Raw genomic sequence first — 72,089 nt, forward strand, 5'->3', positions numbered from 1 at the left:
GAGTCATATGCATATGGAAAATTAACTCTATTGTGCTATGTTCGGTGCCTGTTTGTTTTAGCTGTAGACATAGTGGTGAGCCATCCATCTGGCATTATTTGAGGGTTATCCAGAAAAAAATCCCAAACTCAAATTTCTATGAAGTGCTCTAATGTCCAGAATGTCCACTGCTAATATATTATCTCATTCTTTGTAATGTTTTCCTTTCAAAACCTGGGTCCTAAGGATGAGTCTTGTCAAATGTCCAGAAGTCAACCACTGAGTTCCCCACTACTGTGTCTTCCTCTGTAATCAGATCATATTCCTCAATCTCTATCCTATCCAGTCCTGACTTGTTTCCTCTCTCCATTCAGCTAATTGATGTTGAGGCAACTGTAATGCCTCTGAATGGAACACAATTGAGGGATGATTGACACCAGTCTAACACATTACACCATTGTTCTTCCTTCCTCCTTAAAATATAAATACTCCTGAGAAGATAAACATGCAATTACTTATAGAACAAATAATTCCATGAGGTATGGGGCTATAGACAAAAGGTAACCAATAGACACCTAGCCTGAAAAAGATGGCAGAAGTTTCTCCTGTTTTCATAAATTTTACTGTTTTTGCTATGCTGCCTGATAACTCTAGAACTGTATTTATTTATTTTTTATTTAAAAAAAAATTTCCACCAGCACATATGGTGGAATTCTACTATAGGCTCCAAGACTCCCATTTAACCTCAGAAATGAAGAGAAAGCAATTCAGTAGGTGGTTAAGAATATGTCATAGGCACAAACTCAGCTTAAGGCATTATGAATTTTCTGTGGAGAAAATGCATTTATTCATTCTGTTCTAAGTCAAGATGGCTGAAACCCATTATCTCAAACTTTGAAAAAAAATCCCCTTTGGGATGTGAATAGCTCATGAAATATTTCAGTCAAAAATGAAATTTTTGGAGAGATTGAGGGTCCAGTTGAAACTGATGGAGTAGAGTTCAGGCTTGTAATCATCAAAGCTTTCTCTGAGCTTTCTATATAGAAAGGGGCATAGAGAGTTAATGGGTGATATTATCCTAATTATTATTGTATAGCATAAGAGGGCCAATCTATTTCTGTAGAATAATAGAGGTAGGATGAGATTCGACAGCATCTGTCACAATACATGCAAATATATAGAGAATTGACAATGAGCCATGATCTCATAAGTGATTCTATTTTCCATCTGAATAATGACAATGCTGCATTTCAAGCTCACATGACAGATACATTCGGAGGCTCTCTGGGGTCGGCACTGGAGGCCCTTTCTAAATGCATTTGCAAGGGTGAATGTATTCAGACTTAGAGTTTTCTAAAGATTTTATATCCCTAGAGAATTTTCTAGGCACTTTTTTTAGTTTAGGTTTTAAAACATTCTTTTTCACAGGCATTTATTAATTAGTTTTCATGTGCTCACTTCTGTGTTAGCAGCTTTAGGAAATGCTCTTTCTTTCTGTTTCTTTCTGCAGAAGGCATGGCTTCCACCCTAAAGGATCTTATAGTCTTATTGGAGGAGACATGGATAAGACTGATCATACAACCCCAGTGCAAAACAGGTATTCAGTGCTCAGCTGTAGTCTCTACAGTAAGTGTTGTGTACAGAAGATTATGGACTGAGGGGCTCAGTGAGGAATTCATAGAAGAGGGGAAATTTGAACCCTGCAGTGTGGGATAGGAAGGGCTCGGATACAGAGGTGAGAATAGAGGAGTGAGAGGTCTTGAACAAGCACCACTCAGAAGATGCAGACGGTGCAAAGGCATGTGTGGAGGAGGCATACTAAGAGTCACTGCTGACTGGCAGGACACCTGAGTCTTGCCTGAGTCCTGAGCTGGCAGGACACATGAACCAGCCTATCGTCTACATTCATCAGCTATGCAAGACCCTCCTCTCCTTCCTCTTGCCTCCTCCCTCACTCATATGGGAAGTGATCAGGGTTTTCCTTGTAAGCCAGTGGATTAAGCAGCAACACACTCCTCCCATAAGACTGCAGGCTAACAGAGGGATGAGGCAAGAGACTGGGCAGAAATATCCACATGCCTGGTGTTCCTTCTCTACTCAAATTTCTAGAGGGGAGAGAGGTTTGGGACAAAGGGATGCTTGGTAGTATCTAATAACACCTGATGTTATATATTGAATTAACCACAGGCTTATATCCCTTTCCCAGGCTGGTGAAATGTTAATTAAATATTAATTCAACCCTTCTCTTTCCTGATCCCATTAGGTCACAAATATTTGCTCAGCTAACTTCTCTTCTACTACGTACTATCCTCTGTCTCTCTGCCTGAAGAGATTTCAAGCAGGTTTCTACAGCACCTCCCACTCTCCAAAACATCCATTCCTTGCTCTCCTTAAATAAACAGTTCTTTTTGTTTGGTTTGATTTTTAGTTTTTATAATAATAGCAGTAATAAAAATAGTTCTTGTTTTGCAGATCTGCCACTTGCTGAGCACTAAGATAAGTATATCAGATGCATTAGCTCATTTAATCCTGTACAAAACCTATGGGAGGATGCTGTTATACCTGTTCAGAGAAGGTGAATGCCTCTCCTAAATTTAAATAGATACTGAGTGCTGGATCGCAGACCCATGAACTGCTAAATGGGGGCTCTTTCTAGCACATTGCACTTCCACAGGGGAGACAAATTGGATAAGTTTTAACAGTTCAAGGGGCTCCCCAGATGATCAAAGCAGTTAGCTAGTCCTTATAATCAGTATGTGGGGTGAAATACATTTACTCATTTTTGATAGAATTTGAAGAACTGCACACAGCCCAGAACGTGGGTTATCTCTGTGTGAAGTTATGGCAAAGTGTGACTGAGATTTACTCCCTAGTTATATCTTATTCATTAGAGATTCCTGGTCCTTCAATTTGGTCCAGGAAAATCAGGCTTAGTTCAGATGAATGGATGATACAGCCATTCCTCTATGTCTGTGGTATAAGTGATATGGACTAAAATTTAAACCAACTTCAATTAAAATTGTTGGGGGTTAAGGGAGATGGAGGGGAGGCCCAGCTTGGGGAAGGGGTAGAGAGTTTTGTGGGGCTTTCGGGGGAAAATGATAAGAGAACCACATCTCTCGCTGGAACCCTATGTACATAGGAGAGCAGATCAAGCCTTGTAGATTTTACTGGGAGGCTGAACTGGCATCTGGATTGCCACTAGTTCTGGAAGTCTGCCGTCTGTTTATTTTCTAACAGAACCTGCCTCTCTCTTTTCTCAGGGTGAACCCCGGATTATCTAATCTAGCCTCAGAGAAACCTTCTTGGGTCCTGCCATTGGCTGACCCACTGGGAAAGGGAGGAAGTTTCATATCGGGCCCAGAGAAGCCATGCCTTGAATCTAAACTACCCATTGGCAACCTTACATTGCAGCTTTCATTTCTCCAAAAATTATTATTCATTCTGGCCCCAAACTCACTTCTTTCTTTCCTGACCCATTTCTCTTGGCCTGAAGCATATTCACCAGCTTGTTTTTTATTTTTAAGACATATGGGAATCTTAAATCAGTGTTCCAAAATTATACACTCACTTCAGATCTTCTAGTCTGTTAATAGATGTTACATAAGAAGAAGGCTTTGTGAGTAAACATGTTTGGGAAATGCTGAATTAACCCAAGTTAAAACATGAAGGAGGGGATCAACAACTACATAAACCTCAATGTAGTCTTTACCTCTGAAGAGGGAGGAGGAGAATGGTTTGAGAATTCAATTGTATCTAGAACTTCTTTTTGCAAATGTTAAGCAACAAGACAAAATGTTAATCTGTATTTAATTTGAGTGGTGGGCATATGGATGTTTGTTTTATCATCATATATGTTTGAAACATTTCATAATTAAAAATAGTTAAACCTGTTTGAGTTTATTTCCTTTTCTACAGGACTTTTAATTATTGCATTGGTTTGAATTTTGAATCTTTAGTAGGGAGCTATAGTACTTGGTATTTACCAATGATTTGACCTAGAAAGCTTTTAGGAGGGAGCATATATTGCAACTCTGGTCTCTGGGGAACATTTTGGGAAGTGCCAACTTAAGAGACACCAGTCTTTCTCTTCTATTATCCTGATGCTTTTTCTTAGTGTCACTGTTGGCCCCAAGGCCCCACAGATGGGAACTATCATCACAGAAGACTTTGTACTACCTCTTAGTTAGACTCCTACCAGGATTAGCACATGCTATTCAGTATTTCCTGTTTCAGAGGGTTTATCTCTCTCTCTCTCTGTTCCACTCAGAACATGATTACTTTTTGAGCATCCTTAGTTTGGGCTTTATTTTTGGAGCTCAGATTATTGGCATGTCCAAAATTCAATGAATAATCTATCCCTCCCCAACTTTTCCCTTCTCTCCTGATACTCTTAGAATCCCTGCTTAGACTGAAGACCTTCACACCCATTTCCCTTCCTTCCAGGGGAAGATGTTTTATAATCTCTAAATGTTTTAAGTGTATAGAATCTATAATAAACTCAATCTTCCAAAATGGAAGTAGAGAATTATATTCTTACAGAGAAAGTTTCTTTCTGTTTTCTGCTCGACATTAAAATTATATTAGTCATCAACAAATGAGTTTGAAAGGCATGGTTTCGCTTCCTCAAGAAAAAATAATTTTGCGTATTAGGTAACTGAGAAAAGTTAAATGTTCTGATATGTAGTGTAGAAAATAAATGAAGTGACTACAAATACCACACAAGATTAAGATAACAGTCCAGTTATAGGGAAGAGGTACAATATACTGGGGATACCATGAGATTAAGGAGCAGGGTCTTGGAATGTAGACTAGACTCTGCTATAACTTGCTGTGTAATTTTGATAATTCATTTTATTTCTTTGTGCTTGAGTTTACTGTTTAAAGAAGTTATCATAAAATGTACCCTGCATACTCCATACTGTTGATCAAATGAGAGAAAATGTTAAAATAGTTTGAAAGGTCTGAAATGTTGTTGAATAAAAATAGGACAGATGTTTACCATTAATATTTCTTCAGGCTTTCAAATTGAATAGCTGACCAAAGTCAGTGGACTGAATATCTCCATAATAAAAGGCAGGGTAATAAAACTTTGGTAAAAGGCCTTTGCTTGGTCCACAATTTACTGGGATAAGACATAGTTGAGAGGCCAGTAACAGAGGGAGAGTCAATGTACTCTTTAGTAGAGAACTTGCGAGGTCAGGTCTTGAACCATGTGTGAAATATGGATTCGAAGTTAAGATCCTGTTCAAATCAGTTACTAAGTTAATTTAATCCTGCTTTTCTGCATCTCTAAAAGTACCTAGGAGAGTCTGGCAAAAATGAGCCTTGTCTCTACCATTGGATGCCTAGTCACGGGTGAATGGAGTAAGCTTTTGTGTTAGAATCTATGAAAGCATGTTGAGGATGAGATGCAGTGAGGTGAAGGTGCTTCCCCATACCCTCTCCCTCCATTGCATTTGATACCATACATTAGTGAGCTCTGGCTGCAAATTACCAACATAGTAGCTATATTCCATCTACAAATATAGACAATAAAGGCATTTGTATCTTGACAGTGTGCAAAATAAAATATTAAGAAGAATGAAGACTAAAGGAGAGAAGGAAGGTAAGAAAATTGAGAGATTACAGGAAAAAGAAAAAGGTGGAACAAATCCTATAGAAATTTATGCTAAAGGTGAGCTTTTAGGAATAATCATGACAAATGGATCACGAACAAACAGAGATGAGGGACATGTGCATTGGCAAACTCCACATGGAGTAAGGAGTCAGTTTTGGGATCTTCCATGATTTTGGAATTCTACTTTAGAGGACCTGTTGCTGTAGGCATGGCATGGCACCAAACACAATGGGGAGCCCTAGAACTTGGGACATTGTGGACTATATCATTTATCGTGTCAGGTCTCCAAAAACTATTTAATATTGTTTTGTCTTTCTCAATTTCTATTCTCACTGTATGCCTACAATTATCAAGGAACCCCAGTACTGTCTCCCACGATAAGGAATTAATCTTGGTGGTCTAAACTGATTTGGGGCTTATTTCAGATGAAGCCATATGATTAATTTATTCAATTTATAGGTCTTCAAGCCGAGCATCACATGCAAGGCTTTTTTTTTTTTAAATTTATTTTTATTGTTTTTGCAAGGCTTTTTATATCCCAATCTCACCCCAATTTTACCTTCCATTTTCCCACCCAGAAAGTTTATGTCTCGCCCAGACTGTGGTCCTCTGTGTCCACAGTACAAGTCCTTAGTCCTTCATTAAACCAAGTTCAGTAATATCTCTATCAGCAGCAGTACTTTAACTTTGTAGGGTTGATGCATGTATTTTTAAAGGTAATAGAAATGTTTGTTCTTGACAATCTTATAATTCAAAAGCTTTTCTATACAGACTGCATTCCTTCAAATCATTCTGAATCAGTGAGGTTTCACAGTATTACCTTGAGTGCCTGTTCTGCCAGGATCCTCACCAATATTTAAATCCATTTAGGGAAACAATTCAGAATCTTTTGAGTGTGAAAAATATAATAAATATAAAAACATTCTATTCTTTCTATAGTTTACCTTATGGTCTATATGTTAATCACCCCAAAATGTCCACAAGCATATAGGAAAACAAGTACTTATTTAAAATCAAAGCTTCTTGAATTCCAGATTGTTCAAAGTATATCTTTATCTTGAGCAAGTCCCCTAATTCTGCAGGAACAAATGGTGGAATGTTATTAAAATGTTAATTAGTTAAATTTAGTCCCCAAAGTATAAAGAAAACAAAATTGCACCTACATGATTTTATTTTTACTAATGGGGGAAAGAAATTCTGATATATAAAGAAATGAGGTTATTTTAGAGGAAGAAGAAATGCATGATGTGAGTTTTAGATTAAAATATCCAGGACTGTAAAGCAAGTCTGAGCAAAATTATTGGGGTATGTTTCCAACCTATTATATGATGCTATTTTCAAAATAAGCTGTTTTTATTTATATCATGAGTTCTTTCTTTATTCAAATGGTAATTGGAGAAATAGAGATGCCAGCCAATGACAGAACTATTGGATTTACACAATTCAATTTTTTTTCCTATTGTTTAAGCTACTGGAATTGGAAAGACCTTAAGAGGTTCTTGGAATCTTCAGATCATTCCTGAAGCTCTGCCTGTATGAGGAAAACATCTCTGTCTGATACTTTCCAAAGAAAAGGCAGAACAATCTTCCTAATTTAATCTGGGCATTAATCTTGAGATTGTGTAACTTCAAGGTAGTAAATTAAAAAAAAGACAAATATCAAGATACAACAAAATGTGTTGATGACAGTCTTGAGGGTACATCAGTTTGTTGAGAACTCAAATTTTCTTCTAGTCATTCTAATGCTATTAATTTTCATTTATATTTATAATTGGTTTGACTACTTCATTTTAACCGTATGTTTGTACCTGGATTAGTTAAAAGACAAATATAGTAAACTATTTACCAGGTTAAATCATATAGTTAAAAAAACAAACAAAAAAAACAAACAAAACTTTAGTAAGGGGGAGCCAGAAGTGTTCCTGAGCAGATGTTTGATATTATTGGACTTTAGGAAGACTAATATGGATAATCTACTTAATGCATGGATTGCCTGTATTAACTAGCCCATAGTGGCAGTAGCAATGGGGCTTTCAGAGCTATTGATTTTGATCAGCGTATAACTTCTAGTGCTACTCAAGTTATCCTACAATACACAGTGCTGACTGTACTTCCATATAGAATGATCGTCTTGGACAGTTGAGTACCTTCCCGTGTAACCAACACCGAGTCCAACCCATGAATGACAACCAAAGAGAGACAAATGCAGATAAAGACCCCAAACCAGTGGGTCTCATTGGCAGAGTTCATACTACTTCTACCTTAAAGTGATTGGTCACAACTTAGCTTCAGCTGACTAGGGGGGCAGCAGTTGGTGAGACTTAAGGATGGGTCACCCATTAGAGATGGCTCTCAAAGTATAGGTGTAAAAATTCATTTCATTGTTATGACTTTTATGAACACCAGAATGAAATACATTCAACTCTATATTCTTGGGCATTAGATAAGGGAAGGTGGATGCAATACAATGTTCTTTTTATCCTTTATATTATGTTCAAAATTGTTAAGCTGCACTTAGGACATATTTGAAAAAAAATACTGGGATTTGAACATCACATAGAAAAACTAGTCTCTGATCTACAAGGTGTTGGGCTTTGGGAGAGAGAGAAGAGGAAGAGGGAAGAAAATAGTTTTTACATATTTCTTTTTCCCCCTATATAGTCTATGAATAAAAATAATTAAAATATATTCCCGAAGATTTTAGTAATTGAAATACATCCCTGGATATCTGTGAGCAATGGTTTCTGAAATCTATGTATAGAAGAAAGATCAATTTATTATCTGCTGAACAATAGGTTGACTTGAATCATTTTTATTAGTTATTTAGAGGGCCTAAGAAAAGGCTACCGTCCCTGACAGAACAAGCTGACAGGTCTCTCTCTGCTAAGAGGGATGATAAGTGGTCAAACATAGCCCTGCAAAATGTGAGCTAACCAAGGAAACAGAAATAAGGGCTGGATTTATCAGAGAGACAGTAAGTCTTGTAAAGGTAGATAGAAGAAGCAAATTCTGAGAAGGTATTTAAAGAAGGACAGATTTTTCCCTATTTGTAGACAGGCTAAGTAAAGCAGATGGTTGCTTGTGAAGTGTGACTCTCAGCAGGACTCACGGTCCCAAATTATCTTTAATTCTGACCAATCACTGTATCAGACACCCTTGTCACCAGGAAATTCTAAGTTGAAGCACTGATCACCAGCATTAAATGCAAAGCCTAACTGGTAAGGGAAGTGCCTAAGCCTATTGTGTGAATACTGTTGTCAGCTCATACATGGGCCATTACCCTCTTCATTGCTAACAATACCCCAGTTTAGTTCAGGTACTGGTGAATATTATTGGATTTCTGGGAAGGTCGGCGTATCAGCTCACTTATGGGTAGGCAGTTTACTCCGTTCTGGCCAGAGACATGTAAGGGAGTTTCTACTGGAAGGAAGTCCTTAGAAGGATTTTCCCCTCTCTGTTGAATGAGAGACATAGAAGGTGACAGACTTGCCCAATTCTTGATTTTATGAAGTCTTGAGAGGAAATGATGCCTGCAATGCATCCATCTTGTGACTATGAAAGGGTGAGGGCCTGGCAGAGATCCTGACTCCAAGCTTTGACATCCACATAGCAACTGTTGACCGCTGGACCTCCTGTAGGGTGAGAATATAAATCTCATTTGTTTAAACCATTTGTTTAAACCATTCACTATTCTATTAGACACCTTAATTGACAACCCACTATTAAAACGTGCTTTTAATACCTTAACTCTCTGAATCTCCCTCCAGCTGAGAGCAGGAGTGTTGTGTTTGAATGATTCCACTTTCTTCTGATATCCCTCAGCATTTGTAGTATTTCTCAGGTGGCACTACTTTGATCATTCTTCACATTATTAATTATCTTTTCCTATATGTAAATATACAAGGTGTGTTCAAGGACTTCTCCCAAATGGAAAGGTCTTTGGAATATTTGGTAGAAAGTTAGACATCTAGGTAACCATCAACATATAAAATATTTCCCTTAGAAAGTGTTGCACAAAATAGAATTTTAAGATTTGGTCCTCAGTCAACTTTAGTTTCGCTGTCATGAACGCCTAAAATATAGCCTTACTCTCCAGACCCATAGCCGTGTGGCCTGAGCAAACCATGGAATGCTAGTGTTTCCTCCACCAAAGTCTTCCTCATCTCCTCTCTGATGTTTCATACATTTTCAGAAATATAAAGTCATACCTCAAAAAGGCTACAAGGATGCACATTTTCCTAAGTGGCCCCAAATTGTGTCACTCTTGGTGGCCTTCTTCTGTTGGCCCATTTCTTCACATTGGAATTTTACTTAAATACTCCATACATAGTCTTTCTGCTTGATCTGTCTAGATCCCTAGATGCTGCATAGCATGGGAACCTAATGCTAGGGGATTTGAATGGCTTGTGGAGAGTTACCTTTCTCAGGTCTGGATCCTGGTCACTATACCTCAGATCACTATTATGAAACTTCTTGTTGTGTAAGGGTAGGTCTTGTGACACTGAACACTTCTATTGGATAACTGATTCTATCCCTGTTTGTACAACTCTGGTCCCACCCACATGACTGCACTAGTCCAGTTTGAGCTTACTATGCCCTTTAAATATGGTGCATTAAACCACCCATGGCCCTTGTTGGAGCATCGACAATGTGGAGGTTCCCCTAAGCCTATTGTTTTATCCTCCAGGTTCTATGTTGTCAAAATTCCCATGATATTTCTTGTATCCATCCCCATTTTGAGAGAAATTACAGCCTTCTCACTACCAATTAGCATGTGGTTGTCTGATCCATCTTCCTAAAGCATGTATGGGATCATGTCACTTTCCTGGTCAGATTTTCAAAATGAGTTCCTACTACCTATAGGATAAAATCCAAATGTTTCAGCTTGAAATTTATGCCTTCAACATCCTGCTTCTTAAATAATATCTCATGCAATTTCCATGAATGCATGTTCTAGTTTCTGTCCAACAAATCACTTTTTCCTATATTCATGAAGAAATTTTCCCATGTTGTGGTTATACTACAGAAATGAGATGGTCCACCATCCCATTGATTTGAATGTCAGGGCTGATGATACCATATGCATGCCCATTGAGAAGTTATGAAAAGGTTTAATATTCCCTTAATAAGCCTTTCTGGGGAGAGTAGAACAGGCTCATGAGCTGATATGAAAATGGCTTGAGAAAACAGGAAATGGAGATTGGCTTGGGATTTTATTGTTGTTAGGGGGCTGGAATGAGGGGTCCCATACATGTGAGAACTGAATTTATTATTATTTGAGCTTTCTGCTGAGGAAAAAGAAGGGATCACCTGGTCTTTATTATCAGCCTGCCCAGATGTGGGGCAGAAGGGGAAGGAGCGGAATGACGCTTGAAAGCTCTCAACAATAAAATATGGAGCAAGAATCTTCTTTATACCCTGCTTTACTTTGCATTTACAGGTTGACTTTTCTAAGGAAGATTGTATTCTTTTTGGCTACATATCCAAGACTAAATTACTTTTAAAGAAAAATAAATACAAGGGTAATGAGGGAGCCCAGAGTGTAAATGTTGGGACCACTGGTACCACTTCCTCTGTTTCCTATTATTTTGACCTCTAAACATGGAGGAAGAGAAGAAAGCCTCAAACATCACAGAAAAATAATCGTGAAACAATGATGAACATGGTCCCCTTAATAAGAATTTATTATAGCAAACCAAACACTGTGTGTATGATGTTTTGCTACAGATAGCTTTATGGTAAAGCTACTGAAGCTGAAGCTTTAGGGGCCCTAGCTGGCATGGGTCTTCCAAGCCACTCTACCTAACTTGTGGATTTTTGTATTCTTTACAGTTTAAATCAATTGCATAGATTTTAGGCCCCAAAACTTAACTCATCCCTGTGTTTGTCTTAGCAGAGGAATAAAAATATAAGACCTGTAGTACTTTCCAAAAATCTAAAATGCTTGTGAAGAGACATGTGTATTCTCAAATATGTACACATAAAGGGGAATTTATTCATTGCTATGGGAAGGTCAAAGGAAGTGGTGAGCAAACACAGGAGGCTAGTTTCATTTGTGTGATATATTGACCTCATGGAGGAAATAGTTTTGGAATTTAAAGAATGAAAATATTTCGTTATGTGGCATAAGCAACATTGGACATTCCAGGCAAAGGAAACAGTAAATAATGTTCAAGGATCAATGAACAGTGGGAGATGGAGTTGAAAAAGCAAGTTAGGCCACATTTATGGAAAGGTTTTTGTTTGCTTTCTTGTTTTTTTTTTTTTGTTTGTTTGTTTGTTTTTTACTTTATATAGCATAGAAAATTCAAATACATACAAAAGTAGAAAGAATAGTATTGGGCAGCTTCTCAATTGCCTCTTCTAACATCAGTAGAGTTTTATAAAGAAAAGGCAAATTAAGATGCTGTTTTAACCTCTTTGAATTACTCTGTTCTCCCAATATTTGACCCATAAATGTCCACTTTATTATAACTGTATGATATCCTAAAGCAGAAAGTTTTTTCTGTCCAGATTTTCTAATTGCTCTATTCTAAGAATTGCTTTTAATCACTGAAAGTAGAAATCTGGGAGACTTAATTTTTATGTGAAAAATCAAGCTTCATATACACTTTACCTGGGATCATACCTTGAAAAACAATCGAAGCAGATGGGACAGTATGGTAACTGATTTAGTAATTGGAAATGACATGGTTTTAATCCCATCACAAATTTTTGATAACTGTGAGTCCTTACGGGAATTATTTCTCCAAGTATGAAAATATAATGATCAAAGAGATGTTCACTTTTGCACATTTTGGCAGCCTGTTAACAGGAACCTACATGTTTTGAATATTTACCATGAGCCAGGTATTAAACACTTTTTATGCATTATCTCATTTACTTATTGCAAACTTTCTGAGATAATTAATATTTTTAATGTAACATTTTAGATGAAGTGTCTTGCAGAAAGACACTTAGTAATTAATAAAACTAACAAAAGAAAGTCCAAAGATTAAACTAAATTCACATGGGTTCAGGTAGGACTCTTCACCACTGTGCTAGACTGTCTTGCCATGCAAGTTTTCATACGTCATATTTTTCTCTCTTTTAGTCCAAGTCACACATTTATAACAAGTTTGCCCCTCATGCTTCACAAAATAGTGTACTGTGAGTAAAATTATTACACTCTTCACTCAACCCTGATGATTAGCTTTCTAAACTTACTTTTGGACAATCCTTGTAGAATTGTCACATGATTTAATCAATCCCCTGAGAAATTTTGAAAAATACAGAAATGACCAATATACATTAAAAAAAAAATAAGTTGCTAACAAACAGATTTACCGTACCTATTTTACTGTTTTATAATTTTGAATCCTTTCTCATACCAAGCCAAGTATTCTTTCAATGAAATTCTGGTCTTATGGGTTTTCCTGGCTTTCCTCAATATAAGCAGGTTTTTTTTATTTTTAACCTTAAAACTGACATTACCTGGGACTGACTCAGTTTTGTATTTTTACTGACAAATCCATATTAATAACAACATCAATACTGTATTAAACCTGAACTATAGGAATAATTTGTAATCACGCCAAAATTAATAACATTGTGCATCACCCAGAGAGCCTCTCAGGGAGGAAAGTGAAATGGTTATTAACTTGGGTTATTATTGAAGCATTATTGACAATTAAATAGGCTATAATTCTAGAAATTTAAAGGTCAGTTTGATTTATTCAACTTAGTTTGTCATATGTTTGGAAAACTAATTAAAGTCACAAACAACATGGTTATAACATTTTTGACAGCAAGCCAGAAACCTGTATATTGAGACACAACAAGTAATCTTTTTTTTGCTGGACATGCTAGCATTTCTTTGAGAGTTAAATGGACAATTTCTTCCATTTCCATGATTGGGTCTAGGAAGCAGGTTCTGTGGGAGCCTCTTTTTCAGGAGACACAAGCTTCCTCCTCATGGATTTATTGCATCAAAACACTATTCCTAAAATCCTGCTGCGGCGAGGATGCTGCTTTTTTGATATGACTTAAAGATCTAAAATAAGCTCTCAGACCAAAAGATTTCCCTCTGCTTCTGTTTCAGAGTGTCACATTTCTTTTCACTGGAAATATACTCTTATGTCTTAAATAATTTCAGTTTGGAGGAGACTGATACAGCAAATGCCCCTGGAGGGGTAACACAACATCATGGGTTGTGTTTATTTTATTACAAATTTTATAGGAAAAGGAAACAGTATGGGGCAATGAAGCCTGAAAATATGGAGAATGAAAGATGGGTGTAAGAAGTTGGAAGAGAGAAAATGGCCAAAAAATAATAAATGACTCATGCCAGAGTGAATCAATGATGAAAACAGAGTGTTCTTTTTTCAATTAATATATAAATGGGACATTATATGTGCCTCTTTTTTTCATGTAGTATCTACCTATATTTTCAGAAAGAACAATTCAGACATGGGTATTAGTATCAATGGCAAAAAGAAATATGGGGGATGAAATACCAGTATAATTAAAGGTCAATACATAAAGAAAATGTGAGCCAGGTCTTTGGACAATCCTAATGGATACGATTAGAAGGAAATGAAATAATAGATTCGAGACCAACTTTCAAGGTACCCTCAACATTTAGCTGCCTTACATGACTGCAATTATCAAGCTATATCTTATACGCAAATAGCTTCTAAGGAATCCTTAAATTATTTGGGTGACAACTTTATGATCCCCAAAGCAGAAACTTTAGCTATAGAAATATCTACTTTATAGTGACTGCCTAGTGACAAGAAAAGACTAATGGAGAATGGGAAAGATGAAGGAGATGAAGACAGAAAAGCAGTAGACCAATGGGCTATTAACCACTGGGCCAGATTTAAGTAAACATGGTACCCCCGAAATTGATCCCTGCTGAAAATCAACCCAGAGATGCTTTCTTAAGAACTATTTTGTGTCTCATTTGATGTGATTGAAAGGTTTCTATGTAATTATGAAAAGTGCTTTTAATTCACCTGTATATTAAAGCACATAGTATGTGGGTAGAAGGATAGTATAAAAGATGACTCAGTTCTTAAATTTAGAGCTCATAATCTAAGAAAAAATTTACGTAGAAATATTAGGAAGTAATAGTCATTCTTTAATAAAATTTTGGGTTTCATATATTCAGAAATGAAAATATGAGGTAAACATCATATTTTTATGGGTTTAATTTACCTGAGGTCAACTGGAAAGGGTAAAGTAGGAGAGAGGATGAGTTTACCCCTTTTCAAAATGTCTTCTGAAATATGAAGTAAAGAAGATAGAATTCATAACTGACAAAGAAGTGGTAGATTCTATATAGGCATAAGCCATACATTGTACTGAAGTTGTATAAGAAATAAATGTATATTTACTTTATGAGAATATTTTTTGGGAAAATAACGCTGTATTGAAGAAAATCTGAATTTCAGATGTCACCAGCTACAACTAGAAAGGTAAGAGAGGCAAACAGCTTTATCCATCAATTCTTCACCACACATTTGTGTACTTGCAGTGCACACATTATCATGTTAGCCACTATCTGGCTGCCCTTTAGCAGCTTATGGTGATAGGTACACTAACGTCAAGCTATAGAATGTACAAAAATGGTGGAAAGTTCATAAGGTTAGCATACCAAATGAGTGAAGCCAGGAGAAAATTTGGGCATTGGGAGAAGGACGAGATGATTGCTGTGTACTAGTCAGAGAAGAATTCATGATAAAAAAAAAATGAGTTTTGAGTTGGGTCTTGAAGGATAGTTAGGATTAAGACAACCCAAGGGAGTTTGCTCACTGGAAAGTTATTTTTCATTGGCCACTTGTGAGATTCCACAATGTAGGAGGACTTCAGCTGTGTACTGCTCTTCTATCAGATATTAAGTATCATAAGGTGAGGTTGTCTTTCACAATACAGAATTGTTTGAAGCCATTTAGAAAACGTGATCGATACTGATGGAATATCCTTTGATTTGTCTGTTACTAATACTTACTTTCAGGTCTTTCGGCTGAGTTTCTAGTGCAGCCACGTCAGAATTTAGATGTGTCATAACTCTTGTCATGAATATCGGAAACACTCTATCAACCATATTGAACTACCAGTGTTGCAGATTTGAAGAGGATAAATGTATTTTCAAGTTGTATTAGCAAGCATATTACCCTAAACTTAGGGCAAACAGATTACACTGGTTTGATTTTTGAATATATGAAACATTTTGTTCTCTAAGTGGCTTGACTAAGAAAAGAAAATACCTTTTCACTCTGGCCTATCTTAGGGTAAAGCAATCACCTTCTTCAACCCAATGAGCACAGGACCTTACAAAAGTAGTTACTAAGCAAATATCCGTTATGTGAATAAACCTTAAAAAAAAATGTTTTTATTGAAGTAGAGTTGATGTATAATATTATATAAATTACAGGTGTACAGTATAGTGATTCACAATTTTTAAAGGTTATACTCTATTTATAGTTATTATAAAATATTTGCTATATTTCCTGTGATGTACAATATATCTTTGTAGCTCATTTTATACCTAATAGTTTGTACCTCTTAATCCCCTACCCCTATAGTGCTCCTCCCTCCTTCTCTCTCCCTACTGGTAACAACTAGTTTGTTCTCTATGAGTCTGCTTCTTTTTTATTATATTCACTAGTTTGCTGTCTTTATGGGGCTACACATATAAGTGATATCATATAGTATTTGTCTTTCTCTGTATGACTTATTTCACTTAGCATTATGCCCTCCAAGTCCATCCATGTTGTTGCAAATGGCAAAAATTCATTCTTTTTTATGGCTGAGTAATATTCTATTGTATACATACATATATTTCACATCTTCTTTATCCATTCATCTAAATCTTATTTTAAGCTAATGCTTTTCATCTAGATTGATATACTCCCCTATAAACATGAATTGCTTACATGAACAAGTGAAAAAAATTGAAAAGTTGAACAGTTATGAGTTCTCTGTATTATAGTGTTCCCATTTCCTAATTAAGGACTTTTCATTTCATGGCAAAATTATTTGAATATTAATAGCAATGGGGACATCTGTGTCTAGATGGCAGATTGAGAATGTACTGCAAATATCTCTTAAATATAGACTTCCTAGAAATGATAGAAAAAGTGTAAGTGAATAAACAAAGATTTATCCATGAAGAAAAGTAAAAAGGGAAGACTTTTTGTGGAAGAGAAATTATACAGTAATAATGAAAGAGAGTCAAGGGATCACATTTTGGAGGGAAACCGGAGCCAAGGACATGCCTAAGAATTGCTGCTGTAAAGGTTGGGAGTTGCATATAAAATGTCTGAGGCCCAGAGGTGGTGACAGCTAGGAACAGGAGGACAGATAAAGACACCTGATTGGTTGATCAATTGGGGTATCTCAGTGAAGAAATCCAGCTGATCAAATTCTGAGCATTTGCCTCACCTGAGGCTAGGAAGAAGTATCAAAGATATCTGCCTCAAGGCAGGTATACTAGTAGCTGGAGTGGAAGAGAAAAGCAATTCTCTGAGTGACTGGTGATGCCTGGGTGGAGTGGAAACCTTAACTGTCAGAATGTTTTGCCACTACAGTTGGTATGCCACTGTGTCTAATATTTTCTCACCATCTTATTTTCTTGTATAGCAATGCCAATAGCTACCAAATTCAACCAAACAGATTAGACAAATAAATAGATACAGCACACTTCCACCCAGATCCATTTTATGCCCTTCTCTATCCTCCCTGGTGTCCCCAGAAACTGACTGAAATAGAATATATCACCCAGCCTTCCCTATCCTCTGGGTTTTTGTGGGGTTCAGCTATTGGAAGTAACCAGCAAGAGAACAGAGGGCTGAAAGAGAGAGAAATATGGGTGTTTATTTTTCCTTATTTCCTTCTATTTTAATGAGAATGTCAGGGCCTATATTCCTCTAATTCTACCCCTATGGATGGTGCCTTTTTATTTCACAAGCATCTAGTAACCCCAATTTCTTTCCTTGATCTTTCAGACCTAGATAACATATTTCCACTGTCTCTGGCACCTGGGTGTCTAACCATCACTTGGTGATACCTAAGGTTGCCCGCACTTCTGTATATTGTCCATTTAAAGTATAGCATCTCTTTTTTTGAAGGGACCTTAACTAATAAAGTTATTGGCACCAAGAATGTCATCCCCCCATATCCTAAAAGATGGAATTTTAGAATAAAATTGCTCATATTTATAAAGTACAGTTAAGCTCCCTGAGGGCACTGATAATCTATGGTTACAGTTATTAAAATGATCACTGATGAAGAGAGAATGAATTACAAGTGGAGGGCAAGGTAAAGGGAGATTGAGGTTGAGGTACTTAATTACTATAGTGATAATGGTGATTACATGGGATATGATGGTGAGGCAACTGATTCAAACTGTTCAGAAAAGCTTACAAAAAGAATTCAAAAAAAAAGAAGCTTAAGGATTTAACCTCTTACCTCAAGACATGGAGGGCATGACAAAGAATCAGAAAGCTTTTAAGGTGGTCTTAAGGGAAACCCTTTGTTTTTCAGCCATAGACAAGGCGTGGAAAAAAATTAGACATAAGATCTGGATGTACCTATTTCTGAGTTGCAATAGATATCACATCAAGCTCATATGCTATGTAAGGGTATCGGCTGAGGGAAAAGTATAATTTGTAATCTTGGAAGAAAATATTTGAGCAGATGAAGATGAATCTGAGAATTTTGAATCCGTAGGTCTCTTTGGAAGGAGGTCTTCTCATAATCTGAATGATCCTTTGGGGGGCAGAAAGAAAATTTTTAAAAATTGGTGAAATTACATAGAGCAGTTGACTTACACATGAACGCTCTGTTTTTTTCCTCACAGCCCTCTGCACCAATTTCCATTGCTTATAGTACTGTAAGAAGGTAAATTCTGAACACAGAATTGAAAGAGGTAATATTGAATATATGCACCAAAAAGAGTTTCAGGATCTGCCAAATTAGATTTCAAAGGAATGAATTAGGCAAATATATAGAGATAAGAAGCACATCCTTAAAACTCCATATTTACTATACTAACTCAAGTGCCTGGGAGTGTTGTTAACTGCTGTAGAGTTGGTTACTTAAAGCACACATTGAAAAATGGCCCATAGTTCTCAAGATTGAGGTGCCACAGCTTGCCTGACATGTGTAGAGAAGGCTTAAGGGGATAGAATGTTGGAATGGAATTCACCACCTTTCCTTTGTTTTGTTGTTTTTAATCAAGTGTTTTGATGATTCTAAATTGTGCCACCATGTTTTTATTTGACACTTCTTGTTGAGTATGGATCAGGATGAGTTTTGAAAGGAAATACACGACACACTGAAAAAGGACTTACCCAATTTTTACAGGCATGTGGATGGAGTTAGGGAAATAAACAAATGTTGGTGAGACACCTAGGAGCCAGCAATAGCAGGAAGGAATTACTGACCTTAGTCTGAAAAGTCAGTAAGAGAAAATGGTGTGACTTGTCATGGATGATGAGTGAAGTCAAGGGGAAACCATTCAGGATCAGTAGCGTTAGAGGAATGGAGACACAGTGCAACTGTAACAGAGCAGGGAAGAAGTGGGGAGTAAATACCCTACCTCTCTCTTTGCTCCTTCACTGTAACCTTTTGCCAGTATCTCCCATTTGACAAACCTAATTAGAAGCTGGAGGCCAGAGATCCTGAGTGACTTAGTCCACAGAGGTGAATCTCTCAAGGCACGCAGTAGCACAGAAGTAAAGACGGGATATAGGGAAATAAAGGGAGAATAACCAGGACAGTCCAGCCCTTTTCTCACTCAGATCTAAAGAAATTTTTAGAAGTTAATGTCATTCACACTGAGTTTTCTGACAACAATTTAAAAATAATTATCATCTCAGATTTTTGGTCTAATAAAAATCTATACATCTGGAAATGAAAACACCCAAACATTTGTAAGTAAATGCATACACACACAAATTCACAGACATGCCTTTAAATAACACGTTATGGCATAGATATAAATGGAATTTGAAAGCTATTTATAACTAATGATGTGAGTTCAATATATTAAAACATGGAAGAAACAAGTGAAAGAATACCTGAAGAAAACATAAAGATTCAAATGAATTTACTGGAAGGAAAGTGACGAAATCAGGGGGAAATTAAAATGTCATTATTTTCAGATAATGTGCTTATCATTCTGAAAACGCTATAAAGCTACTGGTATTTTTTAGAAAGTACCAGTAACTTTTATCATGTGTATGCATACTGTTATCGTGTATATGCATATATATGATGAACTTTAAATTTAACAAAGTAAACTAGTTTCTTAACCAAATAAACTAGTAAAAATTTACCACCAGCAATAATCACCTGGAAATTATAAGTAAAAAGTAAAATACAGTTCCCCAGAAACCCAATATTATACATAAGAATTAATCAAAATAATAACACTTCTTATTTAAAAAGTTTAGAATGTGAAGAAAGTACCCAGAAGATAACTTAAGTAAATGAAAAGTCATTGTTCTTGGATGAGATAATTAAACATTATTTGTATGTAAATTATTTCTCGATTTAGTCTATAATTAAAATGTGATTCCACTAAAATATTCAGTTACATTTACTGTTTAACTCAGTAAACAATATAAAATTTAGATCAAAGAATAAAAGTCCAAGAAGAACTAAATAAATTTATAAAAGAATATTAAAGTTTGTGAGAGGGAGTATATAATCACGCAAGTAAGTAAGAAAAAAATAAAGCTATATTAAAATAGTGAAACAAAAGAGTATGGTTTTCTTATAAGGACTGAAAAAAAATGGATCAGTGAAACATCATTAGTAACAGAGACACTGACATACATTTGGAAGCATACTATACAATAAAGGTGGCAATAGAAATCAATGGGAGGAAACACAAATTCTTAAACAGCTTTGGAAAACTGGTCTATACCATGGAGAATAACAACACTGGATCACTACCTAACACCACGTACAAAAATGGATTCTAGATTAAAATTCTATATATAAAAATAAAAATATTAAGGTATTAGAAATGTGTAGTTCAATGTCTGTGATATACAATTGATAGCAAATTCAAAAATAAAAATTTAAAAGCAGAAACAATAGGGGATGGAAAGGTACAGCAATATATAGATAAAGGATATTACATTTGAAGTTTGTTCTATGAATATAATGTTAGTTTAACATTTAAAAGTCAAACAACATAATTCAGTATTATTGGAACAAAAAAGATAAAAACAATCTTCTTAATAGATTCAGAATAACATTTGACAAATTTCAACAGACATTCATTTTAAAAATTCTCAGTAAACCAGGATTAGAAAGGAGCTTCTGCAATCTGATAAACATACAGGTAACAGAGTTAACGGTGAAACTGAATGATTCACTCCCTAGGATAGAGACAAGTAAAGTTGTCTGCTCTCACCACTTGAATTTTACATTGTACAAAGAGTGCTAATCAGTGTAGTAAGGCATGCCAAAGAAGGACATTCAGATTAGAAAGGAAGAAGTAAGCAGTCTTTATTCACAGATGATATGATTGTTTATTCAGAAAATCCTAGGAGATATACCAAAATCCAATAAGAGTTTAAATGGGTCTCAGGATACCAAGTCAATATAACCATCAATTTCTATATTTTTGCAAAAATTATTGGAAAATAAAGTTTAAAAACTATTTTACTATAGCATTAAAAACAACAAATAATTAAGGATCAATTTAACAAAATATGTGCAAATCCAGTACACTGAGAACCATACATCGCAAAAGATATTAAAGTAGACATTTAAAAATAGAGAGATAGTCCATGTTCTTAGATCATGACTTAATATCGTTAACATGTAAATTCTCTCCAGATTTATTTATAGATTCAACACAGTTCTAATCAAAATCTCAGCAAGATTTTTTCATAAATTGACATATTTCTATAATTTATGTGCCATACAAAGAACCTATAGTAGCCAAAAAGCTTTAAAAATTTGAACAAATTCGAAGACTTACACTATCTGATTTCAAGTTTACTATAAAGCTACATCGGTCAAGAGTTTGCTTTTTGCCTAAGGCCTAATATATAGATCAATAGATCAGCAGAGAGTATTGGAAAAATAAATATGGGACTAATATTCCCAATGTTGAGAAGTGAGGCTGTTGACCATATGCTCCTGGGACAACTGGTTATCCTCTGGGAAAATAAATGAATCTTGACCTTGACGTCACACCATTTATAAGAATTTACTTGAAATGTTTCATAAATTTAAATCTAAAAGCTAAAGCTATAAAACTTCAAAAAAAATAAAACATAAGGAGTGCCTTTTTGAAGTTGTGGTAGGGCAATAATTTCCTAGAACTATATAAGAAAATAAAATGATAAATTCAACAATAAAAAATTTAAAAGTCTGTCTTCCAAAAGATAACATTAAAGTATTCAAAGGGAAACCATGGATTGGGAGACAATATTTGCAAAACTTATATATCAGAGAACTTTTGTGCAGACCTAATTACAGCACAAAAGAAGATAATCATAAACACATGAAAATATTCTCAGCATCACCAGTCTTCAGGGTAATTCAAATTAAAAATCACGATGAGATGGCAGTACATACCTACTATATGTAATGAAATTTAAAAGTCTAATCATACCATATCTTGGTAAGAATGTGGGGTAACTAATACCCTTTTAGTTTGTCAGCAGGAGTTAAAGTGGTACAACCACTTTGGAAAACATTTTGATGGTCTCTTATAAAGTTATACATACATTTTTCAGACAATAAAATATGTTTATTAAAAAAGAAATGAAAACTTTTTTAAACAAAAAGACTTGGGCAAAAATATTCAAAGTCCCTTTAATGATAATAACTGAAAACTGGACACAAATTAAATGTCTATCATCAAACAAATGGATAAACAAATTGTGCTGTATCCATAAAAAAGAAACCACTGATTAGCAAAACAATATATTTGAACCTCTTATGCTAAGTGAAAGAAGCCTGGCACAAAGGAGTACATACTGGATGATTTCCTTATATATATGAACTCCTAGGACAGGCAAAACAAACCTACAGTGAGAGAATGCATATCAGTAAGTCTTCTGGAGTTAGGAATGGCTAGGACTGAAAAGGGGTATAAAGGAACCTTTTGGGTTGATGGAAATAGTCTATGTCTTGATTGTGGTAGTAGTTACACATGAATGTATTTTGTTGTATATACTTTATACCTGAATAAAGTAAAATGAGAAAGTAAAAAAAAATAAGTCACAAGCCATAAGGAAGAAGTGATCAATTTGATTAAATTAAAATTGTTTTTCCATTCAATGATGAACACCATAGGCAAAAATAAAGAGCAAGTGACACAATTGGGAAGATATTGAGGATATCTGATACTGGCTGTGGATTAGGATCATATATCTAGGAATTGTAAGTAACTCCTGAAAATCAATTAGAACAAGTCAGAAACTCAAGTAAAAAATGGAAAAATAATAAAAACAGGAAATTTGTGTATGAGGTAAGCCAAAAAACTGAAATTCATAAGCAAATATATTCAAAGTTATTAGAAAACAGTGAAATGTAAAATAAAACACAAAACATGAGATATTATTTTGCATCTACTAGAGCCAGCAGAAATTGGAAAAGCTAGATAATCCTAAATATTGGTGGTGAATGGTATGGACAGGCAGGTCCCTCCTGCACATTTGGTGAGAAAGTAGATTAGCACAAACATTCTGGAGAACAATTACTGGTCTGGAGTATATGCAGCCTTTATAGACTGAGAGAGGTAAATTACAGTCTTCTGATGCGAATATGTTTTTTCCTCAATCTCCTGTATACTACCAGTGGTTTTTGCTCTATGCTGTGTATGTGAAATTAATGGATAATTTAAATTAATTTTTAAAAATTAATAGTTTCTTAAAAATTTCTGTGCATTTGACTTTTTATCATTCAATAATTAAAAAGTGCCTTTTTTGTCCCTTTTACCTTGAATTCAAACCTATCTATCACTAAGAAGGTGATACTTGCTATCTTTTTCTTTGTATAAGTCTGGTTTGCCTTTGCCCATACTTTCTGTCGTCAGTTCCAAGTCACTTTGTTGTAGGTGTTTCTTTTTCATTCAACAGAGGTTTGGGTTTTATTTTATGTTCTAAACGAACTTTCTATCCATGGGTGTATTAAACTCAGTTGTTTACTTTTAATGAGCATGATGGATCCATTTGATCATTGTTATGTTATTTATCTTATGAAATCTATTTTAAGGCCTTTAACTCTATTTTCATTCATTTTTTGGTGTTTCTTCACATAAATAGCAAAATTCTTCTGAGGGACATAGAAGTGACTTGAAAAGAAGGAACGGCGTTCTTGGATAGGACTGCTCACAGTCATAAGCATGGAAATTTTCTCTAAGTTAAACTGAAAATTAACATGATCCTAATAAAAATAAAAACTAATTTTAATAAAGTAGATTTTTAGTTCATATTAAAACATTAACGAAACAAAAATATCTGGAAAGTATCTCCTAAAGTAAGAGTATTATTTATAATAAAAGTCATTTGCCCTGGCCCATCTTCCTCAATGCCCCAGTTCTGCTCTCCAGAGGGAACCATTTTTAGTCCTTTTGTGGGGGTATATTTCTTATAAACTCCCAATCTCAATGAACACAAAGAATAATTTTTATTTATTATTTTAGACATTATCAACTAATTTCCTGCTCTTAGGACTGGAAATTTAATTCTTTTATATTACCTTCCTCTAGCCTCTTCATCTTCTTAACAAAAAGATGTCTGTCTATGAGCCAGGAAGCGGACTCTCACCAGACACTGAATTTTCTGCTGACTTGATCTTGTACTTTTCAGCTTCTAGACTGTGAGAAATTAATTTATAAGTCTGTTTATAAGCCACACAGTCCATGGTATTTTGTTGTAGCAGTCTGCATGGACTGAGACACCACTACATCAGTTATTCTATCAATTACCACTTTTTTCCAAATTGCCTTTGTTTTGGAAGATCCCTGTCCTCTTGGTCTATCCTGGCCTGGGTCTTCTCTAAGCCTGCTTACAAGGCTGTCAGTCTAGGACATGTCTTGAATGGTCTCTTGGGTTCCAGTTTTTTGCTTTGTATCCTCATTTTCCTGGAGCTAAGATTTTGCTTTAGGGTTTTTGTTATGATAGAGAGACCTTACATACCAGTATTAGATGTTTTGTCTGTTGGGCTATTTAATTTCTCTTGATAACTTTCTTTTAATTTCCGCCAAATGAGATGATACTGACTCTAAAGTTAAGGGTTCCCAAATGCCAGATGAGGAAGGATTTACTCCAAGGTTTCAACATCACCATTCTAAGTATCTTCAATGATTCACTCCATTTCTGTTGAGAATAATATTCTACTGTTGTGCCTAGGGATACATGTCAGGCTGCCTTTATCTAACTCAAGGAAATAGAACACATTAGAGTAGATGGGGACAAGGGTGGAAATGTCACCCTATTCAACTGCTCCATTCACAAAACTTTAATCAGCCTTTTTTTTTTTTTTTTTTTGTGGTCAGCCCTATCTTTCACACCTGCTGTCTACCGTGTGTGTGTCCACTGAGCCCAAAGACCCTCCATTCAGGATCTGAAAGGCAAACCATGTTGTCCACAGCCCTTTCTAGATTCTGCCAGGCCATGTAAGTTTCATTCCTCTCATATTGTCTGCTAACATGTTCCCATTCATTTTCATGTTCCCCAAATTTCTGTGCTCTCTCATATTTGCTGCTGCCTTTCCTCATCACTATTATTGGTTTATTCCTTATCATACCTCAAAGCTTTCATCTCAATATTTCAGTGGAGATTTTAGAGAAACGTGAAGTGAGAACCTGCTGGGTATGCAATCTTGTACTAGAAATCTATAATGTTTTATTATATGGTGAGGCAAATTCCCCCCAATACTCTTCTTTTTCTAATTTGTCTTGACTATTATTTTCTATTATTCATCCACATGAAGTTTAGAATCACTTTGTCAAGTTCAAAGAAAAAAAATCCAATTGGAATGATGTTTTTCTCTGCTTTCATTGTTCTTTTCTCTTTTTTAGAAACGCTTTTTATCTGTACATGTCATGCCTATTTTGGGTTCTCTACATGCATTATGATCTATTTTAGGACTTTGGTCTTTACTATCTGTGTTATTTTCTTAATTTGTCCTTCAAATAAGTGATTGAATCCTAGTTATTTAAAATCAATTCTTCTTTTTACATGTTCCATCAGGCTTTTGAATTTTATTTTTATTTTCTTCTATGCACTAATATCGTATCAATCTTCCTTTCCTTTTGTTTTCTAGAATTTGCATATTAGCCTGATAGATCCCTCCTTAGGGACCTCTGCTCTTTTTAGAAGAGGTCACACATTCTTGTAACCTATCCAATCTCTTGATTCTATAGTTGATGATTTCCAGAGATCCTCCTTCCTTTTATTCTATTTTTTCCTGTTTGTACATCTTTGAGTAGGTGGACTTCAGCCACACAGAACTAACTACAAATATATATTGTTTAAGATTTCTCTTGGTTTACTTTAAAGCAGCTCTGACCCCTGTTCTTACTTTCCATCAGACATGCATTTACTGCAGACTACTGCTACAGAATTTGAATTTACTCCTACCCCTATTGTCTTCGTTATATTCCAAACTAAAAGATGGATAAAAAATGAAATTGTTAATGTATCCATTAATCCAGGCTCTTCTGACATTTCCCCTGATCCCACTCCCTTGTGACATGTGAGATTCTGCTTGTGGAGAACCCTCTTCCTCATGCCAGAATATGTACACATAAATGCTTGTATGTGTTCTAAGAATTTCTGACTTCCATATGTAAATAAAAATTGAGTGGTGGGAGAAAGTGTCCTGAATGCCTGAAAAATCAGTACCTGTGCAGAAGAACAGCAATTACACAGCTCTCTCACTTTTTGTCTGAGACATGGTCCTATAAAGGCTGAAGGATGAGATCACTTCCTGTCTTTATACAGGTGATTTTTCTTTCATAATTTAAAGCTTGCCATGTCCTAGGGTGAAGTTTGGGCAGGTTTTTCTGATGTCAACATTTTAAAAGAGGAAAGTGGGGTCCAGAGAGGTTAACTAACTTTATCAATGTCACACAGCTAACAGTAGATTTGAGGGAAAGCATCAAGGTCTTTAGATTCAGCACAGCTTTCCTTAGCAGAATACCACACTGTCTTTCTGAAGACAAGTTTGTTCACTAATAAACCTAAAGAAAACCTGATGATCTGAGGGTTCTCCAACAGCACTGAAGAGCATTTTCTTTGCAAGAAATAATGTCTAACATTCCTATCTTGAATCTTCTATAAAATAGCAGCATGATTCAGTTAATGCTCACCCACATCATTTATAAACTGACTTCATTGCAATGCATTTTTAGCTCCTCCTAATGCCTTCCTGATAGCAGTGGCTCATGTAATTTTCTCCTATTCTGACCTCTTTTGATTCCCATTATACTTCACTGAGTTCTTCACTGGGTTCTTTCTTGGGCCTTTTCTCTCCAGATGGTACCCAATATTTTTGCTGCAGAGGCCATGTTTTATTCAGTTCTTCTCCCATGCCATCTAGCATAAAAGCAGCCCCACAGGAAACATTTACACAGTATCCTAATCTAGGGGGTACAATTCTAAAATAGCATGTTTCTCTGGAGACTACTTAAAGGAAAATTAAAATTTAATTAATTATCTAATAGTGTCTGAATTTTTCTTAAGTTGGCTCAAAATAGCTTTCATCTACCTATTTTATTTATTCCCTTACATAGTCAGTTTTTTCATGGATATTAAGATTTCTTCTTGTTCAGCAAACATTTCATGAGGGTCTCATATGTGCTGGGAACTATGCCACTCTATTAGGGAAAAAAAATGAATAAGATACAGTCTTTGATGCAAACACTCACTGTCTGATGAGCAAAACAGACATGTATGTAAATAACTGCAGCCCAATTTGGGAAATTCTCCAATAAAATTATGCACTAGAGGAGAAGAGATCATGTAATTTACCTTGAGAGAGTGTCAAACTCTCTAGTTCATTCTTTTCAGAATAAAACACAGCAAAAGAGCCCACTCCCAAAGTACCAATAAAACTGTAGTTCTCTGGAGACTTAAATATATTGAAAAAACCACATCTAACCCTGTCAATGGTGCTATTTGGGATTCTGAGGGCACTGGGACCTCAAAAGGGCACCATTAGACCATGACCAACAGCATACGAAATAATTTTTACAATGATAAAAAAATAAATCCCTTTCCTGTGTCCTTCTAAATTTACTTTGACTAGCTATTGAACAGGAGTTTCATAGATTCAATAACATCACAACATATTAAGTGTTGTTCAGCTCCCGCCACCCCCGCTGCCCTGCTGTGGACCGTCTTTTTCTGTTTGCATCTTGGCCATCCTCTGTGCATATAAACTAAGCGTCTCCATTTCTGCTCTCAGAGTGTACCATCACATACAACCGAGATTTCAAGAACAAATATCAACAGTGGCTAAGCCAAACATATCTTTTCAAGAGAGTGTCACTGCAGTGTAAAGATTGATTTGTTGAGGGAGGTCTTGCATATAAGTAGATGTGAAAGCAAGGACTGAGGTTAACAAGTTTCCACTGTGGGAGTTTATTTATAACAAAATAACAAAAGGACAGTTCTGCCTCTGCCAATTACGTTCCAACTCTTCGCATATCCATTGCCACAGCAGCTTTATTCATCACCAGAAAGCCAGTCTCTCCAGTGCAAATCCAGGTAGAACTTGCTTGCCCTCAGAATTTATGCTTTCATGTAGACTAGGATCATTTTATGCCAGTCAGTACTGTTTGGAGGAGCTCTCTGTGTCCAGACAGTGCTTAGATGCACAAAAGGAGAAAAAGAAAAAGATAAGATTTGGACCTTACATGGGAGGTGCTCACAGAAACCAGACCCACAGACATCACACAAAAGAAAGTGTGTCATATCAAGAGTTAGTTGTATAAATTCCAAACACTGAGTGCCAGAAATCAGAGAAGGGAGACATCATTTTGACCTGGAGCAGCTGGGCATGGCTCAATAGAAAAGGTGGTGGTTGAGTTGGTACTTGAGGAAGAGGTAGGTTGAGAGCAGATTGTGGTCAGTAACATGGTGACACATGGGTGATGACACTATCATCATCTTCAATCTCAGTAGACAGAATTGAGGCCATGGCCAGATGGCTGGATGTATAGAGAGAGTAGGCAGCCATGGAGGTGGTTTGATTTAGGTACCCACACACTCAACAAATATTTATTGCCTACTTCCTAAGGTATGCAATAAATATTACATACCTGAGGAACTAGGGACCCAACATTGTTAAAGAGCCAGTTTCTATCCAAAGGCAGTTCACATCTTAGTGAAGAATACAGATAGTGACAAGCACTTAGGCAATTATAAGAGGGCATCAAAACTACTGTAACATCACAGGAGCACAAAGAAGAGATATCTAAATTGGACTTGGGCATAATGGAAAGCTTTTCACAGGAGTTGATATCTGAGCTTAGAGAATGTGGAGGGTAGGAGGAAGGGATACACTGACTCAATATTTCTTACTTCTAGAAACCAACCCCCCTCCCCAGTTCCAGAATTAGACATACTCTGTCTTACATACACACTGTTCTCAGCAAGCTCCTCTTCTAAAGCTGCTCTCCACAAAATGGCAGCAGATGTGACCAGGTCTAGATAAGCCAAACCACAAACAGCAGTTGGTCTATTCTGTTTAAGAGTAGGACACCAGTGGGTTCCACAAAACTTTTTTTTAAAATTGAGGTATATGTGCTTTACAATGCTATGTTAGTTTCTGTTGTACAACGAAGTGAACCAGCTATATGTATACATAAACCCCCTCCCTCTTGGACCTCCCTCCATCCTTCATCTCATCCATCTAGGTAACCACAGACCACTGAGCTGAGCTCCCTGCTCTTTACAGCAGGTTCCCACTAGTTATCTGTTTTACACATGGCAGTGCACATATGTCAATCCCAATCTCCCTGTTCACCCCCCACCACCTCCCCCTTGAGTCCACACATCCGTTCCCTGCGTCTGTGTCTCTATTCCTGCCCTGTAAATAGGTTCATCTGTACCATTTTGGGAAAAAGCTCATGGCCAATTAACTTGGAATATCAGAATTGTTGTTGGCGGATAGATACTTTCACACTGCTCCCCAGGGGGAAAAAAAAATGTCTCTTAAACCTGGGAAAAGGCTATCCCCTAACCTTGGTCCCAACTGATCTTCTCCTGCACCTAAACACTGATGTTAACCATCACCAATTAAATGTAAAACATGTGCCCTTGGGCCGTAAGGGGAATGTGTGGACAGCAACTATTTCCCAGATAGATTTTAGATTGTGCACTGGTAAGAGACTGAGCTAAGCTTTAAATTGTCGCAGAATTGTCCTTTTGACAAAATTTTAAGGCAGGCCCCCACCCACCTTATCATCTCCATCCCAGAGTTTTTGCAATCTGGAAAGTGTCATAGTTATCATTTTCAATTCTGCTTTCTCCGAAGAAACAATTCATGGTCTACATCCTCCCTCCATACCCAACCTCCTCCAGCTATTCTCTTCTTGATTACATCTGCCATTACCAAGGGTAGATCCTGCTTCTTCTCCTGACCTACCTAAGCACTGAAAACTCCAGCCCCACCAAGGTTCCTCCCCCCTGGAATCTTGCATCATCTTCTGAACTACCGATGCCATTTCTTGATATCTGATAACATCTTATGTTTGGAATAGCTGTCATTAATTAGTTGGAAAGGTGAAGAGTTAATTAGAGAAATGGCATGGTTTAGAGGGTTTTTCTTAAGGTTTTCCATGTTTACTAGAACCCCTAAATTTAAACCACACTGTGAGAGAGAGCTCATAATGAAGCCAAGAATGGATGTATAGAAAGCATTCAAGTGGAATTGAGCCCAGAAAGTTAGAAAGGAGAATGGCAATTTTTTAAAAATCCAGAAATCTATATGTTATAAAAAATATATAATATAAAAATTATATATAAAACTTTGTTGATCAGTCACAACTGTGGAACTATCTATTACATATAAATAACATTCTCCAAAATGTTTTAAAATGTGTTAAAAATAAATATTTGATTTACCAGAACTTTTAGAATAGTTTATTCGTTTTGATGATTATATAGTTAAAATGTGTTCTACTTCTTTGATTTCTTAAAATGGGTAGTATACTAAGTAGTTTTCAAAACAATTATTGTCATCCACTTCATATAATTTTCAATTTGCTTCTAGAATAAATGACCCCGGGGCTGTGTTTTGGCGTTCTTGTGAAAATTTCTAAAATTTTCTTTTTTTCTCACTCTAAAGCTATTGATAGCACCTCCTGCTTTGAGAGTGTGATTTATTGAGCTGCCTTTTTCTTTCAGTCTGATGATTTTAATCTGCTTTGGGATTGGGGAGTTAAATGTTATCCTTGCAAGATTTAGTAATAATGTAAGTGCCATTGTGTCATGATGACCATACTTAGGAGTTATGATTTGATATCTGATTATCACTCTTTAAACCAATGAACTACATTTCATTTAATTCCAGATTTTATTCCTGTTGTTAAAATTCTAGGTTGCCATAAGATTGACATCAGAACAATGGGTTGTTATTATTTTCAATATTATAACATAAAGATTTATTGATTTGTGAGGGATACAAAGTTATAAAATCTAGAGCCAGAAGGGACCTATGTCTTAAAGAAATCACCCATCCTCTTAGAGTTCAATTATCCTCAGAATATAAAATGAAGATGAAATAGAAGCCAACAGGAAACGTACTCCAATAATTTAGTGACAGGGTTGTGTGAAAGGTATAAAGAATAAAGTTTTAAGTTGCCATTTCAAATAGCCATCTATTTTCCATTCTGAAGCTTGTGAACTGTTAAGTTTAGCTTTGATAATGGAGCCATTTGGACTGTGTTTATCTTTTTGAAAACTGAAAATGATTTTTGAAACAGAAGCACAGCCAAACAAGAGAAGGCTATCAAAATCTTTATTTGGTTGTAGAGATATTGGACTGGAGTCATTTGGAACAAATCTGGAGCTACTTTGGTCTCAACCAAAGCAAAGGTGGAGACACCACAGTGTCCGTTAATGAGTTTTTGGAGTACTGTGTGTGTCCAGACTTCAGGTCACTAGTACACAGTGAGATACTGGCTCAGAAGAAGAGTTCAGCCATTAAGTTCATACTGATTCTGGAAAATATCTCACTTACTCCTGCCCATAACCTCTCTACTCCAGAAGTCATCACAAATTCTTGCAAAGAAACAATGGAGATAGAGAAAGAGAGAGGAGGACATGGATTTTTGCTATTTGGAAGCACATTCCCTTTGTTTCATATTGGACCAAGAGCTATTCCTGACAAGCTATTCTGCGGGGAAAGGGTATAGGACTAGACGAATTCATATTTCTTTTCTTAGAGAGTCCAAATCTCAAAAGGGAGAGAAGATTCTTCCACATGAAATATCCCATAAACCAAAGTCAGAGTTTGCATGTGACCTTATGACCTGGTTGATTAGGCCTCAGTGCTCTCTGCTTTTTATTACTGTCATATATTTTTTCATGCAATCACTCCATTAATATGAGTTGGACATTCATTAAAGGTAAGGCATTTATACACACAAAATGTTTTGAACAATGGGAACCAAGTCAAGGACTGCAGTGAAACACCCCTACAGACTCCATAAATGATTTCCAGACATTTCAAAACAAAAGGCATCATCTGTGTTACTTGCCCCAGGAGGCCCTAACTCCCAACAGAAAAGTCCTTTAAGTTTTGGTTTGAGTCAGCAGTTTTCTTCATCTCCTTCCTTACCACATGCTGTCTCCTCCTCTCCACCTCTCAAATAAAATCTATACAGAATCTCTCAGGCAAATATACGCACCGAGATACACACAGTCGGGAAATGCCTGATCTTGTTCCTAGGTCTGGTGACTTGCAGTCTCTGAGGGATCAGTAGGAATAGGTATTTTCATCCTAGCATCTCCTCCTATCAGAAAGAGTTCTAGAAATGCTTAAGAGAGAGCTAGTGATGCCTAAATTTTGTGATTTTTTTCCCCTTAGCTTGTTATTAGTTACAACTGAAACAAAATGAAGTTTGAGAGAGGTTTATACTGATTTTTTTTCAAACTATCACCTAATACATCCTAATCTTTCAATTCTAATTAGACACACAGAAGTCAATAATCAAGCTTTATTTCCAACTTTTAATTGGCTGTAAACTAGTGAGCATGTACTTTTACTAAACTTCACCCATCAAGAGTATCTGCTGTTATAGCATCATAGCTTCAGCTCATTATAGCAGCCCACCTGAAGCTCCCCTTTCCCCTCATCCATACTGTAAAGCCAGTTACATTCACAAATTTGCCATGCAGTTCTGCTTTCAGCTTCACAAATTGTTACCGTGAGAAGATAATGCAAACTCTTGGCTATTACTTTTTGTCTTAGTGAAGGTCCAAATCTAAGTCATATTTCCCATGTAGGTCTTCTCAGTCTGGCTTCTCTACTGAATTTTTTCTGTTTCTCTGGACATTTAACTCACATTGTCTTGTATTACTGGAATTACCATTACCTCTCTTTTGAGCTAGTATATTCTAGCACACTCCCACATCATAGGTATAATTTAACTTAAACACTACTTTCCTTGTAATTGAGCTTCTTTTAAGGAGTGGGGTCACTGGGGTGGGATGGCGATGATGGTTTTATATTGGGGTGTAAAATTACTGATAGTCAACTTGAAAGTTCTCTCTACCATCTTTGAGATATCTTTCATAATGACATTTGTCATAGTCTTGTCATTTTGGTGGATTTTTGCAATGTTTATTTGCTATTCTAAAAGTAAGGCTGTCTGAAGGCAGGATCTGGATTTTATATCTTTTCATGCTCCTCTTCCCCCAATAAATCACATTGCCTTAAGTATAGTAGGTGCTTAGCAAATATGCACTGAATGAATGGATTCCAGGTGCCTCTATCATTTCCTCCCTTGCTGTCCTGAATTGGGATGTCACAGGGGACTAAGCCCTGCTGGGTGAATGAACTGTCCTGGAGCACAATTTATTTCTCAAATGCAAATCACACACACTCTGGTTAAGAGGCACAGGTTTATTATTAATGAGATTGGGGAATGTGGCTTTTGACTGAAGGGAGGGTGGAGTGCGTGTTTGTTGTCACCTTCCAGGAAAGCCTAGGTTAATCAGGACACAATGAGCCATTATCCTTAATTAGAATTTACTTCTAATTTAAGAAGAAAGAGACAAAGGAGAGAAGGCTTGTTCACATTGAGGAGTTAGTAAAATAAGAGGTGGTGAAATTAAACACAACCACATTGTTAAGGAAGAGCTTAGGAGCAGCTCAGTCTTCCATATGATACACTTCTTTACCTCCTGCTCTGGGGCAGGAAGATCACATCTGCAGTTTTTTATTAATATAGAAAACAATACTTGAGCAAGTCATTTATGACTGAAATGTTTGAAACCCAGATAGTATCCTGAAGGTCTTTAGATTTATAAACTACAATAAAATACAATAATGGGAGCTCAAAGCTCTTAGGAAAAACAAAACAATTAATAAAATATTACTTAATGAATTAAAGCCTAATGCCAGGTGTGACTGGTAGAAGAGGTTCTTTATCTTGTACCAATGCTCCTTCCCCTGGACAAGAAATAAGGGACTTTCTGACAACGTTTCTACCTTCTGGAAAGACTGGAAATGTAACTACTGTCCTCTTTTTCTTCTCACTAGTCCCTCTCCATAGAAAGAGGAGCAACCAATTAGATTCATCAGAGTCAGATGTTTTGTGGGACCTGTTGACAGTAATGCACACATGTACCCTGACTCTGTCTGGGACCTGCCTATCTCCTGGATTGGTCATCAGTGTATTGGGCTTTCATCTGCTTCTTTCTCCCTTATAGGAGGTTCTCCTTTCCATGCAGGGAAGAGCCAACCTTTAACCTCCCCATTTTCAGTTGGAGGGTAATGAGGTCTCTGCAGTCCTGTGGACTCAGCTGACCCCCAATTAATTGTTAATGGACAATGATGCCCTATTTGGGTCTTCAAACTGTAGCCATTTCTTTTAACACAATTTACCAGAAACTATTGATTAATCACAATTAATAAAGCTGGTGGTTTAAGTCTTGATTTGGTTAATCAGTTTTGTACCTCTTCTCTCCTTAGATTAAAAGTTGGGGAAGGGAGGATGGTGGAATTGTCACCTCCAATTTCTAACCCTCAGATACAGTCAAATATGAATTAACCATTATCTTAAGTTAACTTTATTTATTTATACAATTTTCTTTTAGGCTTCTAAAGATGAAATACTTTACATAAGAAAAATATAGAATTTTTAAAAGAAAAAAATTCAGAATTAGTCCATATTTAGTTTAGTTTCTCATCTCTGTGATCTGAGAGTGAGGAGAAGGTATGTTGGTGATTTGATGTCAAAGAAGAAGAAAGAAGATTCTATACATACTTACCTTAAAAAGTGGAAGAGTGAATTGACTAATGAAATGCATAAGACCTCTGGATAGTGTTGGATAGGCCCACTTGAAGTGTATGGTCTTATATTTAAAGTGAAACCAGTTAAGAAGTTGATAGGAAAACCTTGCTAGTAATTACATGACATTTCCTTCCTTCCCTTTTCTCTTTCTTGAAGCTATAACCACTCTTCTGAATTTCATCTCTATTCTACATTTGTGGGTATATGTGTTTTGTGTGTATATATATAGTGTCACTACCTACATATGTAGCCCTAAACCGAAAACTGGCTTTGCATGGCTTTGAGCTTTAAAACATATTGAACATATTCTTCTGTGACTTCATTTTGTTCCATATTATATTTATTAGCTACATCCATACTGTTGATTAGAGATGTAATTCATTTTTTCCGCTCACTGTATAGCTTTTGTTTTTGCTATTGCAGAAGTGCTGTATGGCCATTCTTATGCATAACTCTTGTTGTATGTGTGCAATTTCTCTGAGTTACTCACCTAAGAATGAAATTGTTTGCTCGTAGAGTAGACATGCATTTAAAGATAATGCTAAATTGCTTCCCAAATTGGTGGTAGAAATTTATATTCTCCCCAGCAGTGGTTTCTAGAACAATTTCAGTTGCTTAGATACAGGCACTCTATAGGCCGAAGGATAGATTTAACCAGATTGAGGGGTTGCCCAATGAATATGATAAAAGGGACAAGGGAATTAAGATTTTATCAAAGGAGTGATTAAAATGAAGTTCCATGGAAATTAAGTTGGGCAGAATAGGAAGCAAGGATCTGAGTGAAAGAGGAGCAAGGTAGGAATAGTTTGGAATCTATGAATTAGATGTCCCTTTAGCTGCACTGCAGAGAGGTAGATGGTGAGGTTTCACCCTTGGACAGATAGCCAAATGCAAACCCTAAAAGCGAAGCTTTAGACTTCAAAGGGAGAACAGAGTATGTAGATAAAATTAGGAGAAAGGAGCAAAAATTTATCCTTAGATGTATCCAGGTACATAGATTTTGCTTTTTAGTCAGAAACTACTCTGAGAAAGTACAAAAACAGTGAAATCTAATGAATTAAACTTTTGCATTCAGGTACAGTTGAATGGTTGTGACCAGATATAGGAGGTGTCATTGTGAGTATAAAACTATTAAGAATATTTATTTGACCTCCGCACATGAAATAAGAACAACAATAACATCAAAACAAAAATAAAGAGAGAATTTTAAGTAGCTTGAAGAAAGGAATTCAGCTCACAAGTTGAAAAAATCAAAATGCAAAACCAGGTCTATCAATTCTAATACCCAGGAAGCTGCAAGGTTTTGTCTGGAGTGGTAATTCTTCAACATTTTTAGAATGGACTTCTTTGGGATTCAAAGGAAACTATGGTCTGTCTCTTGAGAATAAGCATAGACTTTCATAAAAGTTACACTTTGCATTCCATTTCAGGATGTTCTAGAGCCTCAGAAACTCTATCTGTGGATCCCCACTGGGCCCAGGACAGAAGCACCGCACAGAGAGTTAAATGAGTTGTGTCCTGTAGGGAGGGACTCAGGCTGGGGAGCAAGGAGGAGATGCAAGTCCTGCTGGCCTTCCACTAAGCATGCTGGGTGCTGGTTAACAACTGTATTCAAAGACAGAGAAAGGTGCACTTTCCTAATTCATCTGCCTAAAGAAGACATTTTTTGTAACCCCCAAATAGATGTGCTATGGGCAAGCCCAGGTTATATCTCTTACTATAGATGGTTTCTGTGATTGATTTATTCACTTCACATTATAGATTCTTTTTCAATACGTTCATCTTTAGAAAACTAACATATGTAGGCCCTTTACTGTCAGCTATATTGTCTCCCTCGGCTGTGTTCACCAGTGCCCGAGGGCATGGATGGTACTTCCATCTTCCCCAGCGCACAGCAGTTTTTTTATACACTAAGATACTCAATATTTTATGCTTGATTGATTACTGATTGGTAGATGAATTAAATCTAAAACACATTTTAAAAATAACTGATTGTTTGAATTTAGTGGTATCAATGTTTTGTATTTCATTTAGGCTTTTTCTTTGGAAGAGAGGTAGGCTCTGTCCTGAGCTTCAAAGAATGGACTGCACCCAGCTCTTACATTGCATCTGTAAGGTTCCTGCTGCTGGGGTGAGGTTAGAGGTGGGGCAGGGGTTGGAAAACAATACCTTGGGAACTAGAGAGGGTTGTGACCAGCAAGTGGAGAAAATGGGATCATGCCATTGAAGAGAATCAGAAAGATTTTATCCAGTTTCTACCAGACATGCAACCTAACAGTTTTCTAAAGATTGAGAGTGACAGAAGCAGAATTGGAGATGTTCAGGGAGATGAATGGGAAAGATTTATTGATGAAGCATGTGTAGAACTAAATGTGGAAGTTAAAACAGCAGAAAATGAGGTCCAGGACAGGAAATGGAGGGAAGAGACAGCATGTTTTGGGGAGGAGGAGCATGTGGGGAACAGAAAGTGAAGACAGAGTTATGATAAGAGTCATAGCATGGAGGGTCAGTTAGAATCTGAATGATTTGAAAAAAAACACTTACTCTGGGCATTGGAGACATACACTTGGGTCTTGGCATAAGAAGTGACACGTGGATCTCATTAATTAACCCTGAGGGAAACTACACCTATTTATGCCTTTATCTCATTCTGTCAAGTCAAATTTCTAAATATTGTAGGTGTCCAATGAATGTCCAAATAAATGAGTTGCTACAAGAATTGTCAGTTGGCAGGTCATGTAGAGGTGGATCCAGAGTTAACTGTAAGACTCGGTGCATGCTTATTCTCAGAAACTTAAAGCAAGTCTTAGATTAAAACAGTAAGGATAGAGGAAGATCAATTATATTAGAATATACTGTGTCCCTATCTCATTTTAAAATTTAGTTTTTATCTATAGCATTTTCAGCTCTTGTGGCTCAGTGGAACTGGTACCTTAGTGAGAGAAGTGAGGCCTGGGGTGCTGGAGCACAGAGGAAACTGTGGACCAAGTTCTGCATCAGAGGTGCATGACACGCTCTGTTGCAGAATTATTGTTTCTACCTATTTCTATGTATATAATAAGTCACTCTGAAACTTCATGGTCTAAAACACTTGGACTCACTCTTGTGGTTGCAAGCAGATGGCCACTAGGACAGTAGGAAGGTCCAAGATGACCTCTCTCCATTTCTGGGGCCTTGGTACCAGGTTCTATCATTCACTGCCCAGGTCTGGCCTCCTTACAGGGAGACAGCATCATTCCAAATGCGGAAGCTATAGCTTCTTTTTTTTTGTTTTTGAAGCTATAGCTTCAGATTCCAGAACTCCAGATTCCAGAACTCACACAACCTCATTCCACCCCAAATGATTGGACAAAGTAAGTTATAAGTCCAGGCCAGGGCCACAGCTGGGTAAAAGGGGTCTACCTCTAATGGGAAGAGTTACAAAACACTGTGACCAGGGTTTCCAATCTACTACAATTGTCACCTAAACTCTGTCCACTGTTCATGAACTTTTTAAAATGCAAATACTGAACTTGATGATCTCTAATGTCCTTTTCATTTCCAAAATTAAACAAATTCTAAGAATTTTAACTCTCTGTTTACTTCTGAGGAAATAGAGACTGGGGATCTAGAACTCTTTCAGGACCACACGGCTGGTGAATGGTCTTCTGATGACAAGATAACACCACACACTGGGGCTCTTTCCCTGCTATGGCTCGGGGGCTGGTGGGTTTTCTCCCAGCTCTATTGAGGTATATGATAAATAAAATTGTAACATATTAAAAGAATACAACATGATGATTTGATATACGTATACATTGTGAAAGGGTTCTCACAATTCAGTTAATTAACACATCCATTACCTCCCACAGTTACTTTTTTTCTCTGAGATCTCTTAAGTTCTACTCACATAGCAAATTTCAATTATGCAATACAGTGTTATCAACTATAGTCACCATGCTATTTATTATATCCTCAGACCTTATTTATCTTAAAACTGAAAGTTTGTGTCTTCAGCCTCTCCTCATTTTTCCCACCCTCCAGCCCTAGGAAACCACCATTCTACTCTCTACTCTCTGTTTCTATGAGTTTAGCTTTTTTTCTTACATTCTACGTGTAAGTGATACTATGCAATATTCACCTTTCCTTGTCTGACTTATTTCTCAAAATCTCAACATAACAAAGACAAATGCTTTTTAATCAAACAATTGGGATTAACATTTACATCTCCTCTTAGCCTCACTTCAGACCAACTAAAAGAGAATCTTAAAAAGTATAGCTCAGCAGGGCTTCCCTGGAGGCGCAGTGGTTGAGAGTCCGCCTGCCGATGCAGGGGACACGGGTTCGTGCCCTGGTCTGGGAAGATCCCACATGCCGTGGAGCAGGGAGCCTGTGCTCCACAACGGGAGTGGCCACAACTGTCAGAGGGCCGCGTACCGCAAAAAAAAAAAAAAAAAAAAAGTACAGCCCAAGCTTCAGTATTTTTAACAAGGACCACAGTTGACTGAGTCACATGGCCATTGATGTTTAAGAACCATGACAATAATGTTTACTATCATAGATATAATAAGGAGTGAGCTTAAAAGTGACTTGCCCAATCTAAACCTCATATTTCTTATCTAGAAAATCATGATAATAATCACTTATTAGGGTTTTTGTGACATATGTACAAATGTTTGAAAAATATAGGCAGCATTCAATAAACTAGACTTGCTATTGTTTTTTTTACTATTATTACTATTACTACAGTTATTAAAATGGTAACTATTAGTAGAAGAATAATATGAGCTCCATAAGTGTAGGGATCATCTCTGGTTTAAAACTATATTTAGATATATCTGGCATACAGTAGGTGTTTAATAGTTATTTGTTCAGAGTATAATTGATAGGACTAATTACTTTAAAAAGCACTTTGTACTGTCTATCATTTAGTTAGTGTTCAATACATGTTAGTTACTATTTTTTTAGTAGAAAATGCTGTCCATAATATCTGTTTCAGATATTCTCTTCATTTACCATTTATACATGCTGTTTTATATGACTTTTATAGTTTACCATGGTTCTCATGCACATTGCAAAACTGATGCATGATTCTTATCTTTGGGGAGGGTAAACTGCACAGAAGTGACAATAAATGTGCACTTGAAAAGATAAGAATTATTTGCCCCCTGTAAAATCATCACATTCAATGGAGAGTTCTGCATGTGACATAACAAGTGGTAGAGTTTTGAATGGTGGCAAAGATTTTACAGAGGAAGCAGAACCTGTGATGGTCCTGAGGAGATTCAGAAGAGAAGGTAGGGCTTGGGGACAGCATGATTGAAGTTATAGCTATGGGACTGAACATGGACTTTTGTGGGGAAAATGAGGTCCTGTATGGGATAGAGGCATTGGATAGGCAAGAGTGGGAGTCAAGATTGAAAACATAGATTGAGCCCTGCTTGTGGGGATTAGATGCCAGGAGCTTCTGAAGGCAAGGGTCTTGAGGAAGAGAGTGTCATTATAAAATGTGTTGGTTTTTGCAAAACCAGTTTGAGTTGTTTACTCTGAAGGCAGGAGCCACGCAAACTCTAATAGAATGAAAATGTCTCCAGTTTTTGAATCCCCCTCTGATCTACTTCTAGTTCTAGTTCTCAGTTAAAGCTTCAGTTATAGAACTAGGTGTCTTAGCTAGGTGTGAAATACTATGAAATTAGTAGTAATTAATGATTATTATGATAGCTATGTTATTAACAACATTAGAAAGAACAAGATTATGTCATCATTACATCTTTAAAACAGTGTGAGGGGGTATGAAGAAAACAGCAGCTTCCATAATGATAGCTTCTGTAATAGGGAGATAGAAGGCATTTCTGATAATAAACCTGTGAAAAAAGAAAAACTGGAAAGTGTCTGAGAAGAGCTATGAATGTGGAAAGTTGTTAGCAATCTGGGCAAGTAAGAGGAAAAAAAAAAATCAACATAGAACTCCACTCAAACAACCACATTCTCTGAAGACATCAGTACTGGTCAACAAAGCTTCCAGGACCCCAAGGGGCAAAGGATGGGATGTCAGAACCTCCTTTTCATTGGGACGGGGTAGGGAGCAATCTGTAATACAGTGAACAGCCCTTCAATACATCCATGCACATCTTCACCCTGAGGGAGGAATTGTGTTTAAAATGCCAATTGTGGAAACATACAATCAACTAAAGAAAACACAGTGGACTAATTCTATTTAAAAATTATAAAACACACATGACAAACCTTATAAATCTTCACTGAAACACTTTTAAAAATCCAAGTAGTCATTTTGTGTTCTGTGATGAGAAGATATAATATAGTTTAAATAGCTATTTTCCCAAATTAATTTAAATATTTGATACTCCCAAAGGGACTATTAATTTTTAATGTTTATTAATATTTTTATTGAATTTGACAAACTCTTAAGTACATATGATAGAGAAAATGTACAACAATATCTAACACATTTTCAAAAAGTTATATTAATAAAATGAGATATAAAGTATCTTTCCAGATATTAACGCATACTAAAAAGCTATAAATAAAACAATTGATATAAGATGAATGGAAGAAAAAAACTAAATAAAGAAGCCTAGCCATAGGATTGTGTAAATTTAGCTAGTTGTATAGCTGATATTTCAAATAAGGATAGAACTAATAGACTATTGAAGCAATTGTTTTGAGATATTTGGATACTCATTTGGAAAAAATAAAATTAGGCTTCATGTTGGGTTGGCCAAAAAGTTTGTTCAAGTTTTTCCATAAGATGCTACAGGAAAACCCAAATGAACTGTTTGGCCAACTCAGTACTTAAATCATCTGTGTCTGGCTTCTAGATAAGAAGCCAAAATGTAAAAAAAAAAAAAAAAAATTATCACAGGAACATTTAGAATTGCTTAATCATACTGCAAGGAGTTGTTTTGGTAACATTGAAGAGGGAAAGGCTATCTTAAGCATGATAGAAACCCAGATATCAAAAACTGCTGAAGAATTTGATGCATCAAATGTCTTTAAATGAGCAAAAACATAATTAAGAAAATTAAAAGGCAAGTGAGGAATGAAATCAGGGGCAATTATTTAAATGAAAAGTTCACAAGTAAGAAATGCAAATGAAAAATAAATATGTAAAATGCCTAAATTTACTTTAATAAAAAAATTAAAATTAATAGATATATAATCATTGAATAGATGGCGTTGCAAAGCATGATGATAATCCAATGGGTGAGAATTTGAGGAAATAAACATAAATTATCTTTGGTGACTCTGGAAAGTGGTAAAATATTTTTGTGACAATTTTAATTGTTTTTTTTAAATTGACTGGACAAAATTGACTTTGTTTCCTCTTGTGCCCTTCTATGACTTTTAAACACAAATAGATATGTTCTGTTCTATTGCTGTATGGTATACAATTATATGGATATACAGATTTAGGTATTCTCTCATTAAAGGACTTATCTAGTGATTTTGTCCTTTCTTTCCTATTGCTGTAATTTGTTTCTTCTCTCTTTGTTCTACTTGCTAGAGGGCTGTTAATTTTATTGATCTCTCCAAAGAACGAGCTTTTGGTTTCATTGATTTTCTGTATTGTTTTTCTGTTTTCCATGTAATTCTTTTCAATTCTACTCTTTATTATTTTTTTCCTTCTGTTTGTTTTGGGTTTATTTTGCTCCTCTTTTAATAGTTTCTTGAGATGGAAGCTTAGGTTGTTGATTTGAGGTATTTCTTCTTTTCTAATGAAAGTGTTTGGTGCTATAAAATGTACTCAGTCCTGCTTTAGCTTCATCATACTAATTTTGATATGATGTATTTTAATTTTTGGTCAAAATGTTTCCTAGTTTCCCTTGATCCATGGGTTACTTATAATTGTGTTCTTTAATTTCTAATTTTTTGAAGACTTTTTATGCTTTCTTTCATAGACTTCTAATTTCATTCCATTATCATTGGAAAATACACTTTTTATGATTTCAATTTGTTTAGACTTGGTAAAGTTTTTTATGACCCAGAATATAATCTATCAAGGTGAATGATCCTTATTTATCCTATTATTGTTTGGTGGAGTGATCTATACATGTCAGTTAGATGGTATTATTCAGTTATTTTATATCCTTGCTAATTTTGTTGTCTATTAGTTCTATCTATTGTTGGGAGAGATGATAAAGTTTCCAATTATAATTGTGGATTTTTCTCTTTTTCTTTTTAGTTCTGTCAGTGTTTGTTTTTATTTTGTTTTGTGGTTTATGTATTTTGAAGCTCTCTTGATAGGTGCATATACATTTAGGATTATTATGTATTTTGGGAAATTGACATTTTCTTTGTTAGTTAATGTTACTTTTGTCTCTGATAGCTTCTTTTGCTCTGCTATTTTGCCTGATACTATGAAGTTGCTCCAGCATTGTGAGTTTATGAGAGTATGCAGAGTGTGCATCAAATTTACATTTCTTTTACCATCATTTTACTTTTAATACATCTATACTATTATATTTTAAATTACTTTCTTACAGTTATCCTGGCACAGTATATGGTTAGATAGTGTGTATGCATGTGTGTGTGCATGCATCTGTGTTTCAATCAATTCTGATAATTTTTGTCTTAAAAGTTGGCTTGTTGAGACCATTTGTATTTAATATAATTATTGAAATGTTTGGATTTAGGTCTACCATTTTATTATTTATTTTGTTTTTTCCCTTTATATTCTGTTCCTGTTTCCATGATCTTACTTTCTTTGGGATTATGTGAGCATTACTTAATATTTCACTATAATTTATGTACTGTGTTTCTAACTATATCTTTGAGCAGAGATTTTTAGTGAGTGCTCTAGGTGTTACAACATACATACTCAATTTTAACAGTCAATATTTTACCAATTCAAATGGAATATATGAAGCTTACCAAAGTTTACCAGTATATAGGTCCCTTTACACCCATTATATTATAGTTGCCTGTTTGGGGTTGACTAAACTACATAAATCTATAGTTTTATATCTTTTGACAATTTTGGAAATTTAAACCATAATTAAAATATATTTTACAACATCACTTTATTTCTCCTCCTTTTCTGTAACTTCAGTTACACAAATGTTAGACTTCAAAAAAATTTTTCACAGGTCTCTGCCCATTTTTATAATCTTTTTTTTTCTGTATATTATCCATACTGGATAATTTCTATTGATAAATAAGGTTTCCTGACTCTTTCCCCTGTCACTTTTATTCTGCTCTGGAGTCTATCTAGATGTTTTATGTATTTTTATTTGCTTATTGAGTTTTAATTGTTTTCCAGGTCTTAAATATTCATTTTATTCTTTATAACATCTTCAGTTTCTTTTTTGAGACTTTCTATCTTTCCATTAGTTTCAATAATATTAGTGTTTGCTTGCTAGAACATATTTAGAGTAGTTACTTGAAAGTCTTTGTCAGATAATTCCAAAATCTGTGCCATCTTTGTGGTGGCATGTGTTGATTGTCTTTTTCCATACAGGTTGAGATATTCTAGTTTCTAAACATGCCAAGTAGTTTTGAATTGCATCCGGACATTTAAAATATTATGTTATGAGGTTCTGGGTCTTGTTTTAATTCTATGGAAAATACTGATATTTTTGTTTTAAGAGATTGTCAAAGGGTTATGCTCAGGCCATTAATTCCCGCCTGCCTTCTGTGAACTTTTATTCTAATATTAGTTCCATTTTTAAAGTCCTTGCAATGCAACTAGAATCTATCCTTAATGTAACTACCAAGTGACTAGCCTGGGACCTTTAGATTGTCTTTATATAAAATCATGTTCATGTATATGTGTGTCTATCTTTTGATTATATATTCTGTTCCTTTAATCTTCATGACTATTCTTATCTCAAAAAAACACTCTCAATTACTCATTTTTATATAAATCTTGCATAATAAACATAATTTCCCTGATTTTTCAATGTTGTTTACTTTTTCAGAACATTTGTATTTCCATGTAAATTTTAGAAAAATCTTATAAATTTCAATACGATATCTGGCTGGGAATATGATTTGGATTGAATTAAATCTATTAGTACTTTTGGAGAGAATTGACATCTTAATTATAGTGAGTCTTCCCATTCACAGACATGGTATATATTCCTACTTATTTACTTCTCTCATCAATGATTGTTGTTTTCAGTGATAGGTCTTAGACACTGTCAATTTTATTCCTAAGTTGTTATTGGTGTTTGATGATATTGTGAATGGCAGTTTATAATTTACTTTTTAAATTTTGAATGTATAAAAATGAATAGGAATCATTTTTACAGTTTTATTGAGATATAATTAATATACATAAAATTCACCCATTTAAATGTACAATTAAATGGTTATAGTATATTTACAAAGCTGTGAAATAATCTCCACAATTAACATTTCATTACCTAAAAAAGAAGCCCTTACTTATTTCGGTCAGTCCCCATTTCACTTCCATCCATCCCCAGCCCTAGGCAGCCACTAGTCTATGTCCTGCCTCTGAGGATTTGTCTATCCTAGAGATTTCCCCTAAACAGTGACACATAATATATAACCTTTTGTGACTGTCTTCTTTTACTTAGCATAATATTTTTGAGTTTCATCCATGATGTAACATACATCAATAAATCATTCCTTTTTATTGCTGAATGATATTTTATTGTATAGATATGCCATACTTGAAGTGTCCAACAATCAGTTAATAGTCATATTTGTTTTCTCCATTTTGGCTATTATGAATATTGCTGCTATAACTATTTGTATACAAGTTCTTGTGTAGATGTATATTTTTGTTTCTCTTGGTTACATACCTATGAGAGGAGTTTCTGGGTTATATATATAAACTATCTTTCTGTAAATTTATACATAAATTCTATGTTTAACATTTTAAGAAAAAAAACTCTTTGCAAAGTGACTGCACCATTTTATATTCTCACCAGTGTACAAGAGTTCCATTTTTCCACATCCTCATTAACACGTGTTACTATTTTTTAGTAGTCAGTATAGTGGGTATGAAATGAAGTCTCATTGTGGTTTTGATATTCATTTCGTAATTGGCTAATGATGTTGATATCTCTCCACGTCCTTATTAGTCATTTGCATATTTCCTTTGGAGAAATGTCTATTCAGATAATTTACCCATTTTTAAAATTGGATTATTTATCTTTCTATTACTGAGCTGCAAAAGTTGGATTCATGTCCCTTGTAAGATATATAATTTGAAAGTATTTTCTCCCATTTTCTGACTTTTAACTTTTTTGATGGTATAGTTTGTAGAACAAAAGTTTTAATTTTGATGAATCAAACTCTTCAATTTTTATATTTTTTATCTTGTGCACTTTGTATCATATTTAAGAAGACTTTACCTAACTGAAGGTCACAAAATTGTACTCATATTTTCTTCAAAGAGTTTTATAATTTTAGCTCCTATATCTAGGTCTATGATCCAATTTGAGCTAATTGTTTTTCTATGATGTTAGGAAGGGGTATAACTTTATTTATTTGCATGCAGATATCCAGTTGTCCCAAAATCATTTGTTGAAAGATTATTCTTTCCCCAGTAAATAGTCTTGACACCTTTGTCAAAAATCAATTTTCATAAATGTAAGGCTTATGGATGCTCAGTTCTATTTCATTAGTCTATATGTCTATCTTATCCTTAAACTAGCACTGCACTGTCTTGATTATTGTATTTAGCTTAATAGTAAGCATTGATATTGGAATGTGTGAATCCTCCAACTTTGTTCTTTTTTCAAGATCATTTTGGCTATTCTGGGTTCCTTGCATTTCCATGTTAACTTTAGATTAACTGGTTAATTTCTGCAAAACAAACAAACAAATTTTAAAAATAGTTGGTATTTGATAGCAATTGTACTGAATGTGTAGATCAATATGGGGAGTATTTTCATCTCAACAATATTATGTCTTCTGATCCAAGAACATGGGATATGAGTACAGTTTTCATATTAACTTTTTGTTCTGAGACCTTGCTTAATTTTTCTTACTTCTAGGGATCTTTTTGTCAATTTATTAATGTTTCTACATGAACAATCATGTTTTCAATAAATAAAGCTATTTTAACATTTTTCTTTCCAATACTTATGCTGTTAATTTCTTTAGTTCTAAGATTTCTAGTGTAATTTTAAACAGAAATGAAGAGAACTGATATTCTCAAATGATATTTTATGATTTTGTGTATAATGTAAGTCTTAACTACAGGGTACTTCCATTTCTTTCTCCTTTCTTTTGTGCTATTATTTTCATGGATTTTACTTACTTATATAATAAAAATGAAGTACTTTCACTACTCTTTTTGTAAATGGTCACACAATTTTAAACATTAAGAAAATATAGAAAAAATATTTTCATATACACTGACATTTTAAAAATTTCTAGGGCTTTTAATTCCCTTTCTGTGAATTCAAGTTTCCAGTTGGAATTACTTTCCTTTTGATTGAAAAACTTTTGATATTTCTTGCTGACCAGTTTTTTTCAAAAAATTCTCTTTTTTTTTTTTCTGAAAAGTCTTTATTTTACCTTGGTATTTGAAAGAATTCTAGCTTTACAGTTTCAACACCTTGAACACATCATTCCAATGTCTCCTGTCTTGCATCATTTCTTATGTGAAGTCTGTGATTACTTTTCTTTGCTCCACTGGTGTATATAATGTCTTTTTTTTTTTTTTTCACTCTGACTGCTTTTAAGGCCTTAGTTTTGTTATTCATTTTAAAAGATTTAATTACAGTGTGTCTTGGTGTGATTTTTCCTTTGTGTTTATCCTGATTAGACTTTGACAAGGTTATTGGGTCTCCAAGTTTATAATTTTTATAAAATTTTGAAAACATTGGCCATTAATTCTCCAAATAATTTGCATCTTCTCCATTCATTCTGGAACTCTAATTATTAGTATATTAAGCTGTTAATATTGTCCTTTGTCCTACAGGTCAAAAATGCTCCTTTCCCATTTATGTTTTCAATCTTTTTTTGTATGCTTCATTTTGAATAATTTTTACTGCTATGTCTTCAAGTTAATTATCATTTCTTTTGCATGTGTGATTTGTCCTGCCCAGGACATTTTTTATTTCAGATAATATATTTTAAATCTCTTCATATTCCATTTTATTCCATTTGTTTATATCTTCTATTTTCTTCTCATCCATTCATGTTTTCTTTGAAATACCTGAACATAGTTATAATAGCTGTTTTAAAGTTCTTGGCTACTAATTCCATCTTATAAAAAATATTCTGAAACTTTCTCTTTATATATATATATATATTTTTTTCTCCTAGTACTATGAAACATTTTCCTGCTTTTGGCATGTCTAATAATTTATGTTTGAATGATTCCATTATGATTTTTAGATGATTAAAAATGTTAAGTGTATGAAATTTTTTTCTTATGTAAAGAATTTTGTTTTTTAATTTAGTAGATAGTTATGTGACTTATATTTCAGACTCTGTTCTTTGGTTTTTTGAATCCTGCTTTGATAGACTGGGTCTAGAGTAGCCTTTATTCGGGTTCTGTCCCATTACTCAAGTATGGCCCTCTAGCATAGCCCTTTACTAAATACCACAAGTGATGATCCTTTTCTCAATTTGTGGTGGAAACACAAACAATTCCTGGTATGACTTCTGGGATCTAGTCAGCTTACCTGACTTCTGCTCACAATATATAGCATGTTTTATTATTTAGCAATGGCTCATGAGGAAACATGCAGTTTTCTGAAATTATTTTTATTTTTTTAACACCTTTATTGAAGTATAATTACTTTACAATGGTATGTTAGTTTCTGCTGTATAACAAAGTGAATTGACTATACATAAACTTATATCCCCATATCTCCTCCCTCTTGCATCTCCCTCCCACTCTCCCTATCCCACCCATCTAGGTGAATACAAATCACTGAGCTGATCTCTCTGTGCTATATGACTGCTTTCCACTAGCTATCCATTTTACATTTGGTAGTGTATATATGTCCATGCCACTCTCACTTCGTCCCAGCTTCCCCTCCCCCTTCCCCATGTCCTCAAGTCCATCTGAAATTGTTTTACCATAGTTTCCTCTTTTTGAAATTCTGCCCTGCAACTTCTGGTCACCTCAGACTCCCTGAACTTGAATCTGTCTTCTCAACTCAGTGAGACATCCATGTTCTCCTTGGAAGTTATTCCCCATGCCAACATGGAATGTTCCTCTCAGAACAAGAGTCTGAAATAAAAGCACAAATGGAGATACATATATCATTTGTAAACATATTTGAAAGTTGCAAACCAAGCTAACAAAATGTTAAATAAGATAAATTCTATCAACTTAACAATGATAGTAAAATAGAAATCTGAGAGGATAGTTTCAAACTTTGAATTCTCAGAATCCTTGAATTTCCAACTTTGCCTGTTCTTTCTTCCTATCTACTCATGCACTTTGAGCAACATCTTGAAAAGGCCTGCTTAAGCTCTGCAAACAAGCCTATGGAGTGTAAACCACTGGTCTAGTCTGTCCTTATGGGTGGGAATGGAGTTGTAGTAAGGTGGTTATAAATGAAATTGAGGCTTTTACATTTTTGTTTTCATTGTATACTAAGTATAGTTTGAACATTTTACAAAATGGTGTTTTCATTTATTTGTTTATTATACATGTGTATTTGTGTAAGTAAAATTATATGTGTACATACACAAATGCACATGTATAATAAACCTTCTCCACATATGTAATTTTTATGATAGTGTATTGAATCCATAACTGAAACTGCTTCTTTTTTTCTCTTCAGTAGAAACCCAATCCAAGCTAATATAAATTGTTTGTATATGTGTGTGTATGTGTGTGTGTGTGTGTGTGTGTGTAAACAGGGGACAGAGAGACAGAGAGATAGAGAAACACAGAGAAAGAAAAAATCATGTAAGAATACAAATGGACCTTTTTTAACTATTTTACCAAACTTTACTCACTTAAATACTGCTCAGTGGAAAAATGTTAAGTTTGGTGTAGATCTCTCCTTGACCCATATTAAATAAATGCAAATATGTAAAGTACTCAATTGTTGACTGTAAGAGTCATATTCAATAATGTTAGATTCCTACTTCTCCCACTCTCTCTGTTTCTCAGAAATCGTATATATTAATAGCACTCTCATGGAGTAATTTCTCAATCTTCATAGTCTAGCCCATTAGTGACTAAAAAGGGAAATATTTCAGGCCTATTAGGGATTGGGGATGATGACAAAGACATCGAAACTTGGTAGTGGATGAAGCCTCAAATCAAATTATGTGTATATAGACTTTCTTTCCCTCTGCTCTGAGCTGATGTTATTCAGAGGGATAGGTAGCATGAAAACCAGACCATTAAATTCAGAGAATGCAGCCTATATAAGGAAAACCCAAAAGGGGAAACATGGCTAAAGATAATTTCTCATAAAAGAGCTAAATTCTAAATGATTTAGCTTCCATCTGATATCTATAGAAACAGGAATTGGGTGAGAATGGAAGGATTAGACGTCATCTCAGAATCCCCATTCCACCTTCCTCCTGGTGGTCGTGTCCCAACATTTTAAAATACCCTAGGCCTCTAGATAAATTTCAATAGAGTACCTAGGGTGGGAGCAAAACAGTGGTCTACATTTTTCTAAGGAACTCCCAACAGATGTGCCTCTTCTTCGGCTGGACTGAACATAGGCTTTTTCCAAGGTATAGAATGAGCAACATTTTTTTTTTTTACAGTTCTGTATGGCTTGATGACTCTCAATCTCTGAGCCTCCACCCTCTCTGTGCTGATCAATGTCTTTGCTCCTTGAAGGTCAGGCCTTCTGCAGACTGCCTGGATTAAGGTCTCCATGTCAGAGCCCGTTATCTGCTGCAGAGCCCCTAATGCCATTAGCAAGAAAATGAAAAAAGCTTCCACACAACCTTCAGATCGATGTTAACATTGTAACTTCCAACAGCTGCTGCTCAGCTTCTTTATTTGTTAAGACCTCCTCCTGTGTGGAACTTTCTTGACTCAAGTTTAATTCTGTCAATTTGACAAAGATGTTTTGAGCAGCTGTTTTGTATCCAGGCCTGGGCAAAGCCTTAGAAAAGTGAAACACATAGGATAGAGTGGGTCCTATCCCACAAGATAATAAGTACCCAACTGGAAAGAGGGAAATCACAAGGCATTTACAAGATTGTATATGTTCAAGATGATTTCAATAACAAAATGTAAATTTGGAAGGTGGTCTGAGGAGGTATATCCATGCTGGTAATGATGGAAGAAAGGCAAGATTGCTATTTCTTGGGCTTATGATACAAAATTCAACACATTTCATCGCTGAATTTCCAGCTTTTTCTATCAAGACTCAGCACAGGAATAACACAAAAACTCCCACGAAGCAACTCTATTTCTACTTGAGGGTGCTTCAATTTCTTGTAGTGAAGGGAGGAGGGAGAAAGTGGTAAAAAAAAATCTCTTAAAGTTGTTTCCTTTGTTTTAGGAAAACAGAGTAATGGAAATGTGGTCCTCTTTCACCTGGTTCATGAAGTTCTAAAATGGAATATCTCCTGCATTGATATTAAAAATCAATAGACAGTCTAGCAGCCTTTCTTCACAGTGCCAGGTGGATGGTTCTAGAATCATGTCTGCCTACTCTCTTGTGGGTCAGCCATGACCGATACTTTCAAGGTCTAACAACCCTGAGAAAAATTCTTAGAGAAAATCAAAATACTTTGCTGCTCATTCAAAACTCTCAGCAATCTGGGGCATGCTCTTACTTTTGCAATCTCATCTTCTTTCCCTGTTCTATTCACATCTTCTATTACTGACATACTCATCTCCAAAATATCTTTTGTACATCACATGGGCTTTATTTCCTCACCACTTCTTTATCGTTAAGCTCTTTCTTAGTGTTTTCTTCTTTTTACACCTACTCTTTTTTTATATAGCCCAGTTCAATCTAAACTTGCTCTACCAACTTTTTGCTGACAACTCCCATGCATGGTGCACTCTAATTTCTCTGAAATTCTGATTTCTGACTTTCTGAACCATTTATCTGATACTTACCTAGTACCTCTGACATTTCTCATTATGTGGCTTGCACTCATATTCATTTTCTGTGTATGAATACCCTCCCATTTATGTTAACCTAGTTTCTCTTATTAGAGCATAAATTTTTTTGTATGGAGCATTTATTTTTATCCTGTGTAAACTTATATTACATCACTCCATCAGTCTCTATTGAATTAATAATAGTCTAAGAAACTCCAAGACAGACAAATCTTTTGCTAAAGTATTACCTTATTAAATAAAAATGAATTTTATATGTCCTGCTTCTTATAGATAACCTAGACTTCTATAGCTGTTATTTCTCTGAAAACTGTGCAAGTGTTTTATGCCTTACAGGATCCCATACTCATCTGGTTTGCTTCCTACTCTCTGACTACTGTGTTTCAAAGTTCTGTTTTTTTCTTTGTCTCATTAGTTCTAAATTTTAGAGTTCTGATCTTGGAACTCCATTATTCTCTACCTATACGAATTCCCCAGGTGATTTAAACCAGCCTCATGTCTTCAAGTACAGTCTCTATACTATTAACTTTCAGCTGTATGTCTCAAATACTGACTTCATCAATGAACGCTATGAACTACACATCTGCAAATGGATACTGAGTAAACACCTAAAATTTAACATGCCCAAAATTCATTCTAACTCGACTGCTTGCATGGCCTGCTTCTTTTTAGTCTTCCCAATGTCAGACTTATTCCAATTTTTTATACCAAAAATGCTCAAGTTTTAAAAAAAAATCAAATGTTTTATTATGGGAGATTTCAAACATATATAAATGAAATGAAATAATATAATGAACTGCCTTGTAATCATCACCCAACTTCAATGACTATCAATATTCTGTCCTTATTTTATGTAACTTCTCCCACTCCCCACTTGTGTTGAGAAGCCTGAGCTTGTATAGTGAATTAATAATGTACAGATTATGACCTGCTGAATGAGGGGACACCAGACACTCACACAGTGTCAGCAGGTAGCTCCTTCGGCATCCGAGTTTCCACTTAGGGGATGTTTTGATTAAAGGTGCAGTTCCAGTACATCCACACAAAGGATGTAAAGTCATAAGATTCATTACTTACAGGTTCCAGAAGGTGTATGGGTTCCAATGAGCCAGGGGAAGGACAATCCTAAGTCCCAGGTGAGAGCAGGAGATGAAGAGCAGGACAGCAAGCACCTATTAATTTTAAGGTGGTTGGGGTAGAGGTCACTAACCTTTTTCAGGTGTAACTCTAAGTCATTATCTTAAAAGGTGCCCAAGGAAAAGCAAAGTGGGAATTTATGGTGGGAATCCTAAACACAAAACCATATCTAAACGTCCAGACTCTGGGTGTGAGTAGGTGAAATGCCTAGACAGCAACTCAGAAAAACAAAAGTTGTTTTTCTCATCATAATTGACCCCGTGATGCCTTGGCAATAATCTTTAGGGGAAATCATAGGCACTGTCTGTCTGGTGTAGATATTAAAAACCACTGACAGGATTTTTGTCATCTGGCACATGAAACATTTGAGTAGAGCAAAAATGCTGATCAACAATACCAATAGAAAAATGAGAGTTTGAAATCCTGTTCGTAACCATCTCCCCACTGGTTGTGATCCTGTCAAGAAAATAAATCAAAGCCCTTGGATAAGGTTAAGGTAGGTATTCGGTTAAAAACTTGGGTGAATTGTGGAATACTTGTACCTGTTGAGCCATCTTTTGTAAGTTTGTCTGAGTTTATCCAGAATTATTAATACATATGAAGCAGGTGGTGCCCCTTACAGCAATACACCTTCTTCCTGGGCCAGTAAGTAATCTAGAGCTAAACAGTTATCCAAGCTGTCTGTGGTAAAGAATCCCATTGCTGCTGCATTAAGGCTGGGCTTTGGTATAACAGCCCAGTGTGCTTGGCTGGGTTGGCTCACAGGTCTGGGTTCACCTTAATGACATGTTGTTTTGTGTCCAGTGTGGTGACAACTAACCCAGTCCCTGTGAGGGTAGTAGAAGGCCTACTCCCAATATAATGGGGCTGAATATCACATGCTTTTGACATGAGGGGGCACAAAGAGAGATGGTTCTGGGAACCCGATCAGTGATGTAAGTGGTCCCAGAGAGACTGAAGTGCACTGGTGTGAACAGACAGGACTCTAGGGCACAGGAAGGCAGAGGCATTGGAGGCGTAGGGAAGGAAAAGTGCTGTGTGGAGAACCACATGTGTGATGGCCCACAATGGGCACCAACTGTGTGATCAGAGAAACCAAAGTAGTCAGGGTTTCCCTGGATGGCTGAGCTGTGAGGCCCAAGACCATCACGATTGTGTTCCTTGGGAGGAGGTGTGGGTCATATTCCTCCATGTGGTGTTGGTGTCTGGGCAGATATGGAGGATTATAAAGTTCACAGGTGCTCCTGCTGGATGCCCCATACTGTAGTATTGGGAAGTGTGTTGCACAGAGCAGTTGAGCACCATGGAGAGCTGCAGGACAAGCCTCAGAGAGGAGTTGCATGTCTTCTGTTGGGCAAACGGGGACAGGGTCAAAAAATCAGCAAGGTAGCTGTAGTAGCTGCCATGGATGGTGGGCCCGGCGCTGAAGTGTAAAAATCCATACCAGGAGCTTCTTCCTTCTGACCTTGTGGGCCCCTGAGGTCTGGGGAGTGGAGGTGGGTTCTCTTCCTCAGAAACCATCAGCTTTTTAATTTTGTCTGCATCTCCTGCCCTGGTGGCTCCACGCATTCAGAAGCCCCCTCCCTGCGGCGACAGGTCTGGGACTCCTCTAAGGTGTCTGATAAAATGGGCCCTCAATACCCTGGTGTTCTTAACAAATTAGGAATGTCGCGGTCTTTGTCCAATTCAGCCTGCTGGCACATCTCAGCCGCTGTAAGCAAAGTTTAGAACCGATTCCAAAGACCCCTAAGAGCTAATCAGTGCCGTTCTCTCTCTCCCTTTGGATGTTTATTTTTCTAGGAAACCTTGCATTTCTCTCGTGATGTAGTTACGCGTCTCTATTTCTCATTCACACTGGTTGTCAGACATCGTGGCACATTAGTACTAACAGAGAACGCCTGGGACAGAGGTTGCTTCTTTCCTAACTCATATGCTGCTGCCTTCTGTTCTAGCGTGTCACATTCAACCTCCGACGAGGGATCGGGGTCCACCTCCACCAGTGCAATGTTAGCCGATGTATTTCGGAAAGCATCCAAGCCCCGAAAACATAGCACTCACCACTTAACCTGTGGGTATGCTACCACGCTCAGTAACATCCGACCCATGGGGCAGGGGTCTTACAAGCATCTAGTACTTTTTCGACCTCCTCTGGGGACTTGAGAGGAGCTGGTACCATGTGCTCTTGGAATCCAGCTTTCTCTTTCAGCAACATATGGTGCACTTGCCTCACAGCGTTTGCCTCCCAGGATGCCAGGATGGCCCTGCTAGAGTTGCCTCCTCATGGATTAGGCCAGCTCCCCAAGCTCAGCACCCAGTCCTGAACCGATATAGTGGACCCAGCAGTGAGCCTCCCCCTCTAGCACTAACTTAGGATCTCATAGCCCGCCCCAGTCCGTGCCTGGGGTAAAGAGGCAGAGTCAGATTGTCCCTGTTAACTCACCTTGGCTCAACGCGCTGGGACGTCTCTGCAGGGGAGTCTGACTTTTTACAGCACCAACAGTTTAGGGTGGTGATTTACAGCAGCACCTGGCAGCAGCAATGCACAGCAGAACAGAGCAACTTCACTGACTGCCAGCAAGTAGTGGTTCCTTCCCAGAGAGGCTGAGCGGTCTGAGGGAGGAAGTTAGGGAACCATTTGCAGCTCCGACCACAATCCCATCCTCCTCCTCAATTGTATTGAGTAGCTGGAGTTGGTGTACTAAATTAAGAACATGCAGATTATGACCTGCCGCATGAGGGGGCACCAACAACCCTTACTGGTTGGCAGGTATCTCTCTCAGTATCTGATCTCCTACTTTGGGGACATGGAAAACATGGGACATTTTGATTGAAGGTGAGGTTTCAACATACCTACGAAAAGGAATTAGAGTCACAAGATTTATTACTTATAGATCCTAGAAGGAGGTTGGGTTGCAATGAGCCAGGGGAAGGGCAGTCCTCTGTCCCTGGTCATGGGGGAGAAGGGAATGGAGAACAGGACAGCAAGCGCCTATTACTTATAAGGGGTGGAGGTCACTAACTTTTTGCAGGCTTAACTCTAGGTGGTTATTTTTACAGGTCTCCCCCGCATCCCGGGGAAAAGCAAAGTGGGAATTTATGGCAGAAACCCTAGACTCAAGTCCAGTCTCTGGGAGTGAGCAGGACTATCATATTGTGAAATGCCTAGACAGCAATTCAGAAAAACAAAAATGTTTTATGTTTTTTCCTTCATCACACCACTCAATTATCTTTAGACTTTTATTTTCTGGGTAAAACTGATGTACATTGAAGGGCAAAAATTCTAAGTGTACAATTTTTGATGAATAGATACATCTGTGTAAACAACACTCCAATTAAGATAAATTACATTTTATCAACACAGAAATTTCCCTCATGTCCTTTCAAAATCAATCCCTTACCTCACCTAAAGACCACCACTAGTCTGAGATTCATCCATATTTTGCATCTATCATTAGCTTATTTTTTAATTACTGAGTATTCATTGTATGGATATATCACAGTTTATCAAGTCTATTGATAGGCATTTAGTTGTTTAGAATGTTTGGAAAATGTCAATTAAGCGGCTACAAAAATTCTTCTTCTAGTCTTTTTAGGGTCATGTGTTTTCATTTATCTTGGCAAAATATCCAGGAATAGGAAGACTGGATTACAGGCAGGTTTGTGTTTCACTTTATAAAAGCTTTCCATAACTTTTTATAGAGTAGTTGAGTAATTTTACACTCCACAAATAATATATGACCATTGAGTTTACTCAGCATCCTCATCAACATTTATTGCTGCCAGTCTTTATAATTTTAGTCATTCTAGTAGGTGTTTGGTAGCATCTCATTGTGGATTTAATTTACATTGTTATGATAAGAATTTCTCTTATATTTATTGAGTATTAGGATACATTTTCTTTGTAATATCTGTTCAGGTCCTTTGCTTTTTAAAAGAGTTGGTTGTTTATCACTTTAATTTTGAGTTTGATGTGTTCTTTACTGGTACTGTATGCAAGTTCTCTGTCAGAGAAAATTTTTGGCAATATTTTTTACAGTCTGTGGTTTGAATATTCATCTTCTTAATGGCCTTTTGATTAGTTACTTTAATGAAATTTAAAATCTCAGATTTTTTTTTCATTTATTGTTATTGCTTTCTGGATTTAATCTAGGAAATATTTCCTTATCCCCAGCACACAAAAGTATCCTTCTATATTTTCCTTAAAATGTTTTATAAAAGTTTTAACTTTTTGTGTAAGTTTTTATTTTTGTAATATGCTTTGAGGGTGAAATATTGAAGCTCATTTTTTCTTTTTGTATGTATATTCAATTATTGCAGGATCATTTGACCTTACTTTTCCCTGCAAATTGCTTTGGAAATTTGTTTGTACATTATTTGGTCTATGCATGTATATTTATACCAATTCCATACTGTCTTTAATACTGTAACTTTATAATAACTCTGGATGTCATGTGGCTTAAGTCTTCTAATATTTTTCTTCTTTGTTAAAATTATTTTGGCTATTCTATATTTTTTGTATTTTAATATAAATTGTAGAATTATCCTGTAAACTTCTATACAAAGCCTGCTGGGATTAGGATTGGGATTGCTATGAATCTATAGACCAATTAGGGAAATTTGACATCTTTTAAATTTTTAAACTATAGTCTTTCAATCTATGAACATGGTGTATTTTTCTGTTTATTTACATTTTTTATTTCCTGTCATCAATGTGTAATTTTCTGTTTAGAGGTTTTGAACAGTGTTTATTACATTTTGTTTAAGTACTTTTATGTCAACATAAATTGAATTTTTAACTCATATCCCAGTTGTTGCTACTAGTATACCAAAATTTAATTGATATTTTTATATTAATTTTGCACCCTGAGACCCGGTGACTCACTATTTCTAATAAATTTTGTTGCTCCCTTAACATTTTCTTCTTTAAAATTTTATGTCATATGAAAATAAAAACAGTTTTGCATCTCCCTTCTCAAATTTTATAATTTATATTTATTTTTCTTGCCTTGTTACTTGGCCAGGAACTCTAACATAATGCTGAATAGAGGAGATGAAAGTAAAAATCATAGGCTTGTTCTTGATCTTAGGGAGAAAGAGTTTGTTATCTCACCATTAAACATGTATGATTTTATAGTTGTCCTCTAACGGTTTTGAAAAGTTCCCCTCGATTCCTGGTTTGCTTAGAAATTTTATTTTTATTTATTTAAAAAAATTATTAATTAATTAATTTATTTATTGGCTGCTTTGTGTTTTCGTTGCTGTGTATGGTCTTTCTCTAGTTGTGGTGAGTGAGGGCTATGCTTCGTAGTGGTGTGTGGGCTTCTCATGGCCGTGGCTTCTCTTGCTGTGGAGCACGGGCTCTAGGTGCATGGTCTTCAGGAGTTGTGGTGCACGGGCTTCAGTATTGTGGTACACAGGCTTCAGTAGTTGTGGCTCATGGGCTGTAGAGTGCAGGCTCAGTAGTTATGGTGCACAGGCTTACTTGCTCTGCATCCTGTGGGATCTTTCTGGACCAGGGATCAAACCCATGTCCCCTGCATTGGCAAGCAGATTCTTAACCACTGTACCACCAGGGAAGCCCAGAAATTTTAAAACTTAGGATTGCGTGTTTAATTTTGTCAAAAATTATTTCCACACCTATTGAATTTCTCATACAATTTCTGTTCTTTATTTCATTATAATAAAGATTACATTAGTGGATTTTAAATATGAAATGACATTGCACTCCTGGGTTAAACTTAACCTGTTCACATTGTATTGCTTTTTTTAATGTATTGCTGAATTATATTTGATATTATTTTATTGAAGACTTTTTTTTGTTTGTTTGTTTTTTTTGTGGTACACAGGCCTCTCAGTGCTGTGGCCTCTCCCGTTGCAGAGCACAGGCGCCGGATGCACAGGCTCAGTGGCCATGGCTCACGGGCACAGCTGCTCCACGGCATGTGGGATCTTCCTGGACCAGGGCACGAACCCATGTCCCCCGCATTGGCAGGTGGACTCTCAACCACTTTTCCACCAGGGAAGCCCTATTGAAGACTTTAATATTCATGTTTTTGCATAATGTCTGTCTTTAATATTTTTTTGCAATATGTTTCTCAGATATTGCAACAGTAATTATGCTGCCTTCAAAAAATGGGTTAGAAGATCTTTATTAATACTCTGTTTTCTGAAAGAAGTTCCTCTTAAATATTTGGTAAAATTCTCTAGTGAAATGATGGGACTTGGATTTGTGTGTGTGTATGTAATTTTCTTTAACAAAGTTCATTTTCTTTGAAAAATAAGAGACTATTCAAAATTTTTATTTTAATGTCATGCCAGTTTGGTAGGCTGTTTTTTCAATAGTTTCTTTTATTTAATCCAAACCATCAAGTTTGTTTGCATAATGTCACTCAAATATTCTGTTATTTTCCTTTTGATATCTCAAAGATTTGTGGTGATAACTCCTGATATTAACAACTTATTATTTATTTCTTTTCCTAATCTCTCTTGCTAGGACTTTATTGATTTTATTGATCCTTTCAGATAACTAACATTTATCTTGGCTAATTTTTTATATTTTTGTCTACATTTTAGTTTATTTTACCTTATTATTTTCTTTTTTTTTTTCTTATTAGTCATCAATTTTATACACATCAGGGTATACATGTCAACCCCAGTCACCCAATTCATCACACACACACACCCATGCCCCTGCTGGTACCCCCCCTTGGTGTCCATATGTTTGTTCTCTACATCTGTGTCTCTATTTCTGCCCTGTAAACCAGTTCATTGGTACCATTTTTCTAAGTTCCACATATATGCGTTAATATATGATATTTGTTTTTCTCTTTCTGACTTACTTCACTCTGTATGACAGTCTCTAGATCCATCCACATATCAACAAATGACCCAATTTTGTTCCTTTATATGGCTGAGCAATATTCCATTGTATATATGTACCACATCTTCTTTATCCATTCATCTGTCAATGGGCATTTAGGTTGCTTCCATGACCTGGCTATTGTAAATAGTGCTGCAATGAACATTGGGATGCATGTGCCTTTTTGAATTATGGTTTTCTCTGGGTATATGCCCAATAGTAGGATTGCTGGATTATATGGTAATTCAATTTTTAGTTTTTTAAGGAACCTCCATACTGTTCTCCATAGTGGTTGTATCAATTTATATTCCCACAAAGAGTGCAAGAGGTTACCCTTTCTCCACACGCTCTCCAGCATTTGTTGTTTGTAGATTTTCTGATGATGCCCATTCTAATTGGTGTGAGGTGATAACTCATTGTAGTTTTGATTTGCATTTCTCTAATAATTAGTGATGTTGAGCAGCTTTTCATGTGCTTCTTTGCTATCTGTATGTCTTTTTGGGGAAATGTCTATTTAGGTCTTCTGCCCATTTTTAGATTGGGTTGTTTGTTTTTTAAATAGTGAGCTGCATGAGCTGTTTATATATTTTGGAGATTAATCCTTTGTCCGTTGATTCATTTGCAAATATTTTCTCCCATTGTGAGGGTTTTCTTTTCGTCTTGTTTGTGGTTTCCTTTGCTGTGCAAAAGCTTTTAGGTTTCATTTGATCCCATTTGTTTATATTTGTTTTTATTGCCATTACTCTACGAGGTGGATCAAAAAAGATCTTGCTGTGATTTACATCAGAGAGTGTTCTTCCTAGGTTTTCCTCTAGGAGTTTTATAGTGTCTGGACTCACATTTAGGTCTCTAATTGATTTTGAGTTTATTTTTGTGTATGGTGTTGGGGAGTGTTCTAATTTCAGTCTTTTACATGTACCTGTTCAGTTTTTCCAGCACCATTTATTGAAGAGTCTGTCTTTTCTCCATTGTATATCCTTACCTCCTTTGTCATAGATTAATTGAGCATAGGTGCGTGGGTTTATTTCTGGGCTTTCTATCTTGTTCCATTGATCTATGTTTCTGTTTTTGTGCCAGTACCATATTGTCTTGATTACTGTAGCTTTATAGTATAGTTTGAAGTCAGGGAGTCTGATTCCTGCAGCTCTGTTTTTTTCCCTCAAGTCTGCTTTGGCAATTCTAGGTCTTTTTTGTCTCCTTGTAAATTTTCAGATTTTTTGTTCCAGTTCCATAAAAAATGCCTTTGGTAATTTGATAGAGATGGCATTGAATCTGTAGAGTGCTTTGGGTAGTATAGTCATTTTCACAATATTGATTCTTCCAATCCAAGAACATGGTATATCTCTCCATCTGTTGGTATCATCTTTAATTTCTTTCATTAGTGTCTTATAGTTTTCTGCATACAGTACTTTTGTCTCCCTAGGTAAGTTTATTCTTAGGTATTTTATTCTTTTTGTTGTAATGGTAAACGGGAGTGTTTCCTTAATTTCTCTTTCAGAGTTTTCATCAATAATGTATAGGAATGCAAGACATTTCTGTGCATTAATTTTGTATCCTGCAACTTTACCAAATTCATTGATTAGCTCTAGTACTTTTCTGGTGGCAGTTTTAGGGTTCTCTATGTATAGTATCATGTCATCTGCAAACAGTGACAGTTTTACTTCTCTTTCCAATTTGTATTATTTTATTTCTTTTTCTTCTCTGATTGCTGTGGCTAGGACTTCCAAAACTATGTTGAATAATAGTGGTGAGAGTGGACATCCTTGTCTTGTTCCTGATCTTAGAGGAAATGCTTTCAGTCTTTCCCCATTGAGAGTTTGGTGTGGTTTTGTCATATATGCCCTTTATTGTGTTGAGGTTGGTTCCCTCTATGCCCACTTTCTGGAGAGTTTTTATCATGAATGGGTGTTGAGTTTTGTCAAAAGCTTTTTTTTGCATCTATTCAGATGATCATAATGTTTTTATTCTTCAAATTGTTAATATGGTGTAGCTCACTTATTGATGTGCATATATTGAAGAATCCTTGCATCCCTGGGATAAATCCCACTTGATCATGGTATATGTTCCTTTAAATGTGTTGTTGGATTGTATTTGCTGGTATTTTGTTGAGGATTTTAACATCTATATTCATCAGTGATATTGGTTTGTAATATTCTTTTTTTGTAGTGTCTTTGTCTGGTTTTGGTATCAGGGTGATGGTGGCCTCATAGAATGAGTTTGGGAGTGTTCCTTCCTCTGCAAGTTTTTGGAAGAATTTGAGAAGGATAGGTGTTAGCTCTTCTTTAAATGTTTGATACAATTCACCTTTGAAGACATCTGGTGCTGGACTTTTGTTTGTTGGAACATTTTTAATCACAGTTCCAATTTCATTACTCATGATTGGTCTGTTCATATTTTCTATTTCTTCCTGGTTCAGTCTTGGAAGGTTATACCTTTCTAAGAATTTGTCCATTTCTTCCAGATTGTCCATTTTATTGGCATACAGTTGCTTGTAGTAGTCTCTTATGATGCTTTGTGTTTCTGCACTGTCAGTTGTAACTTCTCCTTTTTCATTTCTAATTTTATTGATTTGAGTCCTCTCCCTCTTTTTCTTGATGAGTCTGGCTAATGGTTTATCAATTTTGATTATCTTCTCAAAGAACCCACTTTTAGTTTTATTAATCTTTGCTGTTCTTTTCTTTGTTTGTATTTAATTTATTTCTGCTCTGATCTTTATGATTTCTTTCCTTCTGCTAACTTTGAGTTTTGTTTGTTCTTTCTCTAGTTCCTTCAGGTGTACAGTTAGATTGTTTATTTGAGATTTTTCTTGTTTCTTGCGGTAGGCTTTTATAGCTATAAAGTTCCCTCTTAGAAATGCTTTTGCTGCATTCCATAGGTTTTGGATAGTCGTGTATTCATTGTCATTTTTCTCTAGCTGATTTATGATTTCCTCTTTGTTTTCTTCAGCAATCTCTTGGTTATTTAGTAATGTACCATTTAGACTCCATGTGTTTGTGTTTTTTACTGTTTTTTCCCTGTAATTTATTTCTAGTCTCATAGCATTATGTTCAGAAAAGATGATTGATATGATTTCAATTTTCTTAAAATTACTGAGGCTTGACTTGTGACCCAAGATATGATCTATCCTGGTGAATGTTCCATGCACACTTGAGAAGAAAGTGTAATCTGCTGTTTTGGGATGGAATGTCCTATAAATATCAATTAAATCTATCTGGTCTATTGTGTCATTTAAAGCCTCTGTTTCCTTATTTATTTTGATTTTGGATGATCTGTCCATTGGTGTAAGTGAGGTGTTAAACTCCCCCACTATTATTGTGTTAGTGTCGACTTCCTTTTTTATAGCTGTTAACAGTTGCCTTATGTATTGATGTGCTCCTATGTTGTGTGCATATATATTTATAATTGTTATATCTTCTTCTTGGATTGATCTCCTAATCATTATGTAGTGTCCTTCCTTGTCTCATGTAACTTTCTTTATTTTAAAGTGTATTTTTTCTGATATGAGTATTGCTACTCCAGCTTTCTTTGGATTTCCATTTGCGTGGAATATCGTTTTCCATCCCCTCACATTCAGTCTGAATGTGTCCCTAGTTCTGAAGTGTGTCTCTTGTAGACAGTGTATATATGGATCTAGTTTTTATATCCATTCAGCAAGCTTGTGTGTTTTGGTTGGAGCATTTAATCCATTCACTTTTAAGTAATTATCAATATGTATGTTCCTATGACCATTTTCTTAATTGTTTTGTGCTTGTTTTTGTAGGTCCTTTTCTTCTCTTGTGTGTTTCCCACTTAGAGAAGTTCCTGTAGCATTTGTTGTGAGCTGGTTTGGTGGTACTGAATTCTCTCAGCTTTTGCTTGCGTGTAAAGCTTTTGATTTCTCCATTGAATCTGAATGAGATCCTTGCTGGGTAGAGTAATCTTGTTTGTAGTTTCTTCCCTTTCCTCACTTTAAGTATATCATGCCACTCCCTTCTGGCTTGTAGAGTTTCTGCTGAGAAATTAGCTGTTAACCTTATGGGAGTTCCCTTGTATGTTTTTTGTTGTTTTTCCCTTGCTGCTTTTAATAATATTTCTTTGTCTTTATAGTTTTTTCCCATTTGATTCCTCTGTGTCTCAGCATATTTCTCCTTGGGTTTATCCTGTATGGGACTCTCTGTGCTTCCTGGAATTGGGTGGTTTTTCCTTTCCCATGTTAGGGAAGTTTTCGAATATAATCTCTTCAAATGTTTTCTCTAGTCCTTTCTCTCTCTCTTCTCCTTCTGGCATCCCTATAATGCGAATGTTGTTGCATTTAATGTTGTCCCAGAATTCTCTTAGGCTATCTTCATTTCTTTTCATTCTTTTTTCTTTATTCTGTTCTGCAGCAATGAATTCCTCCATTCTGTCTTTCAGGTCACTTATCTGTTCTTCTGCCTCAGTTTTTCTGCTATTGATTCCTTCTAGTTTAGTTTTCATTTCAGTTATTGTATTTTTCATGTTTGTTTGTTCTTTAATTCTTCTAGGTCTTTGTTAATCATTTCTTGCATCTTCTCAATCTTTGCTTCCATTCTTTTTCTGAGGTCCTGGATCATCTTCACTATCATTATTCTGAATTCATTTTCTGGAAGGTTGCCTATCTTCACTTCATTTAATTATTTTTCTGTGGTTTTATCTTGTACATAGCCCTCTGCCTTTTCATCTTGTCTTTCTTTCTGTGAATGTGGTGTTTGTTCCACAGGCTGCAGGATTGTAGTTCTTTTTGCTTCTCCTGTGTGCCCTCTCTACCCTATTACTTACTAATATTTACTTTGAAATTAAGTTTGTTTTAATATATTCCCTTTGTTTGTTTGAAATTTAGATAATTATTTTTTAAGTCTTTCTTAGTTTTTCAAGTCCTGTGTTAATTGCATTCTATAAATTTTGATACATTGTATTTTCATTACTGTTCATTTTGGAAATTTTTCCAATTTTCCTTTTTATTTCTCCTCTCTCTCTTTCAATTTCCCTTTATTTATTTTTTTGCTTATCATTTATTTGGAAGTGTCTTAATTCCCAAATATGTGTCACTTTCTATATACATTGTTTTGATTGATTTCTAAATTAATTCTGTTGTGTTCAAAGAACATGTTCTATAATATTTCAGCCTTTCAGACTTATTTGCACTTGTTTTATTGTTCAACATGTGATCTATCATGTTGAATATTTTGTATGACCTTGAAAGTAGGATATGCTTTTTTGTTGTCTCATTTCCTGTTTGATCAATATTCATTAGATTAAAATCATTGATAGTGTTGTTTAGATCCTATATACCTTCATTAATATTTTGTTTAGTTCTGTTGCTTACTGAGTATGATATTAAAATGTTCAGCATGATTGTGTATTTTCCTATATCTCCTTTAAATTTTTAGTTTTCCATTGAATTCTTCTACTGGCCTCTTAAGTATACCATTTTGCACCAGTTTTTAATAGTAACTCTTAGGTTTACACTATAATGATGTTGTTCTTGATGTTCCTCCTTTCATACCTCAGTGTGTTCTCTTCACTCTTCATCAAATTCTGTTGATTATAACTTTAAAATTAATCTAGATGTTGACTTCATCAAACCATCTCCACTATAGCATCTCAATTTTCATGCTTTTTCACCTTTGTTATTGTAAAAGCCTTCAAGATTATTAATTCATTTCTCTATTCTTTCTCCTTTTTAGTCTTTTCCAAACACAACAAAGCTAAATCTTGTTCAATTGCAAGTGAGATCACATCCTTTCTGTTTTCCACTGCACTCAGCACAAAAGCTAAAGTCCTATCTGAAATGCAAAGCCTGAGTGATCTGCTCCATCTTCATTCAGTTACGGTTTTTGCTTATCTTGTTCTGATCTTCCTCCTTAATCACTCTAATCTAAATAAAAAGAAGTCTTTGCCTTTTCTTTCAGATATCAATTAGGTTTCTATTCAGGGCCTGTTATTTGCTATTCCCTTTGCCTGGAACACTCCAGAATTTCTGTGGTTATTTTGCTTCTTTAAATTTTCACTACAATGCCATCTTCTCATTGAGTTTTTCTCTAACAACCCTACCTAAAATTGCTTCTTCTCTTACACAGTAACCTCCCATCCATCTTCTCACTTTAGTTTTCTGTTCAGCACTTATAACTATTTAAAATGACAGTTATTTAACTTCTTTATTTCTTTCCCCCACCCACATTAGATTCTAAGCTTAATGAAAGCAGAGGTGTTTGTTTGTTTTGTTTACTGCTAGTGGCTAGACTAATTTCTAACTTTCTGCTAATGACACAACTTGAAGTGCCAGATAATATTCTCAGGCCAGGAATTTTTTGCACTTCTTAGTGGTCCTGATTTAATAATCTTTTTATATTCCTTGATAAATGGTGAGCTAATCTTACCTTGAGTACCTTTAAGTGAAGGTGATTTTACTTCCTCCCTGGGTACCTTGTTTCCAGAGTCCTAACTGTTCTAATAATTACAAAGTTTTTCCTAATAGTTAACCTAAATTTTCCCTCTGTTGAAACAGAAGCCCCATTAGCTCCTACTCTGTCCTTGTTGACTAATGAGAATAATTGATCTCTGTCCTTTTTATAGACTCACTATTCTGTATTTGTTGATATCTGCTGTACCTACCCTCAGCCGTTGGTCAAGGAAGTGTGTCAGCAGGATGGCCACATGGGGACCAGCCAGGCCCAGAGCAGACATCAGCAGCTCATCTCCTCACAACAGAAATGAATGAAAATTAAATAGACAGTGAGATTATAAGGGGACTTCTAACTGGGGTTGCGTTCAGGCATTGTATTGATGAATTGCCTGACAATTTTGAAGAAAGTTAAGTATTGTGAGCAGCTACAGAGGGACTCAAAACTTTTTATTTAAAAATTTTTATTGACAATGTGGATGATAAAGAAGCCTTTTCTAGTTTCCCTTCTCTGTTCTTCAGAAGATATTTTCTAGATAGCAATCTTTATAGAGGCTTTTGTAACTCTACAACTCCCTGTCCTAAGTAAGTTTTCTAAAGTATCTTATGTTTGCTAGAATTTTATGGAATAGTCTATTTGAGTTGGCCATTTTGACTTTCCTTACATTTATTATTGACATTTTGGGTCTATACAAGAATATAATTTCTGAATCCAGTTGCTTTCTCATAATGTTTCAAATTGCACCTTCATTTTCACCATGAAGTTGCCCATTTATTTATACATGTAGCCAAAGATAATACAAAGAAAACAATTTCATTTAACTGGTTGAATCATCATAAAAAAGAAGGATAGTGTGATGAATGGAAAGAATCCTGACTCACAGTTGGGAGATATGAGGTGAACTTCCATCTTTTTAATTTAATGGCAACGTGGCCCTTGGCAAAATTTATCTGAGTTACTGAACTCCAGTTGTCACATGTTTAAATGAAGTTTTAGACCAGATTAACCTAAGGTTCTTTTTAGTCCCTCAGTTTTATGATTCTGTAGAGGAGAACAACTCCAAAGAGCTTATTACCACAATGTTTAAGTTTATTATCCATGCATTTAACGTTAACAAGATTGGTGGAGAGCTATTGTAGACTAGAGTTCACAGCAGTGTGGAATAGAAAGTGTCCCTTTGAAATACTGTGAGTAAAAACTAATTCATACTAACTTTTTGCTCCTTCCAAGATGACAGCTAGATAATTTTTATTATGTGTTAACGAGATATGTATTGAGGAACTTTTGACATTTCTTCCATGCTCTTTGCTGCAAGGTTTGGTTTTAAAGTAGCCAGTGAACAAGCAGCTGGTATTTTATCTCAGGTCAAGATTTCTGGCTCTGTCAAATGTGTGATGGGGGAAACTTCAGTTATAGCTGCTTATCATTCATGACTTGTCACCCAAGATTAACACCATTGACTAAGCTTAAGCTGGTGACATGTTATAAAAATTTATGATGCTCACTGTAAATCAAAAGTCAAAGCTGGTCCACCTGTCTGAGTTCTGTTTCTGTTGCTTCAACACTTGTCTACATCATTTTAGAGAAAGTCAAGCTGCCAGCCATGTCATCTCACTGCATGACATAAGGTGAGAAAGTTGGAGATCAGACAGTAGAGATGAGCAAAAGACTTGGTACTTCTCATGGTAAAAGGCAACTTTATAGCAATTTTCTTCTTTATGGGAAGAGCAATTGTGGGTTAGGAAGATGAGAAGTTTAGTTTTAGACATTTTGAGTTAGAGATGCCTATTAGACATCCATGTTGAACTACCTAGAAGGAAGTTAAATATTTGAGCTGGATGTTTAGGGGAGAGATCTATAGTATAATATCTCCCAAGTGCTGTCTTCACCCAGTTTTGAATTCATGGCTAAAAATTCACAATTCTACCCTGCCCCCAATTACTTCTCTTATCAAGGTCTAACACTTCTAGGTTACAATACACACATGTCTAACTTCAAGAGGTCCCCAGACATGTAATATCCAGGGACAGCCCCTTCTTTCTTAGACCCACAGAATTATTCAAAATACCCAGTCTCTAGGAATCCAGTGAAACTACCTAACCCCACCATATTTTCCATAAATACACCTCCTCCTACAGTTCTAGCTTGCTGTTACCATGTCCCCAGATGAACCAACCATCTGTGTGGCCCTGCATGGCAGCCTTCTCTCATTTGGTTCTGTAAGTTAAAAATAATTATGTCTTTCATCTATCCAAGTGTTTTTATTTTGTTTCTCACCATCAAAAGAATCTTTATATCTTGTAACACAAGGTCAAAACTGGAAATATAAATGTGAAAACCTCTGGTACCAAACAATGTGTCTGGTACATCATAGGAGGTAATTAGGAAAGCAGTAAAGCTTCCTGTTTAGTGTTACACTGTTGCTGTGATTCAGCCCTGGATAACTGGATGGTTGATATCACTTGAATCTTCCCCTTAAGAGGCATATCCTGACCTTATGGAATGCACATCAGCTTAGGGACCTCAAGGTGACTATTGTCATCATTGCTGTTTCACCTCTGCTTATTCTCTTGCCACATGAGATATTGTGATGGGAAAAATCAGGATTTGCTAACATGACTGATAAGGATCAGAAGATCAAGCTGTAGATCTCAGTGTATTTAAGGGAATATCAACCAGGCTCTAGCAAAGAAAATCAATACCAAAATGTGTAGCAGATGGACCGATAACCACAGGAAGAACATCTTGGTAAAATATTAACAGACCTGGCTTGAATGAATGGATAGATAGATAGATGGATGGATAGATAGATAGATAGATAGATAGATATAGAAAGAGAGATAGATGTATATAAGGATCTGGTGCCTTTGAATAGAGGGTGATCTAAAGAAAAGTTTTGGAAACAGCAATGCTTGGTAGTCTATCCCACAAAATCTCAGACAAGGAAGAATCTCTCTTTTCTATCTAATTTCCAGGCACTCCCTCCTTCCCCACACACAAAATCTTTACCCCCATACACATCATACTTATTTATACCAGTCTCAGCTCTGGCTTTTACTTTCTTCCTCTGATTGTAGATATACAGGAGAACTTATCACAGATAACCCCTTTCAGCTCTGTGAGCTTTTGACAACATGGAATCCAGAGGAATTGTAATAATGTGGCCTATTTGTCTTCATCATACCCAGAAAATTGAACATATTAGAGCTTCTATTTGAATTAATTTGTGGTTCTACTATTGATTAATTTATCCTTTGTCTTTTTGTTCACTTATATTTTTTCTATGCTGTATCTGGAATAATTTGTTTTATCAGCTAATTAATGGACATGACTTACCATAAGTTAAACCAACTATCTCTTTCTATGCTCATTCATATATTGCCAATCATTTGAAAACACAACTCACCATACTTCTTTTTCCATGGCACTTTTTTGTCTACATTAGGCTGATTTGACTTATATCAACTTTGAACTTAAATAATAGAGAGAGATTTCCTAAACTATGCAAGGAGGGAACATAAGGGAAAGAAAACTTAATATATTTCTTGTTCATTGGTCATTCACAGTCTAGGTGGGAAGTTCAGAATAAGAAATTAAATGGTTAATGAGAAGTTGGGTGACTTGAAAAGACTCTTAAACAATGTATATTTGGGGTACAACATCTTCCAATTGTTAGAATTTATTCTGACTTTCAAGAAGTAGATGTGTCCAGCCTTTGGTCACTGTACAATAGAAAGTAATCATGTGATATAATTTCATTTGGATATTGAACCTTGAAGGCATCTCATATCACAAAATAACTTCCTTGACAGGGAGTTTTCCCTTATACTCTCTGCTATCTCTGGGGTCTCCCAAGATGAGAAAGTCATGCAGAATGGCATTTCCATTCTTGCTCATGCCTTTCTGGGACCTTCCATGTTTTCTCCTATTTCCCTGTCTTTTCTCTACTTTGCCCTCTTTTCTCTTTGTCTTTCTTGCCTTTGTTCTCTTTCTCTGAGGACCCTTCTGCCTGACTCTGATTTCCCTTGACTTTCTGAGTTTAATTTTCATTTTCTGAAACTCACTCATCTCCTAATAATTTGTATGTGGAGATTGGGGCTTGGGTAGAAAAATATCCCACCAAGACTTGCTAAAATAAAGAGGCTGTGTATTCATTGCCTCCCAATGTCTCCACTTGCCTTAGAAAGTTGTATCCTTTGACAGTCTTGTTGACTCAGTGGAGCTAATATTTAAGAGGTAAAATGAGCTATTTCCCATCAATACCACTCCTTCCTACTTGCATTAAGATGTAATTGGGACAAGGGGATTGGAGAGACCCATTCAATATTTCAGATGTTGCTTTCCTAGGTTCACAACATTTGGACAAGGAAATCTCACAACATTTCATTTTAAATTCTGCTTCTACAATTCTGGTTTAATTCTTAGTCAAAGTATCTGCTTAAATCTGCTTAATATTGGGATTGTCATAATGCCATGATAAAGCTCTCTTAAGGGCTTCCCTCGTGGTGCAGTGGTTGAGTGTCCGCCTGCCGATGCAGGGGACGTGGGTTCGTGCCCCGGTCTGGGAAGATCCCACATGCCACAGAGTGGCTAGGCCTGTGAGCCATGGCTGCTGAGCCTGCACGTCCAGAACCTGTGCTCCGCAATGGGAGAGACCACAACAGAGAGAGTCCCATGTACCGCAAAAACAAACAAACAAACAAAAAAACAACAACAAAAACAAACCTCTCTTCAACTTATAATCCATTCTTTATCTAATAATGGGTGGCTAGAATTATTTACATTGAACAGACTTTTATTCCTCAATTAGAGAGAAGAGATTTGAGCAAATATGCCCAGAGGAGCAAAAACACTACCTTAAATCTGTAGTATAAAGCCAATATTTTGTATTCAAATTCTGTCTAAGAAAATTTTGAAAGATTAAGGATAAGAATTTCTGAGGGGCTTCCCTGGTGGCGCAGTGGTTGAGAGTCTGTCTGCCAATGCAGGGGACACGGGTTTGTGCCCTGGTCCGGGAAGATCCCACATGCTGTGGAGCAGCTGGGCCGGTGAGCCATGGCCGCTGAGCCTGCACGTCCGGAGCCTGTGCTACACAACGGGAGAGGCCACAGCAGTGAGAACCCTGCGTACCGCAAAAAAAAAAAAAAAAAAAAAAGAATTTCTGAGAAAGTTGTCTTAAAGAAAAAGAGAGAAAATGGATTTGGTGGGGAAACCCCTCAAATTTTGTAAAAGAAAATCTTGTTCTACTTCACAAATTTACTAAGCATTTTGAAAACCACGGTGTTTTTAAGTATTAGGAAACTGGGATACACTTTATAGAAAATGCCATACAAAATTTTGTGGGCAATTTCACACATACACAATCATATACATGTTTTTTCATACTTTCACAAATACATATGCACATACAGAAATATATGCAAACATGGGACGACCTAGGCACTCAGATTTAGGATGAACTGTCAAAGGACTGGGCAGTGCTCATTAATCTTTGGCAGGGTTGGTGAGTGGGCTGTATTTTACCATAAGCAATTACTTTTTTGCTGTTGAAAAATGAAATTGTTATAAAATTATCCAGTTCTATAACTTCTTTCTTTGTGACTTCATTTGTTTCCAGT

The sequence above is a fragment of the Aethalodelphis obliquidens genome, unplaced genomic scaffold (assembly GCF_003676395.1).
Source record: "Aethalodelphis obliquidens isolate GAN/ISIS:26980383/991018 unplaced genomic scaffold, ASM367639v1 scaffold32, whole genome shotgun sequence".
Lineage (NCBI taxonomy): Eukaryota > Metazoa > Chordata > Mammalia > Artiodactyla > Delphinidae > Aethalodelphis > Aethalodelphis obliquidens.